Source organism: Pipistrellus hanaki, assembly GCF_964339955.1.
Source record: "Pipistrellus hanaki genome assembly, chromosome: 15".
In the NCBI taxonomy this organism is placed as follows: Eukaryota; Metazoa; Chordata; class Mammalia; order Chiroptera; family Vespertilionidae; genus Pipistrellus; species Pipistrellus hanaki.
The window spans coordinates 41,859,198-41,928,374 of record NC_140517.1 but is presented as its reverse complement, the minus strand read 5'-3'; the positions used below and the strand labels follow the sequence as shown (position 1 = coordinate 41,928,374).

The window sequence follows — 69,177 nt, the reverse complement described above, 5'->3', positions numbered from 1 at the left end:
TGACTGGCTTCTGTCGCTGATCATAATGATTTTAAGGTTCATCCATGTTGTAGCAGAGCCCTGGCAGGTGGTTCAGCTGGTTGAGTCCTTCCCGTGCACCGAAATGGTTCTGGTCTGGATTCCAGGTCAGGGCAATGCCCAGGTTTTGAGTTTGATCTCAGATAGGGGCATGTACAGGAGGCAGCGGATCGATTTTCTCACTTTCTCTCCCCCTTTCCCTTTTCCTCTAAAAATCAATAAAAGCATGTCCTCGGATGAGGATTAACAAACAGACAGACAAAAAACATGTAGCATATATCAGTGTTTCATTTCTTCTTTTTTAATCCTCATTTGAGGATATCATTATTGGTTTTGAGAGAGAGAGAGAGAGAGAGAAACGTCGATGCGAAAGAGAACATCAACTTGTTGCCTTCCGTACTTGCCTTGACCAGGAATGGAACCTGCAACCTTTTGGTGCACAGAATGATGCTCCAACCAACTCAGTCACATCAGCCAGGCCCCCTTCCCTTCCCTTCCCTTCCCTTCCCTTCCCTTCCCTTCCCTTCCCTTCCCTTCCCTTCCCTTCCCTTCCCTTTTCTTTCCTTTTTTCTTTTTTTGTTAATCTTCACCTCTTGAAAATCAATGTTTTTCCATTGATTTTTAGAGAGTGGGAGGAAGGGGGGAAGACACACAGAGAGAAACATCGATGTAAGAGAGACATATCGATTGGTTGCCTCCTGCATCCATTCTTACCAGGTTGAGCCTGCCACCTGGGTACGTGCCCTTGGCCAGAATCAAACCTGGGACCCTTCAGTTCACAGGCCAATGCTCTATCCATTGAGCTAAACCAGCTAGGGCTTCTTCTTCTTTTTAAAAAATATATTTTTATTAATTTCAGAGAGGAAAGGAGAGGGAGAGAGAGAAACATCAATGATGAGAGAGAATCATTGATCAGCTGCCTCCTGCACACCCCCTACTGGGGGTCGAGCCCACATCCCGGGCATGTGCCCTTGACCAGAATTGAACCCGGGACCCTTAAGTCCATAGGCCGATGCTCTATCCTTTTAGCCAAACCAGCTAGGGCATATGGCTTTTTAAAATTTTTTTATTGTTACCAATAAATATTTTATTGTTACAAACAAATATTCCATTGTTTGGTTATACTACATTTTATACATCAATTTATTAGTCAATAGACATTGAGTTGTTTCTATATTTTTGGCTATTTTGAGTTGTCTTTATCTGGTTTTGGTATTAGGGTGATGCTGGCTTCACAGAAGGAGTTTGGAAGTGTTCCTTCCTCTTGAATTTTTTGGAATAGTCTGAGGAGGATAGGTTTTAGTTCTTCCTTGAATGTTTGGTAAAACTCTCCTGTGAAGCCATCTGGCCCTGGGCTTTTGTTTGCTGGAAGCTTTTTGATGACTGTTTCAATTTCTTCCCATATTTTTGGCTATTTTGAATAATCCTGCTATGAATAATCATGTACAAGTTTTTGTGTGGACGTGTGCTTTCATTTTCTTTGCGTATATACCTAGGATAAAATTGCTGGATCATATGCTAACACTACATTTAACAGTTTGAGGAAATGCCAAAATGGCTGCACCATTGTATGTTCCCACCAGCAGTGGATGAGGGTTCCCATTCCTCCACATCCTTGTCAACACCTGTTATTTATTTAAAAATATATTTTATCGATTTAAAAAAATTTTCTTTTTTTTTTTTTTACAGAGAGGAAGGGAGAGGGATAGAGAGTAGACACATCGATCAGCTGCCTCCTGCACACCTCCCACTGGGGATGTGCCCGCAACCAAGGTACATACCCTTGACCGGAATCGAACCTGGGACCCCTCAGTCCACAAGGCTAAGCTCTATCCACCAAGGCAAACCAGTCAGGGCAACACCTGTTATTATATGTCATTATGAACACTGAGCATTTTGTTATTGGGTTTCACCCAAGTTCTTTGTACACCTTTAGGGATGGGCACAATTTTCTCTCTCCCTTATTTCTTCTCCACCCACGTTTGTTGTAGTTAATCCTCACTGAGCAATATTTTTTTCCCATTGATTGTTAGAATGGAAGGGTGGAGAAGAGACAGCGAGAGAGAGAGGGAGAGAGAAACATCGATGTGAGAGAGATACATTGCTTGGTTGCCTCTTATATGTGCCCTGACTGGGGTCAGGATGAGATATGTGCCCTTGACTGGAATAGAACCCAAGACCCTTCATTCCGAGGGCCGAGGCTGTATCCACTGAGCTAGGCCGGCTAGGGCTATCCATTCCCCTCCTCCCCATTTATTTATTTATTTCCTCACCCCAGGACATTTTTCCATTGCTTTTTAGAGAGAGTGAAAGAGAGAGGGAATGATAGAGAGAAACATTGATATGAGAGAAACATCGATTGGTTGACTCCTGCACAAGCCTTGACCAGGACCCAGACTGGGGAGGAGCCTGCAACCAAGGTATGTGCCCTTGACCGGAATCGAGCCTGGGACCCTTTGGTCTGCAGGCTGATGCTCTGTCCACTGAGCCAAACCAGCCAGAGCTCCCCCCATTTTTTAGAATTGAGTTGTAACATACATATAATATAGAACATACTGCACATGTGCAGCTTGGTACATTTTTCACATGTTTTCACTTGAGTATCCACCATCCAGATGCAGATACAAAACATGTCCAACACCATATGGCTTCCTTGTTCCTCTCTCTGGCATTGACACCTCACCAAGGGATCATTCTTCTGTCTTAACCTTAGATTATTTCCGCTTATTCTGGACCTGACAGCCAGGAATCATACAGTGCGTACTCTTTGGTGCCTGGCTTTTTTCTGTTTTCGTCTTATTTTTTAAAAATATATTTTTACTGACTCTTAGAGAGAGAGGAAGAGAGAGGGAAAGGTAGAAACATCTATGAGGGAGAAACACCATTGATCGGCTGCCTCCTGCATGTCCCTCACTGGGGATCAAGCCCGCAACCCAGGCATGTGCCCTCACCAGGAATCGAACCAGCAACTCTTGGTTCCTGGATTGACTCTCAACCACTGACCCATACCAGATGGGCTTCTTGTATTTAAAAAAAAAAAAAGGAAAAAAATCCTTAACTGGGGATATTTTTCCCATTGATTTCTAGAAAGAGTGGAAGGGAGAGGGGGCGGGGAGAGATACCGAGGTGAGAGACACACATCAGTTGGTTGCCCCTCACACATGCCCCTTCTGGGATTGGAGAACCTGCATCCGAGGTACGTGCCCTTGACTGGGAATCAAACCCGAGACCCTTCTGTCCGCAGGCCAGTGCTCTAACCACTGAGCACCTGGCCAGGGCCGGGCTTATTTCGCTGTACATGATGCTGCATATGGTTATAGTTCTTTCCTTCTTTTGCTGTATAGCAGGGGCTGACAAACTTTTTCTGTAAAGGACCAGATAGTAAATATTTTCTGTTGGCAGGTCTCTGTTGTAACTACCCTGTTCTCCTGTTGGCACGAAAGCAGCCACAGATGATGCTTTCTTACCAATGAATAAACATGCCTGTGCTCCAATAAAACTTTATTTATGGCCACTGACATTTTAATGTCAACAATTTTCATGTGCAATGAAATAATCAGTCTTTTATTTTTTTCAACCATGAAAAAATGTATCAACACTTCTTAGCTTTCAAATCTTACGAAAGCAGGTGGCAGGCCCAGTGCATCGGCCATAGCTTTCCAACCCCGATATAGGATATTTCATTGTGTGAATTTATGACACGGTATCCATTCTCCTTTTGATGGCTGATTGCAGTTTTAGGCTATTATGAATAGTTCTGCTTTGAAGATTCTTGAACAAAATCTCTTGGTCAATATTACCCTCAGATTCCAAGGAGTGGACTTGCTGGGTCACAGAACTGACACATGTTTAACTTTAGTAAGAACGGCCCAATGGTTAATTTTATTATTTATTTATTTATTTATTTATTTATTTATTTATATTAATTTCAGAGAGGAAGGGAGAGATAGAAATATCAATGATCGGAGAGAACCATGGATGGGCTGCCCCCCCTGCACGCTCCCTACTGGGGATCAAGCCTGCCACTCGGGCTTGTGCCCTTGACCGGAATCGAAACTGGGACCCTTCAGTCTGCAGGCAGATGCTCTATCCACTGAGCAAATCAGCTAGGGCTATCCCCAGATATTTTATGAAAATTTTGAAGCATATAGACAAGTTAAAAAATTTCACAGCTTCCACCTCTACCCACCTATCACTTCATATTATTTTGTTTCCACAAAAAAGGTTTAGCCTTGGCTGGTGTGGCTCAGTTGGTTGGAATGTTGTCCTGTGCACCAGAAGGTCTTGGGTTTGATTCCTAGTCAGGACACATACCGAGGTTGTGGGTTCGATCCCCGGTCTGCATGTGTACAACAGGCAACCAATCGATATATCTATCTCACATTGATTCTTTTTTCTCTTCTTTCCTTCCTCTAAAAAAAAAAAAATCAATTACAAAAGGTTTAGCTGATGGAGGCTCAGAGTATTTAGCTATTTAGCTACAATGGGAAATGATAATTAGGGTTTTTGAGTAGAGAGGGTATAGAAAAAAATGCATGGTTATAACAAGATCAAATACTTGGAAGAATGGAGCAAAAGAAGAGATTGAGACCAAGGGAGACCAAGGGAAAAGAAGCCGAGAGTTTACTTGCCACCAGGGGGCAGTGTGAGCCATAGGAACTGCAAAGTGAGTGCCCTGCGGGCTTGCACTGATCCCCTTTAAGAGTGGATTAGCTGATGGAAGTAGTTTCAGAAGTTAGATCATTAGGGTCATATTTTTTCCCTGACAGTTGCTTCCCTGCATTCAGGATTCTTTTTAAAAATATATATATTATATTGTGGGTTTTTTTGTTTTGTTTTTTTTACCGAGAGGAAAGGAGAGGGATTGAGTGTCAGAAACATCGATGAAAGAGATAAACATTGATCAGCCGCCACATTAAATATTTGTGTATATGATCATTAAATTTTAATGATAATTTTAATGACTTGTTAGTATTCTATATTTATATTAGTATGTTTATCTTTTCTTTATTGATTTGCAAGACCTGTTTGTGTATGAAATATACTGACCACGTGGTATGTGTGTTGCAGATGCAGTCCCCAGCTTGCTTGTTCCCTTTACATGTTGTGGCTGGTGTTTTTGACACTGCAAGACTTCAGGTTGATTTAAGTCAAACCATTGATCTTGTCCATACGATGTATGACTTTAGGGATCAGATTTGCGTGTTCTTCTCTGACCAGAGGTCATGTACTCATTTGTACTTTTGTGGCTGTCACATTTTTATGGTTTATTTTCTTGCCTTTAATTCATTTGGAGTTTATGCTGGTGTGAGGTTTGAGCCTGGAAATCTAACTTAATTTTTTACCAGATAGGTAATCCTGAGGTGACCCTGGGGTGGGGCGGGGGCTCCGGGGTCAGTTCCGCCGCAAGGGCAGACCACTGGCTTCTGGGTGACTGTCTGTCCTTTCCCTCCCGGCAGGCCTTGGAGATCCGGGCCAGCCCCGGCCACACCCCGGGCTGTGTCACCTTCGTCCTGGATGACCACAGCATGGCCTTCACCGGAGATGCCCTGCTCATCCGAGGCTGTGGGCGGACGGACTTCCAGCAAGGTCCCAGCCCCTCCCCTTAGCCTGAGGTCTTCTGTGGTTGTGTGTGTGCCAGGGTTTTAAGTATCCGAAGAATGAATGAAGGAGTGTTAAACACTTTTTTTTTCTTTTTTAGAGAATTTCACTCTTTAAAAAAAAAAAAAAAAAATATATATATATATATATATATATATATATATATATATATATATATTTTATTGATTATTTTACAGAGAGGAAGGGAGAGAGAGCTAGAAACATTGATGAGAGAGAAACATCGACCAGCTGCCTCCTGCACACCCCCAACCGGGGATGTGCCCTCAACCAATGCACATGCCCTTGACTGGAATCGAACCTGGGACCTTTCAGTCCACAGACTGATGCTCTATCCACTGAGCCAAACTGGTTTCGGCAGGAATGTTAAAATCTTAAGGACTCAGGGTTAAACTCAAGGCATTTAGCTGCTGAAGTGGAGGTGGAGAGTTAGATTCAGAGATTAGCTGATGAGAGAACAGTTAGGTTGAGGGTTTTAGCTGTGAGGGGACAGTTAGATTCAGGGGTATGTTAATGATCTATTGCTGTGAAAGCAATTACTCCAGAGTGGAGTAAAACAATGATTAACATTCATTATCTCACAGAGTGTCTGAGAGTGTGGACTCTGGGGCAGCCTAGCTGGGTGGTTTTGGCTCAGGATCTCCCGTGAGGTTGCAGTCAAGCTATGGGCCTGGGCTGCAGTCATCTGAAGGCTGGCCTGGGGCTGGAGGATCTGCTTCCATGAGGCTCATTCAGATCGCTGGCCAGCTGGCCCTGGCTCTGGGCTGGCGTCCTCAGTTCCTCCCCGAGGGGACCTCTTTGTGGGGCTAAGTATTGTCACGGCAACATGACAGCCCAATTCTCCTTAAAGGGATGACATGAGAGAGAGAGAGAGGCCCTAGTTTTTTTTTAAATGACCTAGTGTCCTAAGTTACCTCTGTCATATCTGCAATAACTTATTTATGAGATGCAAGTCCCTTATCCAAGCCACTAAGTCAAGGTGAAGGGAATTCATGTTACATTTTTTTTAGTGTGTCAAAGAGTTTGTGGACATATTTAAAAACCCCGTAAGGGGTTTAGCTGCCGGAGGTGTGGCGGGTGGGGGCCTGTGGGGTTCGATTCCGGAGTGTCGCTGCTAGGAAACTGGTAGTCAGTGCTCTGATTGCTTGGGGGCCATGTCAGATTCGGGTTTGGCTTTTGGGGGAACTTAGATTCAAGAGATTCACTGTGGAAAGGGGGTTTCAGAATCTCAGGGTTTGGCTGGTCTTTGGTGTGTGAGTGTGTGTGCGTGCGTGTGTGTGTGTGTGTGTGTGTGTGTGAATGTGGGGTTGACAGAAGATTGGATGGATTTAGCTGCCTTTTGGGAGGAGGGCGACACTGGATGTTTGAGCTGGCAGTGGGTAACTTTTTTCCTCTCACCTCTCTCCTTTTCCTTTCATCTCTGTCTCTGTCTTTTTCTCTCTAAGACTCCTATTCTCTCTTTATATATATTTAAATATACTTTTATTTGTTTCAGAGAGAAAGGAAGAGGGAGAGGAGAGAGAGAGAGAAACATCACCGATGAGATAGAATCATTGATCGGCTGCCTCCTGCATGCCCCACACTGGGGATAGAACCCACAACCTGGGCATGTGCCCTTGGCTGGAATCGAACCTGGAACCCTTTAGTCCGCAGGCCAACGCTCTATCCACTGAGCAAAACCAGCTAGCACTCCTATGCTCTTCGCCCACTCCCAAAGCAGTCACGGAACGGGAGGATTTAGGCTGAGATGAAAGGTGGAAGAACATTCCAGAGAGGCTTTCCCCGCCCCCGCTGAGGGCGCAGGGCTCCGTGTGGGAACCGTGGCGCCATTCTCCTCCCTTGCCTCACGCCTTCAGAGTCTTCCATCTTCCCGCCCACACCACTTCTTGTCATCCCGAGGGAGGCCCAGTCGCTTGGTGCTTCAGGGTTCATCCCAACCTTACCTGCAGCCATGCTGGATCTGTCACCATTCCCCAGTTACTTGTACATGCTGCTCCACCCGCCTAGAATACCTCCCCTCTCCTTCTCTACCTCAGTAAAGGGGTCCTGGCAGGAAATGAGGTTTTAGCTACCTCCCACCCTTTCCTTGAGGGAAGGGCTTAAGGGGCCTCTCTTTCTTGTCCTCTTGATCCACTGACCTCTGAGCTTTCCCTCCCCAGGCTGTGCCAAGACCTTGTACCACTCAGTCCACGAAAAGATCTTCACGCTCCCAGGAGACTGTCTGATCTACCCTGCCCACGATTACCATGGTGAGGGCTTCCTGGAGGAGGTGTGGGACCTACACAATTTACTACTGTTTGACAGGGAGCATGGGGCGACAATGCTGGGGCATGGGACTACAATTCCCAGAGATTCCTCCGGCCAAAGACCGGTCATGTGCTTATTATGTGCACTGAGTGTGGATGGAGAAACCACAAGTCCTAGAATTCCTGGGGCGCATGAATTTTCCTGGGACCTCTTCCTTGGGAACTGTGAGAAACTACATTTCCCATATTGCATGTGGAGGAGGGGTAGCAATTTCAGGAACATGCCAGGTCAGAGAGATACCCCAGAGCCTCCTGGGAAATGTAGTCCTGAGAGGCCTGAGGCACCAAAGGATGGGCATTGCTCTCCCTCTCTTGGCCACTAGGGCTCACAGTGTCCACTGTGGAGGAGGAGCGGACTTTGAACCCTCGGCTCACCCTCAGCTGTGAGGAGTTTGTCAAGGTCATGGACAACCTGAACTTGCCCAAGCCTAAGCAGATAGGTGAGCAGTTGGGAACCTGGACCCTGGGTCAGAGGGAGGAGGGTGGGGGCCTAGACTCCTGGGTCTGAGGGAGGAGGGGCTGGGGGCCTAGACTCCGGGGCAGAGGGAGGAGGGCTGGGACCTGGACTCCTGGTCTGAGGGAGGAGGGGCTGGGACCTGGACTCCTGGGTCTGAGGGAGGAGGGCTGGGGACCTGGGCTCCTGGTCTGAGGGAGGAGGGGCTGGGGGCCTGGACTCCTGGGTCTGAGAGAGGAGGGGCTGGGAGTCTGGACTCCTGGGTCTGAGGGAGGAGGGGCTGGGGTCCTGGACTCCTGGGTGTGAGGGAGGAGGGCTGGGGCCCTGGACTCCTGGGTCAGAGGGAGGAAGGGCTGGGCCTGGCCCCCTGGGTCTGAGGGAGGAGGGGCTGGGGACCTGGACCTCTGGGTCAGGGAGGAAGGGCTGGGGCCTGGATTTCAGGATCAGAGGGAGGAGGAGGCTCAGGGCCAGAACTCCAGTTTTCCAAAGAGGGCCCTTAGGATTTCTGGGCCCCATTTAAGCTTGAGGGGAGGGCTCCTCCTGGGGCCCCTTGGTCTCACCCTTGGTTTCTTCCTTTCAGACGTTGCTGTGCCAGCTAACATGCGCTGTGGGGTCCAGACCCCCCCTTCCTGACGGTGTCTCTGTCAGGTGCTCATAGCCATTAAAAATGCACTAGATGGGGGGAGGGGGAGGTGCCAGCACCGGGCCTCTCTCCTCTTCCCCCCCTCACCTGCCCTCAAACTTCTTAAATAAAAAAATAAAAAATATATTTTTGCTGTGAATCTGACTTCTGTCTGTTTTCTGGGGGAGCCATTTGGAGGTGCTTGGAGGGAGGTTAGTTCTGGTCCCTGGAGGGGCCAGAGAGCAGGGCGGGGCGGGGTCCGGAGAGCCCCAGGGAGATGTTCTAACTCCCAAGGCAGGCTCCCCGCTCCTTGGTGAGGACTCCGTGCTGAGTCTGAGCCCCTTCCCTCTGTGAGACCCAGGATCAGGCCTCAACTTTCTCATCTGTAAAACGAGTCCATATGTGTGAGGTACTTGGCCAAGTGTTAACCACTATTTTCTTTTAAAGGAAGATTAAGATTTTTTGTGTGGCCAAGACTGGTTTGGCTCAGTGGATAGAGCGTCGGCCTGCGGACTGAAAGGTCCCAGGTTCGATTCCGGTCAAGGGCATGTACCTTGGTTGCGGGCACATCTCCAGTAGTGGGTGTGCAAGAGGCAGCTGATCGATGTCTCTCATCGATGTTTCTTTTTTTTTTTTTTTTTTTTTTGATTTCTTAGTAGATTTATTAGGTTTGATGACAATAGAATTTTAAGACAGTTGATACATATGGTTGAATTCCAGAATTTACTCTTATTTATTTACTGCTTCCTTTTAGAAGGATTTAATGTAATTGGATTTGACATGTAATATTATAGTTATGTATAGTATTTTTATTTTTATTTATTTTTTTTAATAAGTTTTTATTTTTCATATTATTACAAATGTTCCTTCCCCCCCCCCCCCACCATTGCTCTCCTCCACCAGGTTCCCACCCCACCCTCTGCCCTTTCCCCTCTCCCCATTGTCCTCATCCATAGGTGCACAGTTTATGTTCAGTCTCTTCCCACGCCCCCCTCTCCCCTTTTCCCCAAGAATCGTCAGTTCACTCCCCTTCCATACCTCTGATTCTATTATATTCAACAGTTAATATTGTTCATCAGATTTTTTTAATTTCCTTGGTTTTTAGATTCACTTGTTGATAATTACGTATTTGTTGTTCATAATTTTTATCTTTGTTTACTTTCTCTTCTGAAAGAACCCCCTTCAGCAATTCATATAATTCTGGTTTGGTGGTGATGAACTCCTTTAGCTTTTTTTTATTAGTGAAACTCTTTATCTGGCCTTCGATTCTGAGTGATAGCTTTGCTGGGTAGCTTATTTTTGGCTGTAGGTTCTTGCTATTCATCACCTTGAATATTTCTTGCCATTCCCTTCTGGCCTGCATGGTTTCTGTTGAGAAGTCAGCTGACAATCGTATAGGTGCTCCTTTATAAGTTACTACCTTCTTTGCTCTTGCTTCTTTTAATATTCTCTCTTTATCTTTTGCTCTTGGAATTTTAATAATGATGTGTCTCGGTGTGGTCCTCTTTGGATTCCTTTTGTTTGGAGTTCTGTGCGCTTCCTGGACTTGTAAGTCAAATTCTTTCACCAGGTGGGGGAAGTTTTCTGTCACTATTTCTTTCAGTATGTTTTCGATATCTTGCTCTCTCTCATCTTCTGGAACCCCCATAATTCTGATGTTGGTTCGCTTGAAGTTGTCCCAGAGGTTTCTTACATTATCTTCAATTTTCTGGATTCTCTTGCCTTCTAGCTTCTGTGGAGGAGTGTCTTCTGGCTCTTTATGTTCCAAATCTTTGACTTGATTCTTGCGATCTTCCCTTCTGTTTTTAGGACTCTGTAGAATATTTTTTATTTCAGACAATGTATTCTTTATTTCTTGTTGATCCCTTATCATTTCTTGTTGACTCCTTATTAATTCTAGTTGATCTCTTTTCATATCCTCATAGGCCTTATCCATCTTTTCTAGGAAATTCTTGAAAAACCTTATAAGCGTAGATTTGAACTCTATATCCAGACGCTTTTTGTCCTCCATTTCTTTCGTTTGTGATCTATTTTGTTGTCGCATTTCACAGTTACAGATGGGACGGGGTTTCAGGGTGGAGCCTGCAGCTTTGGCTTCCGTCAGCCCCGCCCTATGCGGGTCCTTCAGTGCTCGCTGCCGGCGCCTCTGAGAGAAAGGTGCCCTCGATTTTCGCCTGCTGCCAAACAGTCTATGCTCTCCCACAATGAGCCCGGTATTGGGGTTCAGTTCAGTTGGAAGTGGAGTTGGAGGTGGCGTTCAGAGCAGTCTGGAGCCCCAGTCTCCTTCCCGTCAGGGCAATCCCGCGGCACAGCCGACCGTCCCTTCTCTGGGGGCAGTGTGGGCGCCTCCGGGACCTCCTTTCTCCGCTACCCCGGGGTTCCGACTTACAGCCCAGCTCCCTATGGCTGAGCCTGAGTCCCCAGGGTCTGGCCTAGAACTGGGGTTCAGAGCAGTTGGGGGCCCAGCACAGTCGGAGTTTTATCTCCTTTCCGCTAGGGAACGCCCGCCAGGCACTCGGCCTCCCTCCTCTCCGGCTCCGTCCTCTCCGCGCGCGCCGCGTGTCTCCGTACCTTAGGCTTTTACAGCTCCTCCGCGCTTCCTTCTGGTTTTCTCCTTGCTTCTTGTTGTAGGATTTCCAGTCAGTCGACTTTCCTGTAGTTCTGGGTAATGTCCATTTTATATTTTAGTTGTATTTTATTAAAATTGTTGTGTGCGGCTGCGGCTAGTTGCCTACCCGAGCAGCCATCTTGGATTCTCCTCCTATTTTTCTCTCATCGATGTTTCTAACTCTCTCTCTCTCTTCCTCTCTGTGAAAAATCAATAAAAATATATCTTTAAAAAAAAAAAATTTTTTTTTGTGTGTGTGTGTGAAAATGCGCTGTAAGGTATGGGATACAGAACAATAGTTGATATTAGACTTAGGAATAAGTTTGACAAGAGGAGCCACAATGAGAAGTTGACATCTGCAATTTAAGTGCCCAGTTATTTAAGGTGCCCAGGAGCTGACTCTTGTGTTCTAGTGACAAGCAGTGGATGAGCATCTGTTATAAACGACTAGAGGCCCGGTTCATGAAATTTGTGTGTGGTGGTGGTGGGGTCCTCAGCCCATCCTGGACCCTCTCCAATCTGGGATCAGGCCGAAAACAGCAGTCAGACATCCCTCTCACAATCCAGGACCACTGGCTCCTAACTGCACACCTGCTTGCCTGATCACCCCTAACTGCCCCCTCTGCCAGCCTGATCACCTCTAACCACCTCTGCCTACCAGCCTGATCGCTCTTAACTGCCCCCCCCCCCCCCCCCCCCGCCAGCCTGTTCACCCCCAACTGCCCCCCTCTGCCGGCCTGGAGGCCTGGTTGCCCCTCACTTCAGCCCTCTGCTGGCCTGGCCACCCCCCACTGCTCCCCTCTGCTGGCCTGGTTGCACCATGCAGCCTGCTGGTCAGTCATTTGGTATCCCTCGCTAACTCCCCTGCTGGCCTGGCCGCCCCATGCAACCTGGGTATTACCCTTTTATTAGCATAGATAGGTGGAATGAAGCAGATTTCTTAATCATTTGAAATTGAGCTGAGGAATCTCTGGGAAATTGTTTTAAGGTCAAGGTTTTCTTTTTCTTTCTTTTTAAAAAATATATTTTATTGATTTTTTACAGAGAGGAAGAGAGAGGGACAGAGAGCCAGAAACATCGATGGGAGAGAAACATCGACCAGCTGCCTCCTGCACCACCCCCACCGGGGATGTGCCCGCAACCAAGGTACATGCCCTTGACCGGAATCGAACCTGGGACCCTTCAGTTCGCAGGCCGAAGGACGTTTGCCAGCACAATGGATGGCAGCAGCCATAGAATGCCCACCCCAACCACACCCACCAATCTGTCCTGGGCCCCGAAGCACCGGACACCACGCCCCGGCCTCCAGAGCTGCGACACCCACCCACCACCAGGGCCTCCCGGGAGTTTCCATCACAGATGCAGCATAGCATCTTGGGAGGTGAGGATGCGTGGGAACTATTATTGTCCCTGTCGAATGGAATGACCTTCCTGGCACTTCCCGGCTGGGAGTGGCAGTATGCCTGATGGTTGAGACCACAGACCGTCCAGAGAACCTGTCTGGCGATGACATTAACCACGTCGATAGACTTTGGATCCGCTTGTGCCTGGCAGCCTCAGTTTCCCCACTATAAAGTGGAGACAGCCCAAACCGGTTTGGCTCAGTGGATAGAGCGTCGGCCTGCGGACTGAAGGGTCCCAGGTTCGATTCCGGTCAAGGGCATGTACCTTGGTTGCGGGCACATCCCCGGTGGGGGGTGTGCAGGAGGCAGCTGGTCGATGTTTCTCTCTCTGTTTCTAGCTCTCTGTCCCTCTACCTTCCTCTCTGTAAAAAATCAATAAACTATTTTTAAAAAAAATAAAGTAGAAACAAACACCTTTTCCTCACGAGGATGCTGTGAGGGTGAAATGAAATGAACATAACGTGTGTGTGGAGCGTTAGCACAGCTCCTGACATCCAGTCACACTTTCTCACACACCAGTTATTTTCCTGTTTTTGCCCAGAGAGGAAAGGGTCTGGCCCGTGCACCTTTAACCTCTCTCCTCCACCCCTCCGCCCCATAGCAAAGTGGGGGGCGGGGGGAGGGAGGTGCACACTTCCCCCTGTTTCTGGGCGGGTCTCTGACTCAGCTCAGGGCACCCCCTACCCTTGCTCAGCTCCCCAAACCGGTCAGGGCCCTTCTAAATGGCTCATTAGCGGGGAGAGGCCCCTATCCGCATTCCCTTCTTCCTTCCAGGATTCCCAGGGCCTGGGCCTTAGGGAGGCCTTCAGACAAATGCGAGCAGACACCTGGCCCTCCAGGGGCAGGACGGGGGGGCGCTGGAGGCAGGCTGGGGGCGGGGGGTGGGGTGGGGGGGGAGGTGTCACGATGCTGGGTTTTCCATGGGCGGAGCCGGGACGCCCGGATGCTGGGCTGCGGGCGGGGCCAGCTGGTCGCTCCCTCCTCCCTCAGGAGCTGTTGGACCTGTTGTGCCCCCCCCCCACTTCCGGGGAGGGAGGCAGCAGCCTCTCCCCCCTCGTCCAGCCACCTGTTCCGCAGGCAGCAACAGCAGCGCCCGGAGAGCGGAGGGGAGCGCCGGGTCCCTAGCGGGTGAGGGGTGAGGGGGTCGGGGTGGCCGGGCAGCGGGGGCTGGAGACGCGGCTTCCTGGGTCTGCGGGGCGGAGGAGGCTGGGGTTGGGGCATCCGGCTCCCCGGAGGAGCTGAGGACTCAGACTCCTGGCTGTGTAGAGAGAGGGAGGCTGGGAGCCCCGGCTCCCGGGTCCCTGCAGGAGATGGCACGGGCGCCACTCTCTTCCCTGGGGCAGAGCCAGGTGTTCGAGGTTCCGGGGAGCTGGGGACCGGAGCCCGGACTCCCGAGTCCCCGCGGGAGGAGGAGATGGGGTCGCTGTAAGGTTGTCCAGGGCTGGGGATGGGGTGTGTGTGTGTGTGTGTGTGTGTGTGTGTCTGCTGCGAGGGTGCAAGGCGCCACACCTGATAGAGGGGAGAAACCTATTGGGGGCGAGCTAGGACCCGGACTCAAATTTCGGTGTCGCCTCCGGGGGCGTGGCGCCCTAGGAGCCCGCGAATCCCGCCTCTTAAAACTCCAAGCCACGCTCCCGGAATGCTCAGTCGCATCCTTTGATCCTTAGGTCTCGCCTGTTTGGAGCTCCTAGCCCCGCCCCCACGACGTCAGGCCCCGGCCCCGAACGCCGGCCCCGCCTCACGGCGCCAAGCCCCGCCCCCTCCGCAGCGCCAGGCCCCGCCTCGAACTCCGAAACCCGCCCCCACGGCCCAGGCCCCGCCCCCGAACGCCGGGCCCCGCCCCCTCCCGCAGCGCCAGGGCCATGGGGACGCCGGGCAGCCCCAGGGAAGGGACCCCGCCGCCGCCGGCCCCCGAACGCGATGGGAAGGTTCAGCCGCAGGGCGTGCCCCAGCCCCGGGAGCACCCCAAGGGCCCCCGCCCGCCGGAGGCTCCCGAGGTCCTGGCGGGGCTGCCGAGCGGCCGCGGAGCGGAGCAGCAGGCGGAGGAAGAGGAAGAAGTGGGAGAAGGCAGCAGCACGGAGAGCAGCCGGGACGCGGTGAGGGGCCGGCGGGCGGGACCCCGGGGCGCCCGGCAGGTGACAGCGGCCGCCAGAGGCCGGTATGGGAGACAGACCAGATGGACAGAGATCGGAGACAGCGAGAGCCCCAGAGATAGGAAACCCCAGAGAGACTCAGACGGACCCCTACAGACCTGTGTGCAGAGGCCAGATGGACAGAGACCCAGGGACGGGGAGACTGAGAGACAGGGACACAGGCAGGCAGGCCAGAGAGAGAGACCCAGAGACCTAGACTCGGAGACATGGGTGTTAAAGACAGGAACCCAGAAACAGGGCAGAGATGCCCAGAGAAACAAAAACAGAGACAGAGAAACCTTGAGAGAGGGAGATACTCCCGGAAGAGATGGACACTGATCGGGAGAGGGGAAGCCCAGAGAAATGGGTGTGTGTTTGTGGGGGGGGTACTCAGAGAGACCTGGGGAGAAAGAGATACCCAGGCTGGACACCCAGAGAATAGGACCTGGTTAGGGAAAAACATCTTTCTTGACTTGGCTCATACCCGTTTCCGGGACTGTGGGGAAGGGGGGGCCCTGGGGCCGGGTGGCCTTGGGACCCGCACCCTCCTTGGGATAAAAGCCTGGTGGCTGCCTTAGGCCACAGACCCCTGAGGGGTGTGAGGTGGGGAATACACCCATTGAATGACTGCTGGGGCCCAGGGCTCCCCACGTGACCCCACCCTCTGCTGTCTCAGGGGGAGGCCCCGCCTCCGGAGCAGATGCCAGCCATGCCCCCCACGCCCCCCCAGGCTAAGGAGGGGGTGCGAGGGGCGGCGCAGCGGCTCCGCGGGCAGCAGCTGGAGGCCCTGACCCGCGTGGCCCTGATGGAGCAGCGGGTGAAGGAGCTGCAGCGCCAGAGGAAGGAGCTGAGGATCGAGGTGAGGCTGCAGACCCACGGGGAGCCCCCCGGGCCTTTCCTCCTCGGGGGTCCAACGCCAGGCCCCCAGCCCGCGGGCCCAGCCCTGCGTTCTCTCCGCAGATGGAGGTGGAGGTGGCCCTGCTGCGCGGGGAGCTGGCCGGGGAGCGCGTGGCCGCCCGGCGGGAGGAGGAGCAGCTCCGGGCGCTGCTGGAGCAGCAGGCGGACGCGGAGCAGGGCAGCCGGGAGCAGCGGGAGCAGCGGGAGCAGGTCTGGTTGTCCCGCTGGGTCTCCGTCATCAGTGTCCCTCCTTGTCAGAAGGGTATTCCTGGTGGGGTCCTGGGACCAGGGTTACCCCTGGAGATACTTGGGCTGGGTGGGGAGGCTGTGGTGGAACAGATGCCTCCTTATTTTCTCCTGCATCCCTGGCCGGGATGGTGGGGCCTCTTCCTCTGCCCCACTCTCTTTGGTCAATCTCTCTCTCTTTTTTTTTAGTTTTTTTTTTTTTTATATAAAGTATATTTTATTGACTTTCCACAGAGAGGAAGGGAGAGGGATAGAGAGTTAGAAAAGTCGATGAGAGAGAAACATCGACCAGCTGCCTCCTGCACACCCCTTACTGGGGATGTGCCTGCAACCAAGGTACATGCCCTTGACTGGAATTGAACCCGGGACCTTTCGGTCTGCAGGCCGACGCTCTATCCACTGAGCCAAACTGGTTTCTGCCTCTTTGATCTCTTAATGCCACGTTGTGGAAAACATTAAGCCAACAAGCACAGAAGAGTCAGGTGGCCGCCATATTGGGGCACTTACTAGCTTCAGCGGTGATTAACTGTCATTCCTGTTTCATATTCCTCAGCTGGCTTCCCGATCCCTAGTTTTGAAAGCCCATCCCAGGCATTATATTATTATTATTATTATTATTGATTTTGTTAATCCTCACCCGAGGATATTTTTCCACTGATTTTTAGGGAGAGTGGGAGAGAGAAGGAAAGACAGAGAGAAACATTGATGTGAAAGAAACACATCGATTGGTTGCCTCCGGCAGGAGCCCAGACCAGGGTCTGGGCCGGGAGGAGCCTGCAACCAAGGTACATGCCCTTGACCAGAATCGAACCCCGGACCCTTTGTTCAGCAGGCCGATGCTCAATCCGCTGAGCCAAACTGCTCGGGCTATTTATTTCTTTTTAAACATTTATCTTTATTGTTGAAAGTATTACAGGTGTCTCCCCACCTTTCTTTTTCCCATTGACCCTTGCATCCCGCACCCACCTCTCCCAGGCCTTCACCACACTATTGTCTGTGCCCATGGGCTGTGCATATATACACGTACATTTCCCAGTTAACCTCTCCCCACTCCCCCAGTCCCCCACCCCGCCTTCCCTCTGACATTCTGCAGTCTGTTCCATGCTTCTGTGTCTCTGGATCTATTTTGTTCATCAGTTTGTTTTGTTCATTAGATTCCACATATCAGTGAGATCATGTGATACTTGTCTTTCTCTGACTGACTTATTTCGCTTAGCATAATGCTCTCCAGGTCCCTCCAGGCTGTCTCAAAGGGTAAGAGATTCTCCTTTTTTACTGCTGCGTAGTATTCCGTAGTGTAAACATACCACAGCTTTTTTATCCACTCGTCTATGGATGGGCACTGGCCGTTTCCAGATCTCGGCTATTGTACATTGTGCTGCTATGAACATAGGGGTGCGTACATTCTGTCTGATTGGTGTTGTGGGTTTCTTAGGATATATCCCGGACTGGGCCAAATGACAGTTCCATTTTTTAATATTGTTTTATTTTTTTTTATTTATTTTTTAAAAAATATATATTTTATTGATTTTTTACAGAGAGGAAGAGAGAGGGATAGAAAGCTAGAAACATCGATGAGAGAGAGACATCGATCAGCTGCCTCTTGCACACCCCCTACTGAGGATATGCCCGCAACCAAGGTACATGCCCTTGACCGGAATCAAACCCGGGACCTTTCAGTCTCCAAGCCGACGCTCTATCCATTGAGCCAAACCGGTCTCGGCCATTTTTTAATATTGTTTTATTTCCCGTTTTCATGTTTCCAGATTGTCTCAGAAATGCCCCTTGGCTGTTTGAATCAGGTCCCCCCAAGGGTTGGAATGCTGGGTGTGTTGTTTCACGTCTAACCGCGCCCCCTGCTGCTGTGTTCCTTGTGATTTGCTGGAGAAACCGAGTCTCTGTCCCATGGTCAGGATGTGGCCCGTGTCCTTTGCCAGGTCCTCTTCCGGCAGCAGGTGGAGGGTTAGAACCGGCTGGGTCAGGCTCACGTGTGCTGAGTGCTTCCCGTGCTGGCTGCCCAGACCTCAGTGAGCTCACTCTGATCTCGTCCTGATAATCGTTGACCTAAAGGCTTTGACATCCACGCAGTGGTGGTCATTGCTTGCACTGGTCACCATTGTAACTTAGAAAATGATAACTTCGTAATTCTGTCAGTGGTTCTCTTTGCCCTTATCTTGTGTGTTGTAATTTCCTTGGGCTGGGCCCAGGGTCCTCATTCACCCTCAAAAAGCCTGTATTTCTCCCCGCCCTGATTTCCCTCCTGTAATCTAGACCCGTGTCCTGCTTCTTAAGATACTGGTTCCTAGGTGCACCTTCCTTCCTCAGACACAGGAGCCCAGGCCCCCAGCCCCTCCTCCCTCAGACCCAGGGGTCCAGGCCCCCAGCCCCTCCTCCCTCTGACCCTGAAATCCAGGCCCCCAGCCCCTCCCTCCTCCCTCACATCCAGGGGTCTAGGCCCCCAGCCCCTCCTCCCTCAGACCCAGGGGTCCAGGCCCCCAGCCCTCCTCCCTCAGACCTAGGGGTCCAGGCCCCCAGCCTCTCCTCTCTCAGACCCAGGAGTCCAGGCCCCCAGCCCTCCTCCCTCAGACCCAGGGGTCCAGGCCCCCAGCCCCTCCTCCCTCAGACCCAGGGGTCCAGGCCCCCAGCCCTCCTCCCTCAGACCCAGGGTCCAGGCCCCCAGTCCCTCCTCCCTCAGACCCAGGGGTCCAGGCCCCCAGCCCTCCTCCCTCAGACCCAGGGGTCCAGGCCCCCAGCCCTCCTCCCTCAGACCCAGGGGTCCAGGCCCCCAGCCCTCCTCCCTCACACCCAGGGGTCCAGGCCCCCAACCCTCCTCCCTCAGACCCAGGAGTCTTGGCCCTTCTCAGTTGCCGTACCCAGAGCTGACCTCACCACTCCCTTTTCTGCGTTGTCCCTGCCTCACCCACCCTCCAGTCAGTCACCAGGCCAGAGTCCTGGACCTTGCTCTGCACACGTCTCGTTCACACCCAGGCCTGTCAGTCCACATGTCATTCCTTTCCGTTCCCTGAGCCTCTCTCTAGTCTGTCTCCTTTGCAGCCCCACCGCCCAGGCCCAGAGTGGATCTCATTCCATTCTTGGGGGACTCGTGAAGGAGCGGGTGTCAACCCCCTGAATCCATCTCCCAGAGACCCTTCCGATCCCTCCTCGCTCCCCATGGCCCCGGACAGAGGCTCGTTAGCGCGGCTGGCCAGACCGGACACGAGCTGTGCCCGCCGTTCCCCTGTGGCCTCCACCGCGCTCACTGTCTCCCCCACGTCTGCCTCCCCGACCAGAGTTTGCCCTAAACTTCCCACACTCTTCCACTGCGTGGTGCCTTTGCAGCATGCTGTTCCCTCTGCCCAAAATGCCCTTCCAGCCCCGGCCCCTCCCCAGGTCTTTAAATGCTCCCCAATGTCCGAGGCTCACCTTCAAATCCTTCCACCCAGGAAACCTCGGGCTACCCCAATAAAACTGCCCCGCCCCCTGGGTTCCCACGGTCTCTGCATTTCACGGCCCTGGTTGTCTCAGGCAGGAACCGTGTCCCCACCTGGAGCCGGGGGACCAGGCCTCATCCCCGCTCTGGGCCCCGGTGTCAGTCACCCAGCGTGGACGTGTTTCGCATTCATTCATTTCTTAAAAATATATATTTTATTGATTTTTTACAGAGCGGAAGGGAGAGGGATAGAGAGTTACAATAGAAACATTGATGGGAGAGAAACATCAATCAGCTGCCTCCTGCACACCTCCTACTGGGGATGTGCCCACAACCAAGGTACTTGCCCTTGACTGGAATCGAACCTGGGACCCTTCAGTCTGCAGGCCGACACTCTAACCACTAGCCAAACCGGCTAGGGCAGCATGGATGTGCTTTGCATTTATTCATTTCTTGAACGGCTGTTGGGATGATGCCTACTCTGGGTAGGCCAGCATGGGAGTGGACCAGGCACACGGGGTCCCTGCCCTCACAGAGCCATCCCCAGGCAGGGAGGGGTCCGAGGTCCAGCCGGCCTGGCCCTTGCTGGCCGCTGTGTTCTGTCCCTTGTACTCAGGGGAAGACGGAAAGCCTGGCTTTTCTTTCTTTCTTTCTTTCTTTCTTTCTTTCTTTCTTTCTTTCTTTCTTTCTTTCTTGTTTCCTTTCTTCTATTTAAAAATATATATATATTTTATTGATTCTTTACAGAGAGGAAGAGAGAGGGCTAGAGAGCTAGAAACATCGATGAGAGAGAAACATTGACCAGCTGCCTCCTGCACACCCCCCACTGGGGATGTGCCTGCAACCAAGGTACATGCCCTTGACCGGAATCGAACCTGGGACCCTTCAGTCCGCAGGCCGACGCTCTATCCACTGAGCCAAACCGGTTTTGGCTGGTTATTGATTTTATTTTTTTTAATTTAATAAAAAAATTTTTTTATTAAATCATTATCTGTGTACATATTTTAACATTGCCCCCCCCCCCCCCCCCCCATACATACCCTCCCTCCCCAGAGCTGGTTATTGATTTTAGAGTGTCTGTCCCCTGTGCTCAGGGGAAGACGGAAAGCCCGGCTTTTCTTCCAGGAGCAGAGGCGGCTGAGCCAGGAGCGGGAGCGCGTGGAGGGGCTCCGGCAGAGACTCCGGGAGGCCGAGGGGAGGCTGGACTCGCAGCCGGAGGGCCAGCGCGAGCGGCTGCTGCAGGGCGTGCAGGAGGTGAGGCGGTGCAGGAGGTGAGGCCCGGACCTCCCGGGGACCCCGTGGCCACGCCCCTCCGCCCCAAGGCCTTCGGTACCCTCCTCCCCAGAGCCCCCCACCCCCAGGACTCCAGCCTGGGAGCTCCTGACCCGGAGTCCTGGCCCGCCCCTCCCCTCCTGAGCGCTGGGGGTTCCTGCCCGCAGATGAGGGAACAGCTGGACGCGGCCCAGCGCGCCTACGAGGACCTGGAGTTCCAGCAGCTGGAGCGGGAGAGCCGGCGGGAGGAGGAGGACCACCGGGACAGCCCTGGCGTGTGGGTGCCGGACCCCAAGGTCCAGGAGCTCCAGGCCAGCGTGGCCCAGCACAGGGTGAGCGGGGCTGGACCCGCCTGCCTCCCTCCTGTCCCCCGCTGGCTTCCCCACTCCCTGTCGGGCCCTTTCTCTGTGTCCTGCCTGTGTCACTTCGCAGCAGTAACCACAACAGCTGCTGTTTATTTTTTTATTTTAAAAAAACCATAATTTATTTTTTACAGAGAGGAAGAGAGAGGGATAGAGAGTTAGAAACATCGACCAGCTGCCTCTTTCACACCTCCCACTGGGGATGTGCCCGCACCCAGGTATATGCCCTTGACCAGAATTGAACCTGGTCGACACTCTATCCACTGAGCCACACCGGTTAGGGCTAGCTGCTGTTTACTGAGTGTTTACTATGTGCCTGCACAGTCACATTTCATGGGCATTTAGTCACCGAATCCTTACCACAGCCCTGGGCGGCAAAGCGTATCCCCCCCCCCCCCCCCCTCAGCTTACAAACGAAGAAACGGAGGTTCAGGGTATCCATGTCATCTTTTTTTTTTCTTTTTCTTTTCTTTTTTTTTTTTTTTTTTAAAATATATATATTTATTGATTTTGTACAGAGAGGAAGGGAGAGAGATAGAGAGTTAGAAACATCAATGAGAGAGAGTCATCGATCAGCTGCCTCTTGCACACCCTCTACTGGGGATGTGCCTGCAACTAAGGTACATGCCCTTGACCGGAATCAAACCTGGGACCTTTCGGTCCGCAGGCCGACGCTCTATCCACTGAGCCACACTGGTTTCGGCTCCGCCCCATCTTCTCTCTCTGCATCTCTGGGATCTGTCTGGGTCCTTCCTCCTGTAGCTTCCGGTCTGTTTTCTGTTTGTCCCTTTCTCTCTCTCTCTGGCGACTCTCCCCGGGTCTCCGTGCCCCTTGCTCTCTCCGTGTCTCAGATCCTCCATCCCCTCTCGGGACATCCCCAAGGGGAGGAGGCACTGGGGAGCTTAGGGCCATTACAGAGTTTGCCCCCAAACTTCCCGCTGAGTCCCCCCCAGCCCCTCCCGGGCCCCAGGGTTTGTGTGACCGGGTGGCTCAGTGGGAGCCGCTGGGGCGTGGGGGCAGTGAGTAACAGGGCTCGGGGCGTCCTGCAGCGCCGGATCCAGGTGCTGGAGGAGCAGCTGAAGTCGCTGGGAGAGCAGATGGCAGCCGAGAGCCGGGGGCTGAGCCAGAAGAAGGAGGAAGCCGTTCAGGCCCTGACACAAGTAGGTGGCCCCCAGCCCGCCGCCCTGCTCCCCGGCCCCCCTCCCCGGGGCACCCCGGCGCCTCCCTGAGGCTGGGGCGGCCCATGCTGCCTCGAGGTGTGACAGCCTGGGATGTGGTGCCTTCCCCCAGGAGCGGAGCCGGCTGCTCGAGCTGAACTGCTTTCCGGGAGGCCCTGGCGGAGACTTCTCCGAGCCCAGCCAGGCCCTCACGAAGGTACGGGGTGTCATGCACCTGCCAGCCCCTCCTCCCGCCACCCCTCCTCCCTTGGGATCCAGGACTCGGGGCCTCGGGAATTTGGGTCCCCAGCTCCTCCTCCTCCCCAGGCTGCCCTCCGTCCTCACTCACGCTGGGAGCCTGGACAGCAAGCCCACATGCCAGCACTCCTGTGACCTCGGGCCTTTGTTCTTTCCCCCGAGCTCTGGGCTGGCGCCGGAGGCCATGGCCAGAGCGCCTGGAACTGGGGTCCCCGGGGTCCCTCCAGCTCCTGCTCATCATCACCCCCGCTCTCCCGCAGCTCCTGTTCACGCAGAAGACGGACCGCCAGCTGCTGGTGCTGCAGGACCCCGCCACCCACACTGCCGCCGCCGCCTCCTCCTGCCTCTTCTCCGTCCACAGCTCCTTACAGGTGCCTCCCCGCCACCCCCGCCCCCACCGCCCACCTCCCCCCGCCCCACCATCCCGGTCCCACCGCACACTGTGTCTTTAGAGCTCCCGCTGCGGTTTTCTCCGCCACGGCGCCAGGAAAGGTCGATCGAGGGGACTTTCTAGTTTTAGTTTGATTAGACTCCAGCTTTATTTATTTGTTTTTTTCCTTCTGCCTAACCCCCGTCTCTCCCCTGGAGAGATGGGAGCATGTGTGTGCGCCCAGGAGTACATTTCATTTTCTATTATTTAAAAAAATATATATTTTTCATTGATTTTTTTCAGAGGAAGGGAGATGGAGAGAGAGAAACTTCGATTGGCTGCCTCTCACCCTTCCCCCGTCCCCCGACTACCAGGGATTGAGTGTGAAACCCAGGCATGTGCCCTGATGGGAATCGAACCAGTGACCCTTCAGTGCTCGGGACGATGCTCAACCAACTGAGCCGCACCGGCCAGGGCTGGAATAAAGTTTAAAAGCATCAGAACAGGCATATTGATAAGAAGGCCTCCTCTCCCCACCCCAGAAACACCACAACTTCTTGTTTCTTGAGTATCCTTCCTTTCAGATCATCTTCTTCTTGTAAAAAATACATTTTTATTAATTTCAGAGAGGAAGGGAGAGGGAGAGATAGAAACATCAATGATGACAGAGAATCATTGATTGGCTGCCTCCTGCACATCCCCTATGGGGATCGAGCCCACAACCAGGGCACATGCCCTTGACCGGAATCGAACCCGGGATCCTTCGGCCCAGAGGCTGATGCTCTATCCACTGAGCCAAACCAGCTAGGGCCTTTCGGACCTTCTTAGATGTGAGAGTCCCACCTTATTAATGGGACAAAGATTTCTGAATGGTTGCTTCTGATTTTTTTTTTCATAAATTTGTTTTTTTTTATTTTTTTATTTTATTAAATTATTATCTATGTACATATTTTAACATTCCCCCCCTATACATACCCTCCCTCCCCAGAGTTTTGTGTCCATGGTTGTACTTATATGCATGTATACAAGTCCTTCGGTTGATCTCTTATCTATATCCTCCAGATCTCCCTACCTTCCCCGCTATAATTTGACAGTCTGCTTGTTGCTTTACTGTCTCTATATCTGTCTTTTGGTTCATCAATTTATAATGTTCTTTAATATCCATAAATGAGTGAGGTCATGTGGTATTTCTCTTTCATTGACTGGCTTATTTCACTCAGCATGATGTTCTCCAATTCCATCCAGGTTGCTGCAAATGATGAGAATTCCTTTTTTATGGCAGCATAGTATTCCATTGTGTAGATGTACCATGGTTTTTGGATCCAATCATCTGCTGATGGGCACCTAGGCTGTTTCCAGATTCTAGCTATTGTAGATTGTGCTGCTATGAACATAGGGGTGCATATATCCTTTCTGATTGGTATTTCTAGTTTCTTGGGATATATTCCTAGGAGTGGGATTACTGGGTCAAATGGGAGTTCCATTTTCAGTTTTTTGAGGAAACTCTACACTGTTCTCCACAGTGGCTGCACCAGTCTACATTCCCACCAGCAGTGCACGAGGGTTCCTTTTTCTCCGCAACCTCGCCAACACTTGTCGTTTGTTGATTTGTTGATGTTGACCATTCTGACAGGTGTGAGATGGTACTGCATTGTTGTTTTGATTTGCATCTCTCGGATATGCTTCTGATTTAAAAAAATATATATATTCTATTGAATTTTTATAGAGAGGAAGGAAGGGAGAGGGATAGAGAGTTAGAAACATCGATGAGAGAGAAACACTGATTAGCTGCCTCTTGCACACCCCCCTACCCCTCCCAGAGGATATGCCCGCAACCAAGGCACATGCCCTCGACCGGAATCGATCCCGGGACCCTTCAGTTTGCAGGCCAACGCTCTATCCACTGTTGGAGAACAGTGTGGAGTTTCCTCAACCGGTTTTGGTGCTTTTGATTTTTAATGAAGTAGAGTAGGTGGCGGAGTGTGGTGCCTGGGATGGGTGAACGTTTGGTGACTGTGGTTTGGTTTGCGTTGTGTGGATATGGAGTTGGGGTCAGCACTTAGAAGTTGGTAGCTCTTGTTGTATCATGTAAAACTGTGTGCAGGAATGTGTGTCTCGGTGACGAAGTTGGCTTTTATTTTATAACTTCATCCTCTAGCACGGAGTTTGTCTCCCACGGATGCATTTAGAGCTGACTCACCGTTGTTCATGACTAATAACAACAGTACGAACAACAGCAGCAGAACTCATGACAGCTGATAGTGACGGTCTTCATCGTGTGCCAGACTCTGTTTTAAACGCTTCACATGAGTCACTCACTCGGTCTTGCAAAAGCTCTCGAAGTGGGTTCTTAGATCCACGTTAGAGGTGCGGACACGGAAGCAGAGAGGTGAGGTTCCTTGGCCTGCGGGCATGCGGCAGGGCTGGGATTCGAACCGGGCACTCTGTGTTCAGAGCCTGCGCTCTCACCCACCTGGGCTTCCCTGCGGAAACTATTCTATTCTGTCTCTCTCTTTTTTAATCTCTACCCCAGGATATATTTTCATTTATTTTAGAGAGAGAGGAAGAGAGAGAAACATGAATATGAGGGTTAGGATTAGGGTTAGGGGTTAGGGGTTAGGGGTTAGGGGTTAGAGGACATGATCAGCTGCATGTCCTTTCCCTCCAACCCCCCTGATACCCCGGCTGGGAAGAGAACTCACAACCCTTTGGTACGCGAGATATGCTCCAACCAGCTGAGCCCCGGGGCCAGGGCTGTCTTTATTTATTTATTTTTTTTAGTTTAGAGCACATATGTCAAACACAAGGCCCGCAGGCCAAATCCAGCCCGCCAGGCCTTGCAATGTGGCCCGCACCGCGCTGTCATCACTGCACTCCGCTGTCAGTTTATGACATTGTCAGTTTATGACTGTTCAGTAAACCATTTGACCCGCGATTTAGGCTGAATTTTAGATTTTGGCCCCTTCTCTGATTGAGTTCGACACCCCTAGTTTAGAGAGAGAAATGTCGATATGAGAGTCACGTTGACTGGTTGCCTTCTGCACATGCCCTGGACAGGGCTGGGGAACACACACCAATGCTCTAACCACTGAGCAAAACCGGTCAGGGCAAGGTAGTGTTTATTAAAATACATTATATATATATATATATATATATATATATATATATATATATATATATATATATAAATAAATAACCAGTTTGGCTCAGTGGCTAGAGCATCAGCCTGGGGACTGAAGGGTCCCAGGTTCAATTCCGGTCAAGGGCATGTACCTTGGTTGCGGGCACATCCCCAGTGGGCAGTGTGCAGGAGGCAGCTGATGGATGTTTCTCTCTCATCGATGTTTCTAACTCTCTATCCCTCTCCCTTCCTCTCTGTAAGAAATCAATAAAATATATTTAAAAATAAATAAATAAAAAACAAAAATATATTTTATTGATTTTGTACAGAGAGGAAGGGAGAGAGAGAGAGTTACAAACATCGATGAGAGAGAAACATCGACCAGCTGCCTCTTGCACACCCCCCACTGGGGATGTGCCCACAACCAATGTACATGCCCTTGACTGGAATCGAACCTGGGACCCTTCAGTTTACCGGCTTATGTTCTATCCACTGAGCTTATGTTCTATCCACTGAGCCAAACAGGTCAGGGCTAAAATACATTTCATTTTCCAAATTGAGCTCTCAGCTGTGCAAGTGTGTATATATTTTTTGGGGGGACACCCTGTATATAATGAAAATATACTGTCTCATTGTATGCTCAGAAGAACCCCCAAAAGTAGGTCTTAGGAACTGGGCCACGGGTGAGCAGATAAGGTCTGGGAAATTAGCTTTGCAGATAGTTTCCGTGGAAGCCTGATAAAGGCGGAGTATCAGCTGGGTTGCCAGGCAACCGACGTAGAGTAAATAGGGCCCTTCTCAGTCAATTGCTTATCTGTAAATACGTCCCGGAAGGGTGTCCATTCCTATGGAGCTGATTCCTGAGTTATTGGCCCCGGTGGACAAAAAGCTTCTAAGGCCAGGCAGGCCCTGAATCTGCCGATAGGATCTCGTACCCACCTTGCCCCGTGGTAGAGGCGGGGAGAGGGGGGAGGCCAGGCATTCTCCCGTGAGCTTTGCACAAGGTCACTTGGGTTGTTGTTTATTTATTTATTTATTTATTTATTTAATATATTTTATTGATTTTGTACAGAGAGGAAGGGAGAGAGATAGGGAGTTAGAAACATCGATGAGAGAGAGTCATCAATCAGCTGCCTCTTGCACACCCCCTACTGGGGATATGCCCCCAACCAAGGTACATGCCCTTGACCGGAATGGAACCCAGGACCCTTCAGTCCCCAAGCTGACGCTCTATCCACTGAGCCAAACTGGTCTCGGCTTTTTTTATTTTTAAAAAATATATTTTATTGATTTCTTACAGAGAGGAAGGGAGAGGAATAGAGAGTTAGAAACATCGATGAGAGAAAAACATCGACCAGCTGCCTCCTGCACACCCCCTACTGGGGATGTGCCCACAACCCAGGTACATGTCCTTGACCGGAATCGAACCTGGGACTCTTCAGTCCGCAGGCCGGTGCTCTATCCACTGAGCCACACCGGTCAGGGCCACCCGTTTAAGCCGTGCATCAGCCACAGTGGGCAGTGGGCCATCGCCCCCTGTGCAGAAGGGCAGTCTGAGAAGAGAGGTGGCCTGCCAAGGCCACAGGCCCGGTGCTGGCAGAGCCAGGCTTGAGCCATGCCTGTCTGTGTCCGTGGCCTGTGCCTTTGGAGGACTAGGGCTGCTAGGAACCCTCCGGACGCAGTGGGCACTGAGGTCAGCACCGGGTCACAGGGAGCAGCGGGCTGCAGGGCACAGCAGGGTCCAGGGAGTGTACCCTCACTCCGCAGGTGAACACACACACAGACGAATGAATGTGTGACTCAGTGCGTCGCTCCTCCCTGCCCCTTCTCCCCTCTCACTCCAAGGGCTGGTAGATCCGCGAATTCCACCCCGTCTTCCCAGCATCACGTGACGTCTGAGGACGGCCTCTGCTCGGGTTCAGACGCCTGTCCTGCCCCGTCCCAGCTGGCTGGACTGAGACCCGTCCCTGTGCCTCAGTTTACTTCCCTGCAAAATGGGAAGAATAGCAGCGCCCACTGGTTAATGGTTAAAGCCGTGGCTGGCAAACCGCGGCTCGCTAGCCACATGCGGCTCTTGGGCCCCTTGAGTGTGGCTCTTCCACAAAATACCACGGCCTGGGCGAGTCTGTTTTGAAGAAGTGGCGTTAGAAGTTTAAGTTTAAAGAATTGTGGCTCTCAAAAGAAATTTCATTCGTTGTACTGTTGCTATTTGGCTTTGCCGACCACTGGGTTAAAGGCTTAGCGTGGTGCCTGGCACACAGCAGATGCTCAGTGAATGGGGGCTGCTGGCACTCTGAGCCCAATCACAGTGATCAGTAGGGTTATAACTGTGAGCATCCTTCTTCGATCCACTCCCACCCTCGTCTCTGGTTCTGTGACCCTCTCCTGGCTTCCTGCTTCCTCGCTGATGTCTCCTCTTACGTGGTGTCTCCCAATGACCTATCCCCACACAGCCGTCTTCCCACTTCAGTCCTCCCCATCAAATGCCCTCAGTTGCCCCCAGGCCTCCTCACCTTGGTCCGCCAGCCCCTGCCCACCTCTCCCCCCCTCTCCCCACTCCTCGGCTCCGCTGCAGGAGCGCTGACCAGCCGGTACCCGTTCCCGCCTCAGGACCTCTGCACTTGGCCCCTTCTCCCCTGGCCATCTCTTATCCTTGGACCTTAGGGCAGCGTCCAGAAGGTTGGAAGGTGGCCCTCTTTTAATCCTAACGGGAGTGCATGGTTATTGACTTTAGAGAGCGGAAGATAGAGAGAAATATCAATGTGAGAAATAACCATGGGAGAGAGCAACCTCGATCACTTGCTTCCCGTACATGCCCCTATTCGGGGTCGAACCTATAACCATTTTTGGTGTACTGGGGGCCACTCTCACCTACTGAGCCACACCGCAGAGCCAGGCTGCACTTAATTGTCTTGTTTATTTAAATATGTTTTTTTTATTTATTATTTTATTGTTAATCCTTACTTGAGGTTATATTTTTTTCATTGGTTTTCATTTTTAGAAGTATTTTTATTGATTTCAGAGAGGAAGGTAGAGGGAGAGAGAGAGATAGAAACGTCAATGATGAGAGAGAATCATTGATTGGCTGCCTCCTACATCCCCCCTCCCCCACTGGGGATGGAGCCCACAACCTGGGCATGTGCCCTGCCTGGGAATCGAACGCTGACCTTCTGGTTCATAGGTTGCCACTCAACCACTGAGCAAGGCAGGCCGGGCTCCGTTGATGTTTAGATACAGTGGAAAGGAAGGGGAGAGACAGAGAGAGAAACATTGATGTGAGAGACACGTCGATTGGTTGCTTCCTGCAGCACCCAGACCAGGGCAGGGGATTGAGCCTGCAACCAAGGCATGTGTCCTTGACTGGAATTGAACCTGGGACCCTTCAGTTTGAGGGCTGACTCTCCAACCACTGAGCCAAATCTGCTAGGGCTTATTGAGAGAGAGAGGAAAGGAGAGGGAGGGAGGGAGGGAGGGGGAGAGAGAGAGAGAGAGAGAGAGAGAGAGAGAGAGAGAGAGAGAAACATTGATGAGAGAGAAACATCAACTGTCTACTGCACACACCCTCTCCCATCCCCTTCGCCCCTCTACCCCCCCTGGGGATTGAACTTGCAACCCAGGCATATTCCCTGACCTACATATTTTTTTAAAGCGAACATTCTACTCATTCAAAGTCCAAAGGGCACGGGAGGTGATGCAGAGAAAAGGCTCTTCCGCTATTATTTCCGTCCGTTCAGGTCATCTGCTGGGGGCGGCTGGGGAGACCGATTCCTGTGTCTTCTTGGATATGTTTATGTTTACACATTCTGTCTCCCCCTCTTTGTGCATAGATATGTCTTCACCCTGCTCTATGCTTTTGTTGTTGTTGTTGTTAATCCTCACCCGAGGATATTTTTCCATTGACTTTTAGGGAGAGTGGAAGAGAGGGAAATACGGACAGAGACATTGATGTGAGAGAGACACATCCATTGGTTGCCTTCTGGACGTGCCCCGACCAGGGCCTGTCCAGGGAGAAGCCTGTAACCTAGGTACATGCCTTTGACCAAAATTGAACCCGGGACCCTTTGGTCCACAGTCCAACGCTCTATCCGCCGAGCCAAACTGGCGAGGGCCTGCTCTATGCTTTTATCTTGGGGATTATTTTATCTCTGGCTATAAAGAGCATCCCCCCGTTTACTATATGGATTGCAGACTTTTCCACGGAGCGGAGCGGAAGATCCCTGCTTTATTTCCCCTGCCCCTTCTGTGGGCACGTGGTGGCCTCCAGGCTTCTGAGGGGAATACCTGGAACCCAGGTCATTTTGCGTATGTATGGGTATGTCCATAGGATACAGTCCTACAAGTGGAACTGGAGCTCAAAGATTTATGCATTTGTCATTAAAATAAAATAAAAGAGCCCTAACCAGTTTGGCTCAGTGGGTAGAGTGTCGGCCTGCCGACTGAAGGATCCCTGGTTCGATTCTGGTCAAGGGCGTGTACCTTGGTTGCGGGCACATCCCCAGTAGGGAGTGTACAGTGATGAATGTTTCTCTCTCAGCGATGTTTCTAACTCTCTTCCTCTCCCTTCCTCTCTGTAAAAAATAAATAAGATATATTTAAAAAAAAAAAAAAAACCAAATTGGCCTCCATAAATGTTGTTCCAATAGAACCGCCTGCCTCCCCCCCGCCCCCTAATTTGTGGGAGAGTGTCTGGGTTTCCCACGCGCCCACACACAGTAGAATTTTTCTTTATAGTTTTTTTTTTTAAATATATTTTTTATTGATCTTTTACAGAGAGGAAGAGAGAGGGATAGAGAGTTAGAAACATCGATGAGAGAATCATTGATCAGCTGCCTCCTGCACACCCCCCCAACCCTCCCCCGGGATGTGCCCACAACCAAGGCACATGCCCCTGACCGGAATCGAACCTGGGACCTTTCAGTCCACAGACTGACGCTCTATCCACTGAGCCAAATTGGTTTTGGCTCTTTATAGTTTTATCAAAATGAGATTCACACACCACACAATTCACCCGGTGGAGAAGTATAACCCAGTGGCCTTCAGAGTTGTGCAACCATCACCCCAACTTCAGGGCCTATCCGTCACCCCTCAGCTCCCTCTCTTCCCCGGGTCCCTGGCGGCCATAACCTACTTCCTGTCTCCGGATCTGCCCGTTCTGGGCGTCAGGCCGTGTGGCCCTCTGAGCCTGGCCGCTGCCTCAGCCCCTGGGCCGCGGGGCTTTCTGATCTGTGCCCGTCAGATGGTGGTTTTCCCCGGCAGCCAGTCCTCCGGCTTCCGGCTGAGATTGGGCATCTCGTGTGCTTCCAGGGCTCCATCGGCCTCCAGCGGAATGGAAGTCTGACCCGGAAGAGGGGAGAGAGGCTGAGCCAGAGGGGGTCCCCCCGGCCTCTGTCCCTCCACTGTACCGGTGAGGACCCCTCTGGAGACCCTCCCCGCCTCCCTGAGCTCAGGGTGGAGGGACTTGGCCTGGGTGCCTGTTGGGGGGGAGAGGAGGGAGCGGACGAGGGGGGACCCCAGCCTCCTAGCCCAGCTCCTCTCGCCCAGGACCCCTGGAGGCCCCAGCCCTCCCACCAGCAGCAGGAGACTCCGGGAGGCACCCACTCTACCAGCTGCTGAACTGCGGCGCTGGGAACAGGTGAGGCGTCCGGAGGAGGGGGACATGGGGGGAGACAGGGCCCCTGTAACCGGCCCGGCCTCTGTCCCCCCTCTCAGCTGTGGGGCGCTCTACCCTGACATCGCCCGCATGGAGCGGCTCCTGCAGCAGGCCGTGGCGGAGCGGGAGCGGCTGCTCAAGGCCAGGGTGAGACCCCAGACCCTCCTCTCCTCTCAGACCCAGGAGACAGGCCCCCAGCCCCTCCTCCCTCAGACCCAGGAGTCCAGCCCCTCCTCTTCCCTCAGACCCAGGGGTCCAGGCCCCCAGCCCTCCTCCCTCAGACCCAGGAGTGCAGGCCCCCAGCCCCTCCTCCCTCAGACCCAGGGGTTCAGGTCCCCAGCCCCTCCTCCCTCACACCCAGGAGTCCAGGTCCCCAGCCCCTCCTCCCTCAGACCCAGGAGTCCAGACCCCCAGCCCCTCCTTCCTCAGACCCAGGAGTCCAGCCCCTCCTCCTCCCTCAGACCCAGGGATCCAGGCCCCTCCTCCTCCCTCAGATCCAGGACCCCGGCCCCTCCTTCCCCAGACCCAGGAGTCCAGGCCCCCAGCCCCTCCTCCCTCAGACCCAGGCCCCCAGCCCCTCCTCCCTCAGACCCAGGGGTCCAGGCCCCCAGCCCCTCCTCCCTCAGACCAGGAGCCCAGGCCCCCAACCCCTCCTCCCTCAGACCAGGAGCCCAGGCCCCCAACCCCTCCTCCCTCAGACCCAGGAGTCCAGGCCCCCAGCTCCTCCTCCCTCAGACCAGGAGTCCAGGCCCCCAGTCCCTCCTCCCTCAGACCCAGGAGTCTCAGCCCCTAGCTCTTTCTCCCTCAGACCCAGGAGTCCAGGCCCCCTGCCCCTCCTCCCTCAGACCCAGGAGTCCAGGCCCCCTGCCCCTCCTCCCTCAGACCCAGGAGTCCAGGCCCCCAGCCCCTCCTCCCTCAGACCCAGGAGTCCAGGCCCCAGCCCCTCCTCCCTCAGACCCAGGCGTCCAGGCCCCCAGCCCCTCCTCCCTCAGACCCAGGAGTGCAGGCCCCCAGCTTTCCTTCCTCAGACCCAGGAGTCCAGGCCCCCTGCCCCTCCTCCCTCAGACCAGGAGTCCAGGCCCCCAGCCCCTCCCCCCTCAGACCCAGGGGTCCAGGCCCCTCCTCCCTCAGACCCAGGGGTCCAGTATATTCACCCCCAGATCTGATTGGTCAGTATCATCACTGACTCCTTCCTGAACCCACAGGAAGGAACAAGAAGAACCACAGAAGGTTCCTCAGGTCCCGCCGTTCCTGCCATCATGGTCAGTCTCCTACCCTCGCCCCCCTCCCCTCCCCTCCCCCCCCCCCCCCCCCCCCCCCCGCCCCGGCTCCTCTCGCCCCTGACCTCTGCCCTTTCTTACCTCGCCCTTTCCTCTCAGGGGCACCGACACATTTCCCGGGCCTGGCAAGGGAAGGGGAACTAGAGAGACGTAGCTCCCGTCCCGTTGGGATTGTCTGTCCCCACGGCGTGGCCTTGGGCGACAGCCCCACTTCCCGCACCTCAGTGTCCTCTCCCGTAAGCGGGCAGCGGCGTCAGCGGGTGCTGCCAGACGAGGGCAACTGCATCCCGGGCTTTTAAAAATCATTTAACATTTTGTGGTTTTGTTTTTTGGTTCTTTTTTTTTTAAAAAAAATATATATTTTTATTGATTTTGTACAGAGAGGAAGGGAGAGAGATAGAGAGTTAGAAACATCGATGAGAGAGAGTCATCGATCAGCTGCCTCTTGCACATCCCCTACTGGGGATATGCCCGCAACCAAGGTACATGCCCTTGACCGGAATGGAACCCGGGACCCTTCAGTGCCCAAGCCGACGCTATATCCATTGAGCCAAACCGGTCTCAGCGTTTTTTGGTTCTTTTAAAGTACTTTTTATTATAGAATGAGAGGCATGGTGCATGAAATTCATGCATGGGTGGGTTCCCTCAGCCCGTCCTGCACCCTTTCCAATCTGGGACTCCTCGGGGGATGTCTGATTGCCAATTTAGGCCTGATCCCACAATCCAGGACCACTGGCTCCTAACCACTCCCCTGCCTGCCCTTAACCACTCTCCCTGCCTGATCACCCCTAACCACTCTCCACTGCTGATCTGATCACCCTGACCACCCTCTCCTGCTGGCCTGATCGCCCCTGACCACTGTCCACTGCTGGCCTAATCGCTCCTAACCGCCTCTGCCTCGGCCCCTGCCACCATGGCTTTGTCCGGAAGGAAGTCTGGAAGATGTCCAGTCTAATTAGCATATTGCCCTTTTATTAGTATAAACGATTCAGGCACATGCAAAAGTAGAGAGAATAAACCCCGAGATGCCCACCACGCAGCTTCAGTGACGATCAGAACTGAGTCTTGTTTTAGTTGCCAGCTTTGTTTATGGATCCCACACGGACTTCCCTCTCTGCAGTGGAATATTTTACATCAAACTGCAGATATCCTATCATTTCACCCATTCCTCACGGTGTATCTCCAATATATAAGTATTTTTAACATAAAAATTCTGCTGTCATACCTTATCAAGACTATTAATTCTGTGACATCCTAATACCTGGTCCATATTCACATCCCCCTAATTGTCTCCAAAATATCACCGGGACTGTGGATATTTAAATCTGGATCCAAACAAAGCCCTCACAATACATTTTTTAAATGTCTCAAATCACTGAGATTAAAAGTCCTCCCTTTCCACTTATTATTATTTTTTTAATCCTCACTTGAGGCTATGTTCTTTTACTGATTTTAGAGAAAGAGGAAGGTGGGAGGAGGAGAGAGAGAAACATCCATGTGAGAGAAACATTGATCAGTTTCCTCCTGCACACGCCCCGACTGGAATTGAACCTGTAACCCAGGCATAGGCCCTGACACGGAATCAAACCCATAATATTTTACATCAAATTGGATCCCACGTGGACTTCCCTCAATATATATATTTATTGACTGCAAAGAGGAAGGGAGAGGGAGAGAGAGAGAAACATCAATGATGAGAGATAATCATTGATCGGCTGCCTCCTGCATGCTCCCTACTGGGGATCGAGCCCACAACCCGGTTCATGTGCCCTGACTGGGAATCAAACCGTGACCTCCTGGTTCATAGGTCGATGCTCAAACACTGAGCCAAATCAGCCATGCCTCACTTTTGTTGTTGTTGTTAATCCTCACCTAAGGATGTTTTGCCATTGATTTTTAGAGAGAATGGAAGGGAGGGGGAGAGACAAAGAGAGAAACCTTGATGTGAGAGACACGTCGATTGGTTGCCTCCCACATGACCCTCACCCATGGATGGGGCCTGGGACTGAGGTACATGCCCTTGACCAGAACTGAACCCAGGGCCCTTCAGTCCATGGACTGATGCTCTATCCCAGGGGTCTTCAAACTACGGCCCTCGGGCCACATGCGGCCCGCAGAGGAGTCTGATCCGGCCCGCCAGGTTTTTTGGGCAGTGAGCGCAGCCGAGGTGTTACAGTAGGAATTAGTAGTTCATATAGTCCAGCCCTCCAGCTCTCTGAGGGACCGTGATCTGGCCCGCACTTTAAAAAGTTTGAGGACCCCTGCACTGAGCCAACCTGGCTCGGGCTCCACTTTTTTTTTTTTTAATGCCATCTTTTAATGGGAAAAAATCAAGTCATTTATCTTGTAGAGATTCTCACACTCTGGATTTAGCTGCAAGGCTCCATATTAAAATGATATTTTCACCTCTGCATTAATACATTTCTTTTTAAAAAAATATATATTTTATTGATTTCTACAGAGAAGAAGGGAGAGGGATAGAGAGTTAGAAACATTGATGACAAAGAAACACAGATCAGCTGCCTCTTGCACGCTCCCTACTGGGGACGTGCCCGCAACCAAGGTACATGCCCTTGACCGGAATCGAACCTGGGACCTTTCAGTCCACAGGCTGACGCTCTATCCACTGAGCCACACGGGCTTCAGCATGCATTAGTACATTTCTGTTGTAAAGAACGCGACAGGCGGGAAAGTGAAGGCTACTCTGGAGCCCTCCTCCCTTCGCGGTTCTGTGGTTAAAAAGCCTTGGAGTTTTCTTACACTTTCCCACGTGCCCTGCTGTGCTGTGAACTTCTTGGGAATGAGCACGTCGCTCCCAGCCTGCTTTTCGCTGCCCCACCCCGGGTGCTTTCCTTGCTCATTTCTCCCCTGCGGAGGGGTGCCTGCCGTGACGTGGGCCCGGACGGCAGCAGGGATCGAAGGGACAACCCCTGCCCTCGGGAAGCTGGGTTTCCTGGGAGGAGAACAGGCAGGAAGTCAGTAACATAAGGTGCTGATCCAGGAGACCGGAGAGAGGGAGTTAATGAGGCGCAGGCCCAGAGAAAAATGGGCCTCTCAAAGGTTGGGCCCCCAAAACCGAGGAAACCTTTCCTATTTATATCTTTTCTAGCTCTTGGTCTCCCAAATTTGGAATGAGACTTCCGGGCCTTCTGAGAAAGAGGTCCTGTGTGCTGGGGCAGGCTGTGAAGCCGTATCTCAAGGCCTGGCCTGGCGCCAGCACCGACAACTCTGTCCGGGGCATCGTTTATGGCCTCTCTGGAAGGGGAGCAGTCTTTTTTTTTTTTTTTTTTTTTAATATTTTATTGATTTTTGTACAGAGGGGAAGGGAGAGATATAGAGAGCTAGAAACATCAATGAGAGAGAGTCATCGATCAGCTGCCTCCTGCACACCCACCACTGGGGATGTGCCCTCAACCAAGGTACGTGCCCTTGACCGGAATCGAACCCGGGACCTTTCAGTCCCCAAGCCGATGCTCTATCCACTGAGCCAAACCGGTTTCGGCGGGAGTAGTCTTATTTTCCCCTATTATTTAAGCAAGCAAATGTTTACAAAAGCCAGAAGAGCAGGGTTAAAGTTTCAGACAGCAGTTTTATGTGAGATGGATGTGTCAGTGCGTGCCGGGCTGATCAGAGCCAGGGAGTAGACAGAGCCCGCGGGGTGGCAGAGCCGTCCCGCTGTCGGGCAGGAGCTCCAGCTCATTAAAAACGAAGCCCCTGGCCGGAACCGGTTTGGCTCAGTGGTAGATCGTCGGTCTGTGGACTGAAAGGTCCCAGGTTCGATTCCCGTCAAGGGCATGTACCTGGGTTGTGGGCACATCCCCAGTAGGGGGTGTGCAAGAGGCAGCTGGTTGATGTTTCTCTCTCATCGACGTTTCTAGCTCTCTATCTCTCTCCCTTCCTCTCTGTAAAAAATCAATAAAAAATATATAAATATTAAAAAAAAAAATGAAGCCCCTGAAACATAGGGGGCAGCATCGCTCAGTAACTAGTGTGTCCCCGGTTCACAGCCTAGAGGGGAACCACTGGGTGGGAGAGTGACAGAAGCAGCCCCCGGAGGAGGTGCTGGTGACTGAGGTTCATTCAGGGGAACAGGCTCTGAGAGGGGCAGGGGTTCTGTAGGGTGAACAGGTGGGCGGCGGGGGAGAGTCAGGAATCCCGAGTCCATCCTGCTCTGGATCAGGGCCGACTCCACCACGCCCTGCCTGGGTGAGTCCCCTGCTTTCCGAAGCCTCAGTTTCCCCATCTGTCAAACGGGGACAGTGGTGGGTGGTTTGGGAGAGGAAACGAAGGGGTGGCTGTGGTCACTCAGCACAGTCTGGGCGCCCTGGGGTGGGGGGACCGTCCACACACGTGGGCGACCTGTAGGATGGCCGTGTGGATTTGGCGACTTGACCCGTAGGCCTCCGGGCCCCGGTGGGCGTCCTTTTAACTGTCCCTGCCCCTCCTGCGCCTTCTCTCTGCTGCTCTGCATCCCCCCATTCTCCTCCTGGTCGCTCTCCCTGTCTCCCTCCCGTGGGCCTCAGCTGGTGCTCACCCCTTCCTGCTGGGGCCTCGCTTTCGTCTTCTCAGCCCTCGACTCTCAAAGTGTGGCCCGTGGACCAATTGGCGCTCCCGGGGCTTGTTAGAGGTGCAGGACCTCACCCCAGGCCAGGCCCCTGGGAGTGACTGAGTCTGAGCTTCCATGTTAACAAACGCGCTTACCCGCTGGGCTTAGCTGCGCCCAGAGCCTCAGGACCACAGGGCACGTCCTTCTTGGCAGGGGCCACTCGGGAAGAGCTTGCCTGCTGGGCCTGGGAACAGAGACACTGTCAGGGCCTTAGTTTGGTTCTTCTCCCCTCTGGCCACGGGAGATGAGCCCTGCCTGGGAGTCCTGCCCTGGTCGGCTCTGGCTGTGTGACGTGGGCTCGGGGACAACCTCTCTGCGTCTTGGTTTCCATTTCTGTAAAATGGGGATAAAGCCCCGGGCAAGTAGCCCCGTGAGTGAGAGCATCACCCCAGTACACCAAGGTTGTGGGTTCGATCCCCAGGTGGGGCACTGACGAATGCATCAATAAGGGGAACAACAAATCTATGTTTCTCTTCCGCTCTATCTAAAAAACAAAGACAAAGCAAAGATGGGGATGACCATGTGCTTGCTTACCCCCCGAGGGTTTAGGGGGCAGAGGAGTTACACCTATTCAGTGCTCGCACGGGGAATGGTCAGTGATTTAACCACAGCAACAATAATAATGGAACCCATGCTCTGGTTTATTGATCTCTTGCTGTTTGGTCCCTGGTTAACCGGCGGAATATGAGGGGCCCACTGTGGAGACCTCACGGAGGGGCCCCTCACCTCTGACATGCCTTTGGTGTTTCAGGGTTCCCGTCCCAGCTCTGCCCACTAAGCTCTGGGTGACTTCTGGCAGATTTCTGTATCCCAGTTTGCTCATCTGTGATATGGGACGCATAGTGGCCCTGTCCCAGGGTTGGCAGTGGGGAGTCAAGGAGTTGATGCTGGTAAATTCCTTAAAAAAAAAAAAAAAAAAAAATATATATATATATATATATATATATATATATATTTTTTTTTTAATGTATTTTATTGATTTTTTACAGAGAGGAAGAGAGGGATAGAGAGTTAGAAACATCAATGAGAGAGAATCATCGACCAGCTGCCTCTTGTACACCCCCTACTGGGGATGTGCCCGCAACCAAGGTACATGCCCTTGACCAGAATTGAACCTGGGACTTTTCAGTCCTCAGGCCGATACTCTATCCACTGAGCCAAACCGATTTTGGCTAAAAAATATATATTTTTATTGATTGATTTTAGAGAGAGGAAGGGAGAGAGAGAAACATCAATTTGTTGTCCCACTTATTTAAAAAAATATATATTTTTATTGATTTCCAAGAAGTGAGAGGGAGAGATCATCAATGATGAGAGAGAATCATCAATAGGTGCCTCCTAACCGCCCCCTACTGGGAATCAAGCCAGAAACCCGGACATGTGTCCCGACTGGGAATTGGGGCTGTGACCTCCTGGTTCATAGGTCAACGTTCAACCACTGAGCCACACCAGGTGGGCTCATTGGTTGACTCTTGTATGTGCTCTGACCTGGGATCAAAGCCGCCCAATGGCGTATGGGGACCACATTCTAACCCACTGGTCACTGTGAACGATACCGTTTAAAGGCTGGCACAGGCCTGCGTGGGCAGCTGTGAGCAGCCTCCCTGGGGCTCCAGGGCCCCTCCTGACCCTCGGCTGCCCCTCTGTCTCCCCCAGGCCCTGCCCGCGCTCCCCCCACGCCCTCCCGGCCCCCGGGTCTTGGATCTCCGGCTGCACCTGGAACGCTGGGGCCACAACCCCGAAAGCTGCCCGCACGTCCAGGTGTCCGCGGGATCCTGCCGCGGCGCGCTGGTGAAGATGGGGGGCCGCATCAAGACCTGGCGGAAGCGGTGGTTCTGCTTCGACCGCCAGGCCCGCCGCCTGGCCTACTACTCCGGTAACGGCCTGGCCCTGCGGCCTGGGGCTGGGACAGCACTCAGGGCCTCCCCCGACACCTGCGGGTCCCAGCCCCATGCCCCTCTTTCTCTCTTAGGCTCGTGGGTCTGGATCCCCAGGACTCAGGAGTCTAGACCCCCTCTCCCCACTTCCCCCAGGGCCCAGGAATTCGGTCCCTACTCCTTCCTCACCCACCACAACTCAGGAACCTGGGCTCCCACCGCCCCTTCCCCCCGGGACAGGGATCCAGATCTGCACCCTCACCTTCCTCCTACAGAAAGCCTGCCTTAGTCACGTGGATAACAGTTTTTAAAAAATATATATATATTTTACTGATTTTTTTTTTTAACAGAGAAAGGGAGAAGGACAGAGAGCTAGAAACATCAACCAGCTGCCTCCTGCACCCCCCCCCCACCGGGGACATGCCCGCAACCAAAGCACATGCCCCCCGATTGGAATCGAACCCAGAACCTCTCAGTTTGCTCTATCCATGGAGCCAAATCGGCCTCGGCTGGATAACAGCTTTGTACAGTTCTGGCTCCCACACCCCACTTTCCTAAGGCACCCAGGAGGAGTCAGACCCACATTCTCCCTGCCCCCTACCTCCCCACTCCATCACCAGGAGTCCAGGCCCCTGTCGCTTTTTCTGTAGGGGAACCAATGACGCTGACCTCTCCTTGGGTGGCAGGGACCAAGGCATTGAGGGACCTGGGATCCCAGCCCCATTCGCTAGCCCTGTCCGGCCTCCACACCAGTTTCCCATTCAGCATCAACGTTCATTCACCTTCCAACTCCGGATTGGGCCCAGTGACCCCCAACACACACACACACACACACACACACACACACACCCCTCACTAACTTTCTTCACATACACACACACACACCTCACTTTCTTCTCTCTCTCTCTCTCTCTCTCACACACACCTCACTGTTTCTTCTCCCTCCCTCCCTCCCTCCCTCTCTCTCTCTCTCTCTCTCTCTCTCTCTCACACACACACACACACACACACACACGCACACCCCTCACTAACCGCTTCTCCCCTCCTCCCTCTGTCAGACAAAGAAGAGTCCAAGCTCAAAGGCGTCATCTACTTCCAGGCCATCGAGGAAGTCTATTATGACCACCTACGCTGTGCTTTCAAGGTGAGTCCCCGCTTGCTCCTGCCTGTCCTGGTCTGACCCCTGCAGTCAGGCCGTAGCTAGTCCCCGGGAGAGGCCCTCCAGTCCCCCACGGCCGGGGGGCTCCATCCAGACCGGGATCAGCGGGTCATGTCATGCAGGGGCCAAGCATTGAGAGTGCAGTCTCTGGCTCTCGGCCACTGTTGCTTTTCTTGGATAAAGAGATGTAGAGCAAAAACTGGGCAAACTCTGATGCGAATGAAGCTGGGTCTGGATGAAGGCGGCGGGGGGAGGGCTGGGGCGGCCTGGGAGCATCTGGAGGAGACAGTGGCTCCAGCTTCGGTCCAAAGTTGCCAAATGGGAATGGGCCCCATGTCACATCATTTCCTTTTTCCCCGAGAGCCGTGGTCGGCAAACTCATTAGTCAACGGAGCCAAATAGCAACAGGACAACGATTGAAATTTCTTTGGAGAGCCAAAATTTTTTTAACTTAAACTTCTTCTAACACCACTTCTTCAAAGTTGACTCGCTCAGGCCGTGGTAATTTGTGGAAGAGCCACACTCAAGGGGCCAAAGAGCCGCATCTGGCTCACGAGCCGCAGTTTGCTGACCACGGGCCCTATAGGACTCAGGGATTCAGACTTTTAGGACAGTGCAGAGCCACCAGTTTAAAGGTTGGCCACTGGTACCGTGTGTAGAAATGGGCGGGGAAAGCAACCAGCTGGGGCATCAGGGAAGTGGCTAACTTCCTTTTGCCAGCCTTAGTTTTCCCACCTGCAAAACGAGCACCCGTCAGCCCATTTCCTCAGAGGTCAGAAGGTTAAAGACAGGTGATGGATGTAAGGGATTTGCTGAATTCGTGTTTGGCAAGTAAGAACACACCAGCTTCCCCCAGTTACAGACCAAGGAGACCTGCATTTTGGAGAGGGGAAATCTGAATGCTTAGCTTTTTTTCTTCTTCTTTTTTTAAAATATATATTTTATTGATTTTGTAGAGAGGGAGAGAGATAGTTAGAAACATCGATGAGAGAGAGTCATTTATCAGCTGCCTCTTGCACACCCCCTACTGGGGATATGCCCGCAACCAAGGTACATGCCCTTGACCGGAATCAAACCCGGGACCCTTCAGTCCCCAAGCCGACGCTCTATCCATTGAGCCAAACCGGTCTCGGCATGAATGCTAAGCTTTCTAATATAAGAAAGGTCAGGCTGGGGGGAAAGGAACATGGGATTCCTCCCTTTAAATCCCTCTCTCCCCAGACTCTAAGCCCCTTAGATGTGTTCATTCATCTACTCCTAACCCAGGGAGGTAGGCAGCATTATTTAGGAAGGCCGATGGGGGAACAGAGTCTAGATAACTTGTCCCATGCCTCGCAGCCTGTGGACGTCCCAAGGCTGGGATTCCAACACACATGTTCTCTTATCCACTTGCCCCAGAGCCCCAACCCTCGCCTGACTTTCTGCGTCAAAACCTACGAACGCCTGTTCTACATGGTGGCACCCAGCCCCGAGGCCATGCGCATTTGGATGGACGTTATCGTGACCGCGGCTGATGAGAACCACGTCCCCTGAGCGGCACCACCCCGTGGGAGGGGGGAAAGGGGGCGGGACGGCCAGCGAGGCCCCGCCTACCCGGTACCCTGGCCCCGCCCACCCCGGGGCCTGCCCCGCCCCCTGGAACTCAGCTGGGAACTCCGCAGGCGCTGCGCTCTGCCGGCCTGAGCTGCGCTGTTTTCTCCGGGGCTGCAGGTGCCTTCCCCCAAGCAGGGAAGCCAGCCCTGGGGCCCCGTCCCGGGCAGGAGGGAGATGGCGGGGGCGGGAAGGAACTATTTATTGGTGCTCCTGTGACACCGAATTAAACATGGAGGAAACATTGGTGGCTGTTTTTCCCCCCCCCCCCCAACCCAGGCATTGGGGCCCCTCGGCCCCTTGGGCAAGGACATCCTAAGAGTGACAGGTCCCCTGAGAGCCACGTATCCCACAGCCCATTCTCCCCTCTTTAAACATGGAAGCTTTCCTTTAAGGTCAGGCTGGAATAGGGCCGGGGAGCAGCATGGGTTCTAACCTGTGGGATTTTTTTTTTTTTTAGTTGTGGGCCCACCTCCTTCCACCCTCTTTGATGTGCCTGGGCTCTTGGCAATGACTAGGGGCTCCCGGGCCCCTGCCCTCGGGCCTTGGCACATCCGGTTCCCTCTGCCCTGCCCTGCCCAGCGCACTCCTCGCACTCCTCGTGCTTCAGGGCTTAGCTGGGGAGCTGGTCCTGACTGCCCAGGCCGGGTCGGGCACCCCTTGGAGCTCCCCTGCCCCATCCCCCCGCACACCTAGGTTGTCACTGGTGATGGATTGATATAGGCTGGGCGCTCCATGAGGGCAGAGCCAGGGCTGTCCTGTCCCTGCCTGCCGTGACCCCAGCACGATGGGGCACGTTTCATCCCATGAAAGTGAAACAAAATGAAACAACCCAACTTCCCTTTCACGCCTGGGTCTTTGTAAACGCTGCTGCTTCTGCTTAGACAGCTCTCCCCGCTCCACCCCATCTGCACTCATCATTTCGGTTTTAGCTGAGACGTTTCCTCCTCCAGGGAGCCCTCCCTGGTTCTCGTGGCTGAGTCAGAGGCTTCCTCTGGGCCTCCCGTCCCAGCTCTGATCACTCATCGCAGCTGGGACTGCTCCGGGTCATCGCCGAGGAGTGTCTCTTTGCTGGACGGGAGCTCCGGAAGGCAAGGACAGGCTGTCCCGGTCGCTTCTGAGTCTCTGATGCACAGCAAAGGGTGTTGAGGGGATGACTAATGGTGGGATGAATGGATGGGAGAGAGATGCTGAGACTGGGGACAATGGGGACCAAGGCAGACACAGAACTCTAGGCTCTAGGTCTGACCTGAGAGCGCCCTTCTCAGGAGGGGGACCTGTCAGCCACACGGGCCTGCCCTGTGCTGGGGACCTATCAGCCACGCGGGCCATAGGCCACAAAGTGGGCCCAGTACGTGCCATAGGCAGAGGGGCTGGGGGCTGAATTGATCCAAGAATGCAGAGTCTCCCACCTTCAGGGAGGGCGGACGTCCCTGGGCTGAGCCTGCCCTGTGCCAGGGGACAGGAAACCCACAGTGGACCTGGCCCCGGGCTTGTCTGAGGCCCGGCGTGAACTCCAGTGCCGGGGACCACCTCCACCCTGGCCCCTCCGTGTGTACATCCGAGCACCAGATTATAAATCTCCTTCCAGTGAAGAGCCAGCTGGGAGGAGTCACGGAGCAGGTTGAACGGAGGCCCCACGTTCAAACCTCCCTCTGCTCTCTGGTCTGGGGCCAGGCCGGGGTCAGCGCCCAGGATCCGGGCAGGCCTGAGCAAGAGGAGGCTCCCCACCCTGGTCCCGTTCCCTCCCCAGACGCCAGTTCTGCTGGTCCAGCCAGTTCGGGTTCCTCCCTGAAACTCTCCCACGCGCCCGCCGGGGCCTGCAGGGCCTCCTGCTTCTGAGCACACAGTAATAATAGTATCGCCAGCCGGCCTCCCTCCGCCCCGCGGGAGAGGGGTTTTCAGACCCATTTGGTGAAGGAGGCAGCCGGGTTCGGAGAAGGAGACACGGCTGCTTGAGGTCACACAGCAGGAAGATGGCAGAGGCAGGCTTACGATCCCATACCCCCACAGCCCACAGCCTCACTCACTCTGCCATGGAAGCACCCCTTCCTTTGTTGTAAAAACGGACACCTCAGGGGCTAAGAGCGGTGAAGACACTCAGCACGGGGTCACCCAGCAAAAGTGGGGCTGGGCTTCCCGGCTGGGAGGCAGGGCGGCGGGGGCCAGGGCCGCATGACCTCACCAGCAGTCATTCACTTTCTCCCGAATCACGATGCCCAGTGACCCCACCCCTGTGACTGAGGTGCTAGTCATTGTTGGGAATGGGGGTGGGGGTGGGGGTGGCGGGGAGGGCGGGCCATGGGGTCTGGGAGACACATAATATCTTTACGAACACAGCTGCTCCTTTTACTGCCATCGCTACATCTCCTCTATGAGCCAAGAGAAACAAAGCAGGGGTCAAGCTGGAACATTATAGTATAATAAATGGAATATAATCTATCATAATAAAAGTGTAATATGCAAATCGACCAAACGGCCGAACAGCAGAACGACCATCCCGACATTCTTCCGGAAAACCTTCCAGATGAAGCTGGGGCTGCGAAGGCCTACCCTTGCACGAATTTCGTACACCGGGCCTCTGGAATAATAAATATAATATAATAATAATATAATATAATATAATATAATATAATATAATATAATATATAACAGCAGTGGCATATATTAGCCAGGACATGGGAACCTTAGTTGTTCTGTGGTTTGCACAGCGTTCTCGTTAGGGTCTGTGCTCAGACGTGGCGATCGCGCAGTGCTCCTGACTATGTCTCCCTCCATTCCACTGGGAGGCCCTGTCTGACGGCAGTGGTGTGTCGGTGTGTCACACACACACCGTGACTGTGCTGCGAGTGCCAGGCCAACTCCTGGCCAGCCGTCCGGGCCTGCCTTTCTCTTTCTTACCTGGGAAACCGCCCAGGCCCTCGCCTGGTCTTCTCTCTCTCCCCAATCTAGAGTCTTTTCCTTTTCTACACAGGGGCCCCAGAGGCCTTTTCTCTTCTTTCTTTAATAGTGACGTACGGCCTAACCGGCGTGGCTCAGTGGATAGAGCGTCGGCCAGTGGACGGAAGGGTCCCAGGTTCGATTCCGGTCAAGGGCATGTACCTTGGTTGTGGGCACATCCCCAGTGGGGGGTGTGCAGGAGGCAGCTGATCGATGTTTCTCTCTCATTGATGTTTCTAACTATCTCTCTCCCTTCCATTCTGTAAAAAATCAAAAATCTATTTAAAAAAAATAGTGATGTATGTTCAGTGACAAGTGTACGTATGTAACTCGGTGATCCCTTTACATATCTGCACACACGTGGAACTACCTCGCAGAGGACGCGTGTGGGGGCTTCTCACCGCGGCTTCGTTGGGACAACGTCCAGCCGGTGGCAGCCCCTGCCGAGACTCCTCCCACAGCTGCTTAGTTTTGTCTGTTCTCCAGCTTCACAAACGTGGAGTTACAATGTGTGTTTCCTCTGTGTAAGGCTTCTGGAGCTCAGCGTCAAGTATCTGAGAGCCATCCAGGACGCCGAGGCCACGGGTGGTTGTTTTCCCTGCTGTGCAATATTCCCCAGGATTAGGGAACTGCTCCTTCCTTCCCTGTTCACTTCCTGGTGGATGTGTGCACTGTCTTCCAGATGGATCCTATTGGAAAGGAAATCTGATGGTGCCCCCAGCTGACGGAGACCCTCCCAAAGATTCTCCACCTTTCTCAGGTTTAATGCAAATCCCTGCTCAGGGCCTGGGACGCCCTACACTAGGGGTGTCGAACTCAATCAGAGAAGGGGCCAAAATCTAAAATTCAGCCTAAATCGCGGGCCGAATGGTTTACTGAACAGTCATAAACTGACAATGTCATAAACTGACAGCGGAGTGCAGTGATGACAGCGCGGTGCGGGCCACATTGCAAGGCCTGGCGGGCTGGATTTGGCCCGCGGGCCTTGTGTTTGACACATGTGCCCTACACGGCCTGGCCCCTGTGATGCTCCGTCTCACTCTCCACCCCTCTCCCTCGCCCTCGGAGCCCCTGGTGCACTGCTCTCCGCCCAGTTTGAACGGGTCTAGCTACTCCCCACCTCTAGGTCTGTGCCTGCTGCTCCCTCTGTTTTGTAACGCTCTCTGCCCCGACCCTGGCCTCCTTCATGGGCTAATTCCTCCATGCCCTCCAGACCACACGGCTCTTACATCTCCAGGGAAGCTACACTGACTGGCTCCACTCCTAGGGGCTGGCAGCTTCCTTCCACTCCTCCTTCATTCTTATTTCTCCAGGGAATAACAACTTGTATGATTATTTGGTGAAGATCTGTCTCCCCCATCAGACGGTGAGCTCAGGGAGGCCAGGCACTGGTTCCGTCTTGGTCTCCAGACCGCAGCTGGCACGCCGCCGTAGTTACTCATGAGCTATTTAGTGGGTGCCAAGTGCTGGGGAGACCCCTCTGTGAACCTCAGCACTCTCCCCTCTGCCCCCCAAACACACAGACTTTCTTTTGGGGACTGTCAGGGAACCTGGACTCCCGCCATTTCCCTCCTTGGCAGCTGTGGGTGACGCACCCAGGGGCGGGCCTGCCGCCCCACATCAGACGCTGATTTGGCCTGGTTGGGCAAGGCCAAGGTTGCCTGGGGGGAAGTTACTCATCCCCAGCTCAGGTAAGAGGACCGGGGCTGTGAGGCGGCACACCGAGGGGGACCTCTGAGGGAGCAGGATCGCACCATGGACCCCGCCAGGAAAGCAGGTGCCCGGGCGGTGATCTGGACCACAGGTTGGCTGCTGCTGCTGCTGCCGCCGACGCTGCTTCAAGGTAGGTCTGGGTAGCTAAGTTGGTTAGAGCGTACTCCCTGTAGCTAAGGCTGTGGGTTCCTCCCCTGGTCAGGGTGTAGGTAAGGGCCAACCAATGAATGCATAAATAAGCGGAGCAACAAATCGATGTTTCTCTCCCCCCCACCCCCCTAGAAAAAGATAAGTAAATAAAAAAGAAGGTGGGTCTTCTGGGGAGAGGGGTGGAGGGGGCAGAGTGGGGCCCAGGGAGAAGGTGGGGGGAGAGGGGGGAGTGATTCCTGCCCTGGGGGAGGGGGCTGTGGGCAAAACTCTTCCAACCTGAGCAGAGGGGGCTGGGGTAAGACCCCTGCTCTGGTCAGGGAGGGGGGAGGGGCTTGTGGGAAGGGATCCCTCGCTGAGCCTAGTCCTCTGTGGGAAAAATTCTCCCATCCTGAGAGGAGCAGTGTGGGAAGGTGCTCCCCATTCCAGGCAGAGTTCTCCCAGGGCTTCCGGTCAGGGCCCCCCACCTTGGGCCTCGGGCGCCGTGGGGAAGATGCCCCCACTGTGGGCACAGGGGGCTTGAAGGAAAGGGACACCATGTCTCCCGTGACCCCATATTTGTGGGACGCTTCTCCTTACTCCTGCCCTGGGAAAGGATGTGCAATAGGATCCTCTGGTCCCGGGGAGCCAGGGCGGGGGAAGGGGCGCCCTCCATCGGGGAGGGGCGGGAGGAGGCAACAGCAGCGACCCACCGCGCCCTCCTCCCCAGGAGCGCGGGCGCTGGAGTGCTACAGCTGCGTGCAAAAGGCCGACGACGGGTGCTCCCCGCAGAAGACCAAGACCGTGAAGTGCGCGCCGGGCGTGGAAGTCTGCACGGAGGCCGTGGGCGCGGTGGAGACCAGTGAGTGGGGCCCCCGGGCCCGCGTGCCTGCTCCTCAGCCAGGCCCCGCCCCTTACAGTCCAGCCACGCCCCCTGGCCTTGGCCACACCCCTCCGAGCAGAGCCCGGCCCCCTCCCTTTCTGCCTGGCCCAGGGCTCAGAAGGGGGCGGGCTGGGAGCTGAGAAGAGGGTGGGTGAGCTTGGGAGAACCAGGATCTGGGACCCCGTCCCCTTCTGGAGCACGCCCTATCCATGTCTGCGCCACCACGACCTCCCTAACCCAGAAGGTTCTCCTCCCCAACCCAGCCCCCCCTCTCCACCGGGGCCCCGGGGATGGGGTTTCTGTAGAGGTTTTCTAGGTGCCCTAGTGGAGGCTGGGAGGCTCAGACCCACCTCCCACCCTGGTCTGAGGCCACAGCTCCCAGGAGGCCCGTCCTCCATCCTGTGCCTTTTTGTCGCCCTTCTATAGCCACCCCTTCCCCCCACACTCCTCCCCGCTTCCGGGGCGCGTTCCCCCCCCCCCCCCCGCCCCAAATCTGTCCACTCTGCCCGCCTGGCAGCCCCCGGGTTCAGCTTGTGGAAGCCCCGCCCCTCCGTGGGTCAGGCTTTCCTCGGATGGGCCCTTTCTGAGGGCCCCGGCTCCTCTGACCCCCCTCCCCTCCCTCCCTCCCCAGTCCACGGGCAGTTCGCGGTGGCCGTGCGCGGCTGCGGCTCCGGCCTCCCGGGCAAGAACGACCGCGGCCTGGACCTCTTCGGGCTGCTGGCCTTCATCCAGCTGCAGCAGTGCGAGCAGGACCGCTGCAACGCCAAGCTCAATCTGTCGGCGCGCGCGCTCACCCCTGCAGGTGCGTGGGTGTGTGTGTGGGGGGCGAAGGGGCGGAGCGTGCGGGGCCCGGGCCGGAGCCGCTGGGGGCGCTCGCCAGCCCGCCGCCGGGGAGTGCAGGGGGGCGGGGGCGGGGGCGGGGGGGGGGGGGGCCAGAGGCAGCCTGGGGGCCGCGCCTCTGCGGCCTCGTGGGGAGGGCGCCAGGGGCGGGCTCACAGGGCGGAGCTAGAGGCCGAACCAGGGTTGGAAGAGGTGGGGAGACATGGGCTGGAGCCACAGGAGACCGAAGTGTGCTTTCCGACCATCTTATTTATTTATTTTTTATAGTTATTCCTGTTAACTTTATTGCTTCTGTTTGAGGATTCTCAATTTATAATATTTGTTTATGTTATCTTAATATTTTCTTTTTTTTTATTATTTTTATTTATTTATTTAAAAAAATTAAATTATTTTATGTGTACATATCTAAAATAAGTTGTTTTTTTTTTTAAGGCCGAAACCGGTTTGGTTCTGTGGTTAGAGCGTCGTCGTTGGCCTGCGGACTGAAAAGTCCCAGGTTCGATTCCGGTCAAGGGCATGTACTTTGGTTGCGGGCACATCCCTAGCAGGGGGTGTGCAGGAAGCAGCTGGTGGATGTTTCTAACTCTCCGTCCCTCTCCCTTCCTCTCTGTAAAAAAAAAATATATTTAAAAAAATATTTTTATTGATTTCACAGAGGAAGGAAAGAGAGGGATAGAAACATCAATGATGAGAATCATTGACTGGCTGCCTCCTGCAAGCCTGGGGATGTGCCCTTGTCTGGAATCGAATCCGGGAACCCTCCTGTCCTCAGGCCGACGCTCTATCCACTGAGCCACACCGGCCGGGGCCCGAGCCTGCTTGTCCCCTTCCTCACCCCCCGCTCGCTCCCTCCCTTGTAGGCAATGAGAGTGCGTACGAGCCCAACGGGGCCGAGTGCTACAGCTGCGTGGGGCTGAGCCGCGAGGCCTGCCAGGGCGCCGCGCCGCCCGTCGTGCGCTGCTACAATGCCAGCGACCGCGCCTACCAGGGCTGCTTCGACGGCAACGTCACCCTGACGGCAGGTGAGCGGCCGGGGTGGGCGGGGCGGGGCGGGTACCTGCAGCCCCTCCGAGGCCTCCGGGGCGGCGGGAGCCCTTGGCGCACAGGGTCCCCCATCTCCAACGCACGCCGGGCGCTCTTGGCCTAAGTTCTTGTCTTGTGTTCAGAAATGCAGTCCTATGGCACCGGGATAGGGATGCTTTCTGTCCTAGTTTTTTAAAAAAATTATTATTTTAAAAAAATATACATTTTATTGGTTTTTTACAGAGAGGAAGGGAGAGGGATAGAGCTAGAAACATCCATCAGCTGCCCTCCTGCACACTACGTTTAATTCATTTTACATGATTTGGACAAAAAACTTGGTACATGGTTTAAATATTTAAAAAAAAAGAAAAAAGATTTGCAATGTTTTATTTTTCATCAATTACAAGTGTATATAAAAGATCCTCCAAAAGCCTGGGAAATGTTTTTAAACCTTCAAGCGTCTACCCGGGCATTGCGGGGGGATTGTGGTTCTGACTCTTTACAACTCGAGGGGTTAGGGTGCCCCCCCAAACCACAGAGGAGAGGTGCAGGTCAGCCTCCTGGCCTCTCCCCCGGGGCATCATGGGAGATGTAGTTTTTTAATCCCTCTCTTCCACCCCCCCCCCCCTTCCCCCGCCAGGTGTATTAGATGTAACTCTCACTCTAAGACTAACTATTGAAGTGTGATGGGGGACAGGAGGGAGGGAGGGAGGGAACTTTTGCTCTTCTGCTGTAAGAAATGGGATCCGTCCTAAGCCAAGGACCGGGACAGTGTTTCTCCGAGTGGGGCCTGAGCTGAGACTTCGGGCTCCATGGATCCCTCGGCCCCCAGTTTGGGAGGTTTTTGCCTCTAAGCTAAGGTGACCAGATCGTCCAGGTGTTGGCGGCACAGTCCTGATTTCTAACAATTTTTCCCGCGTTCCGTGGCGTTTTAAAATGAAGTCCCGATTTTTGGAAAGAATCCAAGTCCCGAGGCGTTTTAAAAAAATCGGGACTTTTTTTTAAAACGCCACGGAACGCGGGAAAAATTGTTAGAAATCAGGACTGTCCCGCCCAAAGCGGGACGATCTGGTCACCTTACTAAACTGCACTCTGCCCGTCTTCAACCCCGGCCTGTGTGTGTGTGTGTGTGTGTGTGTGTCTCCCCCGCTACAGCCAACGTGACGGTGTCCTTGCCAGTCCGCGGCTGCGTCCAGGACGAGTTCTGCACCCGGGACGCGGTGACGGGCCCGGGCTTCACGCTCAGCGGCTCCTGCTGCAAAGGCCCCCGCTGCAACGCCGACCTCCGCAACAAGACCTTCTTCTCGCCGCGCATCCCGCCGCTGGTGCTGCTGCCCGTGCCCCCGGCCACGACCTCCGTCCCGGCCACGACCTCCGCCCCGGCCGCCACCTCCGCCACCACCACCGCCACCGCCTCCGCCTCCGCCGCCCCCCGCGCGCCCACCAAGCCCGTCTCCGCCGCCAAGCCCAGCCCCGCCTCCGCCAGCCGCACGCCGCCCAGGGAGGTCGCAATCAACACCGTGTTGATAGAGGAGGGGGCCAGCCTGGCCGCAGGCGCCGCGGGCCACCAGGACCGCAGCAACAAGGAGCAGCGCCCCACCAACACGTGGCCCCACAATGGGGGCTCGGCAGCGCCCTCTGCCGGCCTGGCGGCCCTCCTGCTGGCCGTGGCCGCCCGCACCCTGCTATGAGCCTCTGCACCTGGGAGCCTGCTCCCTGCTCCCTGCCCTCCTGCCCCGGGGACCCCCTCCTCCCGCTCCCGCCACCGGACTGGGCTGGCCCAGCGCCCCCCTCCCAATCCCCCCCCCCCCCCCCCCCCCCGTTTCTTCCACTGACCTCAGCCCCCAGCTTCCGCTGCGCTGGTCTGCGGCTTCGGGGAAATAAAGGGAAACCCTTGTACATACATACCCTCCGGGCATCCTAGCTTTTTGAGGCTGCAGATAGCCCCCCCCCCCCTCCTCTCCCCCTTGTCGTCATGGGGATGGAAATGGTTAGAAGTGCCACAGGGACTGTGGGAGAGACAGCCAGGAGCTCTCCCATAGCCGCCCTGGAAGATGGGGGGCAGGGTTGGGGGATAACGGGGTCCCTCCTCTGCTGGCTGCGGGCCCCGCCCCGCATCTCCGTGGGGATGGTCTCAGCCTCTGTCTTCCTTCCTGGACTGTGAGCTCCTCAAGGCCAGGGGCCGCGCCTTCTGCCTCTGTGCGGTCCTTCAGCCTCTGTGCGGTCCGTTTGTGGGACATAAAGCCTCAATAAACGGATTTCTTTGTACAGTGTTCCCAAGGAGTCCTCTCTACCTCCTTTCTGACAGGAACGCCTGGAAGCTGAGCTAGGGAGGAAAGGCCAAGACCTTTCACTGAGGAGCTGAGATAGCCCGGGAGGAGTCTGGTTTGAACTCCTCTCTTTTTCATTGTTTTTTAAAATATGTTTTATTTGGCTTCAGAGAGGAATAGTGGGAGGGAGAGATAGACACATCAATGATGAGAGAGAGTCATGGATCGGCTGCCTCCCGCACGCCCCTTGCTGCTGCGGTCAAACCTGCAATCTGGATCTGTGCCCTGACCGGGAATTGAACCATGGTCTCCTAGTTCCTAGACTGAGGCTCAACCACTGAGCCACACTGGCCCGGCTGTTATTTCTTTTATCTTTTTGTCTCTGACACCTTTCGGAGAATGGATGTTTGCCAGGTATTTTATTCATTATTGTTTTTTAAATTTTTATTTATTGATTTTAGAGAGAGAGAGGAAGGGCGGCAGAGAGAGCTTGTTGTTCCATTTATTTATGCATTCTTTGGTTGATTCCTGTCTGTGCTCTGAATGGGGATCGAACCTGCAACCTTGGTGCATTGGGACAGTGCTTTAAGAGCTACCCTGCCGGCTGCCAGATGATTATTTATTTATTTATTGTTGACATTATTACAGATGTTTCCCACTCCCCATCCCCTCCCCCTTTGTTCCCTCCACCCAGACCGCCCTCCCTCCCCGCCTTCCCCCCCACCCCAGCCCCACTGCCAGCTGTGTCCATGGGCTATGCATATATGCTATGGCCAGGTATTTTTAAAAGCACCCATGGTTTGCTGGTTCCAGGCTCTGTGGCAGGCACTTTCCACACACCACTGATGATTCAGAGCCTTCCTGCAATACAGTATCTGCATTCTGTTTTCCAACTTTGATTATAAAACATTTCACACCTACAGACCAGTTGGAAAGATCATGCGAGGCACCTCCCTCCGCCCTCCACTGAGGTCCCCAAACTTTGAACATTCTGTGAGGCCCACTTATGCTCCATTTTACAGATGCGAACACTGAGGCACAAACAAGATTATGTCACTTTCTCAGGCTTTCCCAGAGCTGGACTGGGGCCCAGGGAGTCACCCTAGAGCCGTGGTCAGCAAACTGCGGCTCGAGAGCCACATGCGGCTTTTTGGCCCCTTGAGTGTGGCTCTTCCACAAAATACCATGGCCTGGGCAAGTCTATGTTGAAGAAGTGGCGTTAGAAGAAGTTTAAGTTTAAAAAAATTTGGCTCTCAGAAGAAATCTCAATTGTTTCCTGTTGCTATTTGGCTCTGTTGACGGATGAGTTTGCCAACAACTGCCCCTAGAGGATGCCCCCAAACAACCAGTTTGCAGGTTGGGTTGTTGTGGGACACAGCCGGGAAGGCCCTGCCCTGAGCTGCGGCTCACCATTCAGTGCTGCACTGTCCACTATGGTAGCCACCAGCCACATGTTGCCGAACACATTTAAGTTTAAATTCATTAAAATTAAAATAAATTTAAAATTCAGTGCCTCAGTCACACTTCAAACACTCAAGTTGCCACACGTGGCCACTGTACGGACGGTACAGGTATGGAAATTTCCATTATTTCAGCTCTGGACTCTAGGGTGTAACAGAGAAAAGACCCATGATTTGGTCTTTTTAGTTATTTATCTTTCCTCCTCTCCTCCCCCTCTGATTTTTAGAGAGTGAAAAGGAGGGGGAGAGACACACAGAGAGAAACATCAGTGTGAGAGAGACACATTAATTGGTTGCCTCCCGCACGTGCCTGGTCCAGGGCCAGGGATCGACCGACTGCAGGATCCAAAGTACATGCCCTTGACTGGAATTGAACCTGAGACCCCTCAGTCCGAGGGCCGGCACTCTAACCACTGAACAATCCAGCTAGGGCAAGACCTGTGTTTTTAACCCACCGGGGGTTGGTGGTGAGTCCGAGGCCTGGTCAGAGCCAGTCAGCAACAGGTGGAGGGAAAATTTAGCCAGCTGGCATTTCCTCCTCTCATTCTTATCTTTAATCTCTCTTTTTTTAAACCCTTCCATCTGTCCTCACCTGCCTGTTATTCTTTCCTAGTCTCCACCCTGCCTCTGACCCGTCTCTCGGGAGCATGGATTCAGTTGTGCGGGTACTGTAATCCTAATTGCTTCGACGCATGTCATAACCCAGGAGCTTTCCAACGGGCTGAGTCAGAATTGTGCTGGAATCAGCGTCTCTCCTTGGCTGGCTTCGGCCAGTAAATCCATTCCGGAGAAGAAAGCTACCAGTGAGAGTTTATAGGTACCGTCAGGTGTCACGACCATGGACTAAAACCCAAGGTGGGGGTTATGTGTTGATTAATGGGCTTTTCTTTCTGGAGTAAATTTTTTAAATATTTGATTGATTTTTTTACAGATAGAGAGCTAGAAACATCGATGAGAGAGAAACAACGATCAGCTGCCTCTTGCACACCCCCCACTGGGGATGTACCTGCAACCAGAGTACATGCCCTTGACCGGAGTCAAACCTGGGACCTTTCAGTCTGCAGGCCGACACTCTATCCACTGAGCCAAACCGGTTCCGGCTTTCTGGATTAATCTATAGGAAAACATGACGGTGCCACTTCAGTCAAAGCACAGCTACGTGTGGTTGTTGACAAGGTACCTGACGGGATGTGCTCGTGCGTTCGGCATGGAGTGAAAGGGCATCCGGAATATCGCAGCCCCCCTTTGGAAGGAGTGATTGCTAAGCGCTGGCCAACAATCTCCAGACTCCTCCCTGCCCCGCACAACTGCCAGTGTGTGCTGTGCACCGTGGGAGCCGGGAGCACTGAGCACAAGCGATGGTGTGAGCCTGTAGTGTTTTAATTTTATGTGGATTAGCTTACATTTAAATTAGCCTGTGGCTGCCGTGTTGGGTAGCAAAGTGTTAGAAGGACAGCTGGATGCTGGCCAAACTGGAGGGCTGTCTTCGCATAACTGGGTTCGATGAACAAATAATGGCTTCTGGTTTGGGCTCTAAGCAGCATTGCTCCCTGACTGTTCTCGGGGACTAGTCGCTGCTTTTCAACATCAGCATGACCACGGGCCGGCCATTTCCCTTCTCTGAGCCTTCCTTTCCCAGCAGTCCAGGGAGGGATAATGACATCCCTTTTGCAAGGTGCAGTGAAGTCAGGCTGAAGTTCCAGGCCGGCCCCGCCTTTCTCTGGCTGTGTGACCTTGGACGAGTTGCTTAATCTTTCCTGGCCTCCGTTTCTGCAACTTTAAGACGGACATTAACATCGCCTTCCTTGTTCAGTAGCTGAGGATTAAGCAATATCTGCACAGTACTTAGAGCCCGGGGCGTGATACAACCTATATGGTGTGTGTTTGCTCTTGTTATCCTCGCGAGAGGACTGGGCAGGGATCGTTCAGTAAGCCTCTGCCGGGGGTGCTGGGGCTTATCTCTCTACTGTTCTGTTCCTCTTGGGATTTATTTTTCTTAAAACCATAGTTGATAACATCTTTTTTTTTTTTTTTTTTAATATATTTTATTGATTTTTTACAGAGAGGAAGGGAGAGATATAGAGAGCTAGAAACGTCGATGAGAGAGAAACATCGATCAGCTTCCTCTTGCACACCCCCTACCGGGGATGTGCCTGCAACTCAGGTACATGCCCTTGACCGGAATCGAACCCGGGACCTTTCAGTCCGCAGGCTGACGCTCTACCACTGAGCCAAACCGGCTTCGGCTGATAACATCTTTTTTAAGCAAGGATATTTGTTTTGTGCTGCTCTTGTTTTAGGTTCACAAACATATGTTTTGTACTGGTCTTGATATAAAGAAGATTTCTTGCTCAGCCAGTGTTGCTCAGGAATCAAGATGTGACTGGTTGATTCCATTCAGGGCCCATGCCTGGGTTTTGGGCTCAATCCCCCATAGCTGGCATGCAGGAGACAGCTAGATGATGACGTTTCTCTCTCACAGATGTTCCTGTCTCTTTCTCCCTATCCCTTCCTCTCTCTCTCAAAATCAATAAAAACATTAAAAAACCCCCACAAAAATGTTTCTTACTTCCTATATGCTCAAATAAGTTTTTAAAGCATCGATTTAGCCCTGGCCAGTGTGTTCAGTGGTTAGAGCACCGGTCCTCACATGAAGGGGTCTTGGGTTCGATTCCTGGTCAAGGGTATGTACCTGGGTTGCAGGTTAGATCCCTGACCCAGTTGAGCCCAATTTATGTGCCTCTCACATTGATGTTTCTCTCTCTCTCTCCCCCCTCCCTCCCTTCCACTCTCTCTAAAAATCAATGGGAAAAATATCTTCAGGTGAGGATTAACAAAATCAAAAAAAGCACTGCTTTAATTTTTTTTTAAATTGGAACTATCTCAAAATTACAGAAATGTTGTGAGTACAGTACAAAGACATTAATTTTCTTAAATCACATGAGAGTCAGTTGCCAATATTATGCCTCATAATGTTTAGTGTGTTTTGTATAAGCAAGGACCTTCCATGTAACCAAAGGACAACTTCAAACATAAAAGTGATTAGCATTGGTAAGTTTCTCTATCAAATCCTCACACTCCATTCAAGTGTCACCAGTTGTCCCAATAAATGGCCTTCACAGTATTAAGGAACAAAAATTCAGCCGAGCAAACTTACTTATTAGAATTATGTCATGCAGGTGTTTTGTTTTAGTTTTTAGTCACGCAGTACGTGCTTTTTAATTTTTGTTTTTACTTTTTAAATTAAATGTTACCTTTCCCCCGTCACCATTTATCCCTCCATACCTCTTCCTCCTCCAGCCCCACCTCCCCACAATCACCACACTGCTGTCCTTGCCCATGAGTTCTTCTTTCTTCTTTCTTTTTTGTTCATTCCCCCACCTCTCCCCAACACTGTAACCCCCCTCCCCTTCCCTCCAGAGCTGTCTGCCTGCTCTGTATTTATGAGTCTGTCTCTATTTGCTTGTTAGCTCATTAAGTTCCACAAGTGAGTGAAGTCATGTGGTACTTGCCGTTCTTTGACTGGCTTATGTCACTTAGCATAATGTTCGCCAGGCCCATCCGTGCTGCTGCAGAGGGTAAGAATTCCATTTTCCCCCCTAGCACAGCTGTGTCGTATTCCATTGTGTAAATGCACCGTAGCGTGGGCTGCTTCCAAGTTTTGGCTATTGTAAGTAACGCTGCCGTGAACAGAACAGAGTGGTGCATGTATTCTTTCCAGTTAGTGTTCCAGTTTCTTTGGATACATTCCCAGAAGTGGAATTGCCGGGCCAGAAGGCAGTTCCATTTTTTTAAAAAAATGTACATAAAATGTACATAAAAATATGTACATAGATAATAACTTATTATCTGTGTACATATTTTACCATTGCCCCCCCCACCCCCCATACATACCCACCCTCCCCAGAGTTTTGTGTCCATTGGTTGTACTTATATGCATGTATACAAGTCCTTTGGTTGATCTCTTATCGCCCCCAGATTGGCAGTTCCATTTTTAATTTTTGGAGATAACTCCCTGCTGACAGCAGCCCCGCCTGGGTAACTGGGCTTTCCACAGCGACAGCCCAGAAAATGTAAATACGAATGGACTTTATTGAATGATTCACGAAGGGGCAGCGTCCCACTTAGCAAACAGAAGGCAGCTCCCAGGAGCTGTACAGAAGGGAAGGTTTATAGGCAGGTTACCTCACTCCCGTGGGTCAGGAAATTCCAGACTGGTTGGTTTGCGATTCCCTTCCTGGGAGAGACTGACCTGCACTTGAGGTCTGTTTCTTTTCAACAGCAGTGAAGGGTTCAGGCTGGACTCTGTCATTGCACTGAGTCGTCCTGTCTCTTTAAAATTCTTCCCTCTTCCCTGGGCGTCAGGACTCCCATGAACAGTACAGGCCGGGTTGGGGCACGATGTCCATCCGTTTGCCTTGGTCTGCACCTTCCCCCGATCAGATCCGGGTTATGCACCTCGGGCGGGAGTGTCCCAGGACATGGTGGGCTCTTCTTACTCCCCTCAGGGTGGTGGCTCTCAAGACGGCCACTTTGTTTGCTTGGCAAAGGCCGAGACTTTCAGGCTTCTCCACTAGAAGTCACCAAATGTTTTCTGGGGAGACATTAAAAAAAAATTATTTATTTTTTACAGAGAGGAAGAGAGGGATAGAGAGTTAGAAACATCGATGAGAGAGAAACATCAATCAACTGCCTCCTGCACACCCCTGACCAGGGCTGTGCCCACAACCACAGTACATGTCCTTGACCGGAATCGAACCCGGGACCCTTCAGTCCACAGACTGACGCTCTATCCACTGAGCCAAACCGGTTTTGGCAGTGGGGAGACATTTAGGGGCTCTGTAAATATCTATTCCTCATTGCATTTGCTTTTTTTAAAAAAATAAATCTTTATTGTTCAGATTATTACAGATGTTTCTCCCCCCCCCCCCCCTTAGCTCCCCTCCACCTGATTCCCCACCCCAGCCCATGCCCCAACCCCTCGCCCCCCACCACTGTCTTCAGCCATAGGGGTATGTCTTCAATCACAGGTGTAAGGTTTTTGTACAATCTCTTCCCGCACCCCTCAGACCCCTTTCCCCCTGAGAATGGTCAGTCAACCCCCTTTCTATGTCCCTGGTTCTCTCACATTTGCTTTTTTATTTTGAGAGTATGTTTATTAAAGCTGGGGGCAGGGAGTAAAGGAAGGGCTTGGGATGGAAGAACAGAGAGCCTGGAAATGGGACAGGAAAGTGAGTCACGTGGGGCTGGGTGGGCCCCGTGGGAACTGAAAGTCACGGTGACAGAAAGCTGAGGGGCTGCTGTCCACTCACTGGGAGGTCAGAGGAAAAGGGGGCCTCGGAGACAGGTTCAGGGGGAGACCTGGGATGAGCTGCTGCCGCCCATTGCTTCCCTTGTTGCAAGTCTTGTGGGGACCCTCGGAGTTTAGCAGATGTATGCCTGAGAGGGAGAAAGGCTCCTCATCAGATGTTTGATTTATTAACTTATGTAGTTACATCCGAACAGACTCACAGCACCGGGGGATTATAATCTATCCCAGTCATGGTTTGTTCTCATGTTCAAATTGTCCCCAGTTTGACCTGTGGGAGCTCCTGTGAGCAGGTCGCTGAGTCCTTTCAACCTGTCCCCATCATTCTTTTTATTTATTTATTTATTTTTATTTTATTGATTTTATACAGAGAGGAAGGGAGAGGGATAGAGAGTTAGAAACATCGATGAGAGAGAAATGTCAATCAGCTGCCTCCTGCACTCCTCCCACTGGAGATGTGCCCACAACCAAGGTACATGCCCTTGACTGGAATCAAATCTGGAACCCTTCAGTCCATAGGCTGATGCTCCATCCACAGAGCCAAACTGGTTAGAGCTCCCATCATTCTTTGAGCTTTCTTTTTTTTTTTTTTTCTTCCTGGCACAACAAGACCTGCCAGGCTTGCCTTGTCTTTTCACGGTGTCCGTCCTAGAATTAGCCTCTACGCCAGGAAGCCCTGGGACATTTCCCTGAGGTTCACATTTATTTTTTTATTTTTGTTAATCCTCACCCAAGGATATTTTTTCCCCACACTGATTTCTGAGAGAGGAAGGGAGAGGAAGAGACACACACACACACACAGAGAGAGACATCAGTGTGAGAGAGACATAGGTTTGCTACCTTCTGCACCCTCACTGACCTGGGCTGGGAGGCAACCGAGATACGTGCCCTTGGCTGGAATGGGATCCTTCAGTCAGAGGGCCTGTGCGCAAGCCGGCTCAAGCTGGAGGATGACACCGTTTGGGACTAGTGGCAGCGGTTGTTGCTGTTGGGTTCCTGTTGCACCAGGGTTTCTCAGTGCACAGAAGTAGGAAATATGGATATATTCTCACACACACGTACATCTATATTTATTCCACATCTACCTCTAGATCTTGGAAATCCTGAGGCTACTCTATCTCCAATTCCAACCCCTCACTATAGGGTCATTCTAGTTTCCTCCCTTTGCATAATTTCAGTCCGTGAGTGAGAACTCTGGCTCTCAGTGTCCCTGATACACTCACTTCTGTGCTCAGTTCCCCTGGAAGCAGCCAGTCTGTTACAGCCGTCCCTGCCCACACCCCACAGCCCCTGGGTGGACACCGCTCACCCCACCCTATTCTGAGCCCTGCACCCCTCTTCCTCCCTCCTCCGGACACCTGCTTGCTTCTGTTCAGGAAGGGGAAGGAGAGGGCGACAAAGGGCGAGCTTAATGTGTTTCAGATAGACCTTTGTTTTGCTCTTCCAATTGCTACTCCTAGCTGTGCTTTCTTTCCTTTCCTCTTTCTTCTTAAAAAAGATTCTGCATAACTTGTGTTCTTTGGTTGAACTGGACAGAGCTTTAAAATCTTTTCAGCCCCAGATGGTTTTGCTCAGTGGGCAGAGCATTGGCCTGTGGACTGAAGGGTCCTGGGTTCGATTCTGATCAAGGGCACCTGCCCAGTTTTCAGGCGTGGTATGAGGCGTGCAGGAGGGAGCTGATCAATGATTCTTTCCAATCATTGATGTTTCTATCCCTCTCATCTCCCTTCCTCTCTGAAATCAATAAAAATGTATTTAAAAATAAATAAATAAGTAAATAAATAAAATGTTTTCGGCACAGCACTCACTAAAACAGGAGTCAGAGGAAGAGAAGTGAAAGGAGGAGATGGAGGAAGGACGCAAAGGGCAGGGAATCCAGGCAGATGGAAAGCAAGAGGGCAAAAAATGACCTCATCTGCTGCCCATGTTTTTCCTGAAGTTTGAGCTTTGAAGGCCATGTTTACGCTTGAGAAATGGATTTCAACACCAGGCAGGGCTGGCTGGGACAAGGCAGAGGCGGGAGACAGGTGGGAGCGTCTGCCTGAACTGGCCTTGCTGGTTTCCCTTCTCCCGGGTTTGTGTTTTTAAGGACGGGTTCCTTTCATTTTAATTACGTACGAAACACATGGAAACCTCCTCGCCGTGGAACAAACATGCAAGCCATCCACAGAGAGCGAAAAGCCGCTGTGAGAAACGGGCAGTCAGCCAGCGGCTGAGGGGGAATTTGAGTGCAGTTTGGGAATGCTTTGCACCAGGACAGGCAGTTTTCTTCTGAGGAATTCATCATGGGAGATGAGTTCACATGGCTGACACAAGGTCTGAATTAAATGATCTGAATGCCAGCTGAAACCGGTTTGGCTCAATGGACAGAGCGTCAGCCTGCAGACTGAAAGGTCCTGGGTTCGATTCCGGTCTAGGGCATGTACCTTTGTTGCGGGCACATCCCCAGTAGGGGGTGTGCAAGAGCCAGCTGATCAATGATTCTCTCTCATTGATGTTTCTGACTCTCTATCCCTCTTCCTTCCTCTCTGTAAAAAATCAATAAAATATATTAAAAAAATAAAAATAAATGATCTGAATGCCAGTAGCATTGGTAATGGCAAAAAACTAGGAATATCCCAGAGGTTTATTAAGAGGGGACTGGGTAAGACAGTCAGATGCTTTATGGATATTGAACACAACAGGACAAGGGTATTATGTTAAGTGAAAGAAGTAAGATAGAGAGAGAGAGAGAGAGAGAGAGAGACAAACGCCATATGATTTTCCTTATAGCTGGGATCAAAAGAACAAACACAAACAAAACAGGAATAGACTCATAAATACTGAGAACAGTCTGCTGGCTGCCAGCGGGGAGAGGGGTTTGGGGGCTAAGTGAAAAAAAAACAAAGCAAAGGCATTAAGAAGTACAAACCGGACGAAACCGGTGTGGCTCAGTGGATAGAGTGTCAGTCTGCAGACTGAAGGGTCCCAGGTTTGATTCCGGTCCGGGGCATGTACCTTGGTTGCTGGCACATCCCCAGTGGGGGTTGTGCAAGAGGCAGCTGATCGATGATTCTCTCTCATCAATGTTTCTAACTCTCTATCCCTTCCTCTCTGTAAAAAAATCAATAATAATAATAATAATAATAATATATATATATATATATATATATATATATATATATATATATATAGAAGTACAAACTGGCAGTTATGAACTGGTCACAGGATGTAAAGTCCAGCATTGGGAATATGCAGTCAGTCATATCGTAATAACTGTGTATGGTGTCAGATGCGTACTAGACTTACCAGGATCACTTATATCTGAAATGAATATAATATTGAATGCCTACTATAACTGAAAAAAAAAAGAAAAACAAACTCTAAATGCAACACATGGAAAAAACAACAAACCATCAGGCACATTTATAAAAAGAAAAACAAACTCTAAATGCAACACATGGAAAAAACAACAAATCTCTCATCTGGAGAGATTTTGATGTTGTTCATGAAAAAGAAAAAAAAGAAAAAAAGCAAGATGCAGAATAGTGTGCCACCACTGATTAAAAAATGATCTCTGGCAGAAACTGGTTTGGCTCAGTGGATAGAGCGTCGGCCTGTGGACTGAAGGGTCCCGGGTTCGATTCCGGTCAAGGACATGTACCTTGGTTGCGTGCACATCCCCAGTGGGGGGTGTGCAGGAGGCAGCTGAACGATGATTTTCTCTTATCGATGTTTTTAGCTCACTATTCCTCTCCCTTCCTCTCTGTAAAAAAATCAATAAAATATATGTAAAAAATGAAAAAAAAATCTCTGTGTGAATGTTTGTAGATATTTCAGGAAATACTCACACAAAGCAATAAATGCTCTTGCCTCTGGAAAGAGGTGGGGGTGGGAGGCGGCTTTTCCATCCTTCCTGTGTGATCTTGGACAAGCCAGGGTCTTCTCTGAGCCTCAGTTTCCCCGTTTGAAAAAGGAGGGTGATTAGAGGAGGGACTGGAATTTTATTTCCCACACCCAGGAGACCTGCCCGGCCACAGAAACAAGAGCAGAAGCGACAAGGGTGCGTCCAGGTGCAAGCATTTGAGCGGATGTTCTCTGCTCTGTCGGCGTGACCACCAACCTTCCCAAGGGCAGGGCCGGGTGGGGAGTGAGGACAATGTGGAGGAGGGCCCTCGGAGCCCGTGACAAATGTCAGCCAACGAGTGAGGAATAAACCTTGTTTGTTTTGAGCAGCTGGGTCTGGAGTTGTTTGTCACTGCAGCGTCACTGGCCCCCCCCCCCCCCCCCTCACTTGCTCTGCAGCCGGCCTGCTTGCAGATCTGGTCCAGGCCTCCCACCAGCTGTATGTACCCCTTTCCCGCTTCCCAATGCTGTCAGGACAAGGTGCAGATGCTTCTGAGGCTCTGGAGGCCAGCCCTGCCCTTCGGCATTGAGCACACTGCTTCCGGCTTATCTTCAACCCTCCCCCCTGGTGACATTCCTGTGAGCACCACACTCTGCTGCCTCTCCAGCGTCTCTGAGTTCCTTTGTCCTCCCTCTCTCTGCCTGGCTGACACCTGCTCAGCCCAGGGAGCCCTCTCCGGTGTGGATCAGGTGCCTCCTCTACAGCTCCCCTGCCCCAGGGCTCCCCCATAACTGTCCTGATGCCGTCACATCATCTCTCTCTGACAACAAGTCTCTCTCTGCCCCTGGATTTCAGTCCCCGAGGGCAATGCCAGGGCTGTTTGTAGCTCTGGCTGCTCACATCAGGGCCAGACGCAGAGGAGGGTGTCAGTAAACGTCTGGTGACTGAATAATAGAGGAGCTCGGATGCGCAGCAGATGTCTCTGCCGCAGGGTTTTGCACCAGAGGCTGCGGCCTCCGCCTCTGCCTTCCCAGTTTCCTACGGAAAGGCCGACTTTCCCTGGAGCGGGGCCTGGGCCCTGGGCCCCGGCAGCATTCCTGCCCGAGCGGCAGGGACAGTTCCTTCTTATTTGTTTAGTTTTCAGGTAAAGTGTACACACACTGAGATGCACAAAGGCTAAGTGCACTGTGAAAGGAGTTATGACTGATGTGTAGACCTGTGCCAGCCCAGTCCCTGTCAGAGCATTAGCCATTCCAGAAGGTTCTCTCCCACCCCCTCCCGGTCAATCTCTGCATGTCAGAGAGCAGTAGGGGAGGTGGGAGTAACAGGGTAGGAAGAGGCGACCAAACCTTCAAGAACCTCTTACACCATTATGAGGAATTAAAAAAAAATCTATGTTATTATTAGTATCCTTATTACCCTCTTAACAATTAGACCAATAATAGTAAGAGTGTGCTGGATCTTTTTTGTTCGCTTTTTCAGACCCACTCTCTGCCTTTCCCTGTTATACTTGGGCTGATCTGTATGGACTACACTGGCCTTTCTTTCTTTTTTTTAAATTTTTATTATTTTTTCTTCTTTCTTTCTTTCTTTCTTTCTTTCTTTCTTTCTTTCTTTCTTTCTTTCTTTCTTTCTTTCTTTTTTTTAAATCAAACTCTATTGTTTATATTATTACAAAGGTTCCTCATTTCTTCCCCCCTCCACCAGGTTCCCACCCCACCCTCCGTCCCCTCCCTACCCCCCACTGTCCTCATCCATAGGTGCACAGTTTATGTTCAGTCTCTTCCCTCATCCACCACTCCCCCCCCCCCCCCCCAAGAACTGTCAGTCCACTTCCCTCAGGTATCTCCGACTCTACTACAATCAACAGCTAATATTGTTCATTAGGTTTTTCAATCTCCTTTTTTTTTTTTTTTTTAAATTAATAAACTTTTACACTTCTAAGAATAAATTTTAAAATCTAATAATTTTAAGCCTTGTTTTTTCTGCCCTGGTAATTGAGAAGCAAACTTGTTTACATGTAAACTTGCCCTTAGGCTATCAAAAGGTGTGGCCATTCAAATGTAAATGAACTCATTGTTTAAAGATAGCTGCTGGTTGGAATTGGATTACCTGTTCTGGGTGGGAAGGGCTTGTCCTCCCCTTTCTCCATTAAAATTAAGGTGTTAGCTTTAAAAACTCTTTTTGGCAAGAGACCTTAAACTTTCAGAACTTTAAATTTTTCAGGTAGTAAATCAGTTCCTTAGCATTTTCTCAAATCAATAATACCTCCACATGCCCAAGGATATTCTTCACACAAAAGACATTTCCAAATAGATCAACCAACCTCATCCAGACCACACACAAGGCACTCACAGATCAACACCCCAGCGCTATACTAACTCAACACATTCAGATCTAAGCCTTCATCACTTGATTCAGCAGACCCTCAAGTTCCCCCAAAAGTTTCCAGCCATGTCTGAGAGGCAGCCCTGCGGCATGGGCAGGCAAGGAGCGAGCTGTTCCAGGCCTGGCTGCTCCGGGCCTGGCATCTGTTGTTCTGGTCCGGTCCACAACCAGCTGCTCCAGGTCTGGCCACTGCTGCTCCTGGCATGGTTGCTGCTGCTCCAGGCCTGGCTGCTCCCGGCCTTGCTGCTGCTGCTGTTCCGGGCCTGGATACTACCAACCCGGCTGCTCTGGGCCGGGCTGCTATGGGCCTGGTTGCTCCCGGCCTGGCAGCTCTAGGCTTGGCTGCTGCTGCTCTGGGCCTGGATGCTCCTGACCCGGCTGCTCTGGGCCTGGATGCTCCGGGCCTGGATGCTCCCAGCCTGGCTGCTACTGGCCTGGCTGCTGCTGCTCTGGCTGGTCCCGACCCAGCTGCTCTGGGCCTGAATGCTCCAGGCCCGGCAGCTCCCGACATGGCTGCTCCCGGTTTGGTTGCTGCTGCTCTGGGCACGGCTGCTCTGGGCCTGGCCACTCCCGACCTGGCTGCTGCTGCTTTGTGCCTGGCTACTCCTGACCCGGCTGCTCTGGGCCCGGCTGCTCCAGGATCGGCCGCTCCCAGCTTGGCTGCTGCTGCCTCCGGGACTGGCCGCTCCCCACCTGGCTGCTCTTGGCTTGGTAGCTCCTGCTATGGGCCCTGCTACTCCGGGCCTGGCTGCTCCTGACCTAGCTGCTCCATACTTGGTTGTTGCTGCCCTGGGCTTGGCTTCTCAGGACCAGTCTGCTCTGAGCCCGGCATCTCCGGACCTGGAATCTCCTGGCCTGGCTGCTGCTGCTCTGGGCCTGGCTGCTCCTGGTCCGGCTGCTCCGGGCCTGGCTGCTCCCAGCCTGGCTGCTCCGGGCCTGGCTGCTGCTGCTCTGGGCCTGACTATTCCTGACCCGGCTGCTCTGGGTCCGGCTGCAATGGGCCTGGCTGAACCGACCTGGCTGCTCCAGGCTTGGTGGCTGCTGCTATGGGCCTGGCTGCTCCCGACCCAGCTACTCTGGGCCTGGCTGTTTCGGGTCAGGCTGCTCCTGGCCTGCATGCTCCTGGCCTGGCCGCTGCTGCTCTGGGTTTGGCTGAACAGGGCCCGGCCGCTCTGGGCCTATTTGATCTGGTCTGCCTGGTCTGGGCCTGGCTTGCGCTGCTCTGGGCCTGGCTGCTCCAGACCCGGCTGCTTTGGGCCCGGCCATTCCAGGCCTGGCCGCTCCAGGTCTGGCCCCTCCCGACCTGGCTGCTGCTGCTCTGGGCCTGGCTGCTCCCGACCCAGCTGCACTGGGTCCGGCTGGTCCGGGCCTGTAGCTCCAAGCCTGGATGCTCTCGGCCTGGCTGCTCTGGGCTTCGCAGCTGCTGCTCTGGGCCTGGCTACTCCAAACCCGGCTTCTTTTGGCCCAGCTGCTCCGGGCCGGGCCGCTCCGGGCCTGGCTGCTCAGGACCTGGCTGCTGCTGCTCTGGACCTGGCTGCTCCCAATCTCGCTGCTCTGGGCCCGGATGTTTCTGGCCCTGCTGCTCCGGGCCTGGCTGCTCCCGACCTGGCTGCTACTGCTCTGGGCATGGCCGCTCACGATCTGGCTGCTTCAGGCCTGCCTGCTGCTGCTCAGGGCCCGGCCGCTCTGGCCTGGATTCTCCTGGCCTGCCTTCTCAGGGCTTGGCTGCTGCTGCTCTGGGCCTGGCTGCTCCTGATCAGGCTGCTCTGTGCCAGGCTGCTCGGGTCCCGGCTGCTTTGGGCCTCACAACTGCTGCTTCAGGTCTGTCCGCTACCGACCTGGCTGCTCTGGGCTTGGCCTCTCTGGGCCTGGCCTCTCCCGACCTAGCTGTTGCTGTTCCTGGCCTGGCTACTCCCGACCCGGCTGCTCCGGGCCCAGTTGCTCCGGTCCCTGTCACTCCAGGCCCGGCCACTACGGGCCTGGTTGCTCCGGGCCTGGCTGCTGCTGCTCTGGGCCCGGCTGCTCTGGGCCTGGCCGCTCCAGGCCTGGCCGCTCCAGGCCGGGCCGCTCCGGGCCTGGCCGCTCCCAACCTGGCTGCTTCGGTTTTGTTTGCTGAAGTCTGGGCCCGGCCGCGTTGGGCCTGGCCGCTTCCCACCTGGCTGCTGCTGCTTTGGGCCTAGCTACTCCCGACCCAGCTGCTCTGGGCCTGGCTACTCTCGGCCCTGCCGCTCTGGGCCTGGATTCTCCCAGACTGGCTGCTATTGCTCTGGGCCTGGCTACTCCCGATCCGGCTGCTCTGGGACCAGCTGCTCCTGGCTGCTGCTGCTCTGGCCCTGGCTGCTCCCTACCAGGCTGCTCTATGCCCGGCTGCTCACGTCCCTGCCGCTTCGGGCCTCGCAGCTGCTGCTTCAGGCCTGGCCGCTCCCCACCTGGCTGCTCCGCGCTTGGTTGCTGTTGCTCTGGGCCCGGCCACTCTGGGCGTGGACTCTTCCGACCTGGATGCTGCTGTTCCGGGCTGGCTACTCCCGAACCGGCTGCTCTGGGCCCGGGTGCTCCGGGTCCTGCTGATCCGGGCCTGGTGACTCTGGTCTTGGCAGCTCCAGGCCTGGATGCTCCAGGCCTGGCTGCTGCTGCTCTGGGCCTGGCTGCTCCAGACCCGGCTGCTCTGGGCCTGGCTGCTCTGTGCCCGGCCGCTCCTGACCTGGCTGCTCCGGGTTTGTTTGCTGCTGGTCTGTTACCGGCCACTTTGGGCCTCGCCGCTCCTCACCTGGCTGCTGCTGCTTTGGGCCTGGCTACACCAGACCCGGCTGCTTTGGGCTTGGCTACTTCCGGCCCTGATACCTGGGCCTGGATTCTCCTGGCTTTGCTCCCACTGCTCTGGACCTGGTTGCTCACGACGAGGCTGCTCTGGGCCCGGCTGTTCCGGGCCTGGCCGCTCTGGGACTGGATGCTTCCGGCCTGGCTGCTCCGGACCGGGCTGCTGCTGCTCTGGGCCTGGCGGCTCCCGACCAGGCTGCTCTGTGCCAGGCTGCTTGGGTCCAGGTCACTTCCGGCCTCACAGCTGCTGCTTCAGTCCTGGCCGCTCCCGACCTGGCTGCTCTGGGCTTGGTTGTTGTTGCTCTGGGCCCGGCCGCTCTGGGCCTGGCCTCTCCCGACCTGGCTGCTGCTGTTCCGGGCCTGGCTACTCCCGACCCTGCTGCTCTGGGCCCGGCTGCTCAGGTCCTGGCCGCTCCAGGCCCGACCACTCCGGGCCTGGCTGTTCCTGGCCTGGATGCTCCCGGCCTGGCTGCTCTGGGCTTGGCTGTTGCTGCTCAGGGCCTGGCTGCTCCCTACCAGGCTGCTCTGTGCCCGGCTGCTGGGGTCCCGGCAGCTCCGGGCCTCGAAGCTGCTGCTTCAGGCCTGGCCGCTCCCCACCTGGCTGCTCCACGCTTGGTTGCTGTTGCTCTGGGCCCGTCCGCTCTGGGCCTGGACTCTCCTGACCTGGATGCTGCTGTTCCGGGCTGGCTACTCCCGACCCGGCTGCTCTGGTCCCGGGTGCTCCGGGTCCGGCTGATCCGGGCCCGGTGACTACGGGCTTAGCCGCTCCAGTCCTGGGTGCTCTTGGCCTGGCTGTTCCGGGCCGGGCTGCTGCTGCTCCCGACCAGGCTGCTCTGTGCTGGGCTCCTTGAGTCCTGGCCGCTTCGGGCCTCGCAGCTGCTGCTTCAGTCCTGGCCGCTCCCGACCTGGCTGCTCTGGGCTTGGTTGTTGTTGCTCTGGGCCCGGCCGCTCTGGGCCTGGCCTCTCCCGACCTGGCTGCTGCTGTTCTGGGCCTGTCTACTCCTGACCCTGCTGCTCTGGGCCCAGCAGCTCTGGTCCTGGCCACTCCGGCTGGCCACTCCGGGCCTGGCTGTTTAGGGCTTGGCTGCTCCTGGCCTGGCTGCTCCGGGCTTGGCTGTTGCTGCTCTGGGCCTGGCTGCTCCAGGA

At 53.4% G+C, this 69,177-nt stretch overlaps 3 protein-coding genes across 4 annotated transcripts in view; all 3 read left to right on the top strand.

Moving 5' to 3' along the window:
• ETHE1 (ETHE1 persulfide dioxygenase) overlaps positions 1–9,137 on the top strand; it is a 12,210-nt gene extending 3,073 nt beyond the window's left edge. The window contains exons 4-7 of the mRNA XM_084860777.1: positions 5,478–5,607; positions 7,797–7,886; positions 8,267–8,383; positions 8,978–9,137. Of these exons, the coding sequence (XP_084716903.1) occupies positions 5,478–5,607; positions 7,797–7,886; positions 8,267–8,383; positions 8,978–9,030 (390 nt within the window). The 3' untranslated portion in view covers positions 9,031–9,137. The remainder of the gene's footprint in view (positions 1–5,477; positions 5,608–7,796; positions 7,887–8,266; positions 8,384–8,977) is intronic.
• Positions 9,138–14,882: 5,745 nt separating this feature from the next.
• Positions 14,883–42,717, top strand: PHLDB3 (pleckstrin homology like domain family B member 3). The gene is made up of 15 exons (XM_084860745.1): positions 14,883–15,126; positions 15,839–16,021; positions 16,123–16,269; positions 20,861–20,989; positions 21,175–21,339; positions 22,419–22,529; positions 22,660–22,743; positions 23,045–23,155; positions 31,580–31,679; positions 31,817–31,907; positions 31,985–32,072; positions 33,131–33,187; positions 39,468–39,687; positions 40,747–40,832; positions 42,246–42,717. The coding sequence occupies exons 1-15, from the start codon at positions 14,893–14,895 to the stop codon at positions 42,378–42,380; spliced, it is 1,941 nt and encodes a 646-aa protein (XP_084716871.1). The 5' UTR covers positions 14,883–14,892; the 3' UTR covers positions 42,381–42,717.
• A 4,218-nt stretch (positions 42,718–46,935) lies between these two features.
• Positions 46,936–52,135, top strand: LYPD3 (LY6/PLAUR domain containing 3). Of its 2 annotated transcripts, none has more exons than XM_084860768.1 (5): positions 46,936–47,220; positions 47,947–48,078; positions 48,731–48,901; positions 49,800–49,961; positions 51,118–52,135. In XM_084860768.1, exons 1-5 carry the CDS (start codon positions 47,133–47,135, stop codon positions 51,651–51,653), a joined length of 1,089 nt encoding a protein of 362 aa, XP_084716894.1. In that variant the 5' UTR covers positions 46,936–47,132; the 3' UTR covers positions 51,654–52,135. The 2 variants fall into 2 exon arrangements, with proteins under 2 accessions (XP_084716894.1, XP_084716895.1); XM_084860769.1 differs by having other exon boundaries at positions 46,937–47,220; positions 47,950–48,078.
• The last annotated feature ends 17,042 nt before the right edge of the window (positions 52,136–69,177 follow it).

Excerpts from the sequence above, each read along its gene's own strand:
- PHLDB3 (XM_084860745.1), top strand. The coding sequence starts at position 14,893 with ATGGGGACGCCGGGCAGCCCCAGGGAAGGGACCCCGCCGCCGCCGGCC. Across the intron at positions 20,990-21,174 it reads TGCTGCAGGGCGTGCAGGAG|ATGAGGGAACAGCTGGACGC; the intron begins GTGAGGCGGTGC and ends TCCTGCCCGCAG. Across the intron at positions 40,833-42,245 it reads ACCTACGCTGTGCTTTCAAG|AGCCCCAACCCTCGCCTGAC; the intron begins GTGAGTCCCCGC and ends CACTTGCCCCAG.
- LYPD3 (XM_084860768.1), top strand. The coding sequence starts at position 47,133 with ATGGACCCCGCCAGGAAAGCAGGTGCCCGGGCGGTGATCTGGACCACA. Across the intron at positions 48,079-48,730 it reads CGTGGGCGCGGTGGAGACCA|TCCACGGGCAGTTCGCGGTG; the intron begins GTGAGTGGGGCC and ends CTCCCTCCCCAG. Across the intron at positions 49,962-51,117 it reads CAACGTCACCCTGACGGCAG|CCAACGTGACGGTGTCCTTG; the intron begins GTGAGCGGCCGG and ends CCCCCGCTACAG.